The sequence below is a fragment of the Equus przewalskii genome, chromosome 9, assembly GCF_037783145.1.
Source record: "Equus przewalskii isolate Varuska chromosome 9, EquPr2, whole genome shotgun sequence".
Taxonomy (NCBI): domain Eukaryota; kingdom Metazoa; phylum Chordata; class Mammalia; order Perissodactyla; family Equidae; genus Equus; species Equus przewalskii.
The window spans coordinates 49,803,136-49,875,224 of record NC_091839.1 but is presented as its reverse complement, the minus strand read 5'-3'; the positions used below and the strand labels follow the sequence as shown (position 1 = coordinate 49,875,224).

The 72,089-nt window shown below is 40.0% G+C and overlaps 1 long non-coding RNA gene across 1 annotated transcript; it reads left to right on the top strand.

The window, feature by feature from the left end:
• The first annotated feature begins 13,201 nt into the window (after positions 1 to 13,201).
• LOC103550507 (uncharacterized) lies at positions 13,202 to 49,781 on the top strand. Its single transcript, XR_544806.2, has 3 exons — positions 13,202 to 13,506; positions 44,220 to 44,486; positions 47,541 to 49,781. It is a non-coding gene; the product is annotated as an uncharacterized lncRNA (long non-coding RNA).
• Positions 49,782 to 72,089: the final 22,308 nt, after the last annotated feature.

Below are 72,089 nucleotides of genomic sequence, written 5' to 3'. Positions count from 1 at the left end.
CACCAGGGTGGGTGGAACTAAGGAGCCTTGTCTAGTGAGAGAAGTGCCACACTTTCCAAACCATTGATATAGCTCTCTGCCTTATACCCAAACCAAGGAAAATACATCTTGGGGGCAGGAAGGGAAATTTGAAGTGTTTAAGGAAAAAAATATCTAGAAATTTCACTGGATACTCCAAGTGAATATGCACACCCGCTTCTGTTCCCTCTGCCTGGAATGAGCTTCCCTCTCCCTGTTACCCTCCAGCTCTCATCTCGATGTCACTTTCTCAAGGAAGCGTCCCTCATGCAGGCCCAATCTCCTGACTTCAGGGTCCATGGCACCACACACCTCTCCTTACTATCACGAGCCACAGCTGCAATCGTACATTTGTCTGTCTGTTTCTTTGCTTACTACATCCTCCTCCCCGCCTCCCCACCACCTACCCCCCGCCAATAGACTGTAAGCTTCATGAGGCCAGGAATAGAGTGAAACTATCATGGCATCCCCAACCCCTAGCACAGTGCCTGGCACATGGTAGTACTCAGTACATATTTGTTGACAGATTTAATGCAATTGGTTGGGTGTATCTTACCCAAAGAAACCAGACTAGAAACCTTCTACTGGGCCTTTGTTGGGAATGTTACTGATAAGCAAAATGTGCAGACTATATGGTGGGGTCTGGCTCCATGCAAGACCAACAGACCTTGGATTTGGGGATCTCTTTGTGGAGCTGCTCAGTCCACATGTGACTAAATTGCTAATTTGGGTGATTTGATTGGTTATTTGGGTGAATTGACCAAATGACCGTTTGGGCTTCAGATAACCATAGTAAACTTTAACCAGTTCCACATACCAACTAATATACTGTCCAACCGTTAAACTTCTGACGTCCCAGTTTTACAGCAAAGTGGTGGAAGTTCTTGACACATGAGGAAAACTTTGGGTCTCCTGGGATATTTCAACACAATGATTAGGCTGTTTGGAATTACTATCCCACTCTTCACCTCGATTTTGTTTTATAAAGTCAGGCAGGTGGAAATGTTGGGACACTTTTTGATCTGTATTGAAGACAGGTAAGATGACACTTTGAACTTTCTGCTCTCCCCAGCAGTTCATTCTTTCTGCTGTTTCTCCCTTTCACTAAACTTTTCTGCCAAACACGTCATACCTTCCTTTGCAAAGCCCGATTCCTGCTCTGTCCTTGAAAGCATTCTTTGATCTTTCTTCTTTTTGTCAGCATTTCATTCTGGTAGAGTTGCTCAATGAATGACTTCATAAATGCTCTTATCAGACTCTAAAATTACATCCCTGGAGATCTTTGTAGTTTTCTGGTTTCAATGAATATTCAAGTACTTGTCCAAGAAGTCTCTTTCCTACTGCTGAGTAGTTTACATTCTTGCTGTATATAACTCAGTTCCAATTATGCACACACATACACACACAGTGTAATTATTAGTGAGAAGAATGCTATTCAGCGGTTAGCTATTGGCTTCATTCACTTATTGACAGAGTCTTAATCCATATGGTCATAATCCAATATAGTGGATGAGCTACTCAAAAGGTGGTTATAGCATCATAATCATTCAATAAATATTTATTGACCAGTCCTTATGTGTCAGGCTCTCATTATTCACTGAGGGTGTAATGTTGATCACACATGATAAATGCCCATACCAAGCTCATAGTATAATAGGAGAGATAGAATTTAATCCAGTAATTACACTGATAAATATAAAGTTGCACTGATGGTAAGAGCTAGAAAGTCAAGGTCAGTGTGATGCTTTGCAAGCCCATGAGAGAAGGTTTAATCTAGACAAGGATGTAGGAGAAGGCTTCACTGTAAAATTGATGGTAGAGGTATTATCTGAAAGAAAAGTGGTTACTAAACAGGTGGACGAGGTGGGATTACATTGTAAGAGGGGAGAAGAGCATGTGCAAAGGCCCTGGGTTAGGAGGAAGTGTGGCACATTTGAAGCCTGAAAAACTGGATAAAATAAAAGTATTTGAATGTATCAGAGAGCCATCAAGGAAGCCAGGATTTGCAGGACCAAGTTCCAACAGGGAAGGAAAGCATCCTCAGATGAGCCTCACTCTTGCACCTATTCTTATCCTCAGGCATTTACCAATACAAGAAATGGAGAAAATAAACTAGGCGGAAAGTGGTGGACTGAAGCGTTCTGCAGTTTCACTGGACTGAAAGATGAAAAGTGGAGTTTAGAGTGGCCAAGGTAGCCAAGACTGGAGGGGCTAGGAGCGGAGGCCCTGGAGAGACGTGATTCAGAAATTCTCTATACAGTTTCTCATTGAGGCATTTGCTGAATTGTAAGCTGTGAAGATGTAAAGAGAGATGACAAGACACTAGACAAAAAGTGGCATCTAGGAAGATAAAGAGCTGAGGAGAGACGTAAGCAGTACCCTGAGTCTGGGGAAGCAGAGGGTGAGGCTCAGAGCCCACCAAAATGGAGAGACACCGGTAAACAATCCAAGTTTTCAGTTGAGACCCTAGCAAGGCTACACCCTAAGGGTAAATATATCCTAAGAGCAAGCCTAAACCAGAAACATATCAGCACTAACAAACCTTGAAGCTCCACTTTGGATCAAGGTGGTCTGTCTATACTCTGCCTGCCAGAAGAAAATTAAATAATTTCTGGAAAAAAGATATCATCTAGAAGGTCTGTGATTTTAAAAACATATTGCTCAGGATTTTTACTAGGCATGCCAAGAAACTAGACCAAATGCCCAGAAACAAACAAACAAAAAAACATTAGAAAAAGACTTATTGGTGATCCAGATACTAGAATTATCAGATAAGGACTTTAAAAGAGCTGTGGTTAATATATTCAAGGAAGAAGAGATAGATAATTTCACAAGAGAACTGAAATATGTTTTTAAAACTCAAATGGAAATTTACAACTGAAAAATAAAAGAAGTCAAGAACTCAGTAGATGGGTGTATTAGTTTAGGTCCTCTTAGAGGACGACAAGAAGATTAATAGATGTGCAGGAGGTTTGTTGGAAGAAACACTTGTGCAGGAGGAAAGAGGGAGCAGGAGGAGGTAGAAAGGGGCTTCAAATCACAATGCAGGTTGGATTCCTATGGAAGGAGAGAGGAGAATTGAGATAGATAAAGTCACAGAATTCAGAACAGTTCCAAGGTTCATCCAGGCTGATGGGGAGCCCTCAGTCAAAGTTCTCTTTAAAGGAGTCCTGCATTTTGCTGGAATGGGCCTCTTTTAGTGCCCCTCTGCATTCAGTCACTGGGTAAGAGTTCCTTGGGAAAACTTGAAATGGGAATTAGTGGGATAAACTACAGACCTTGTTGCTACAGTTGGTCTGGGGTGTAACTAGTATTTACACTAACCCTTCCACACTATCCATTCTAAATTACCCTCACCCTCAGCTATCACCTCAGTAAGTCCTGGTGGCTAGGTAGCCTCCACCTCTGTCACTTAGTTCACTTCATTTATGCTCACGATGACAGTTTTGGGTTGGCTGATGATGCAGGCTGACTACGGTCATTGTGTCTACTTGGTTGTTCCATGCCTCTTGTGTGGTAGATACTGTCTGGTGGGCATTAATGTGTGATACAACAATTCTCATACTTCATGCCCAGGCCCCTACCTCCACCCACTGCCCTCTGCCCCAGACCTCTCTGTCTCTAAACTTTCAGTCATTCTCCTTCCAGGATCCTACCTGGACATCCAGGCCACCATTCACTGCCCAGATATCTGTGTATATTCTCACCTGGGGCTGCTTCTCCTTTCACACACAGTGAATGACTAGGTACACTGATCATATCTCCCATTTTGAAGACTTTCTCTCTCCACTGTCTTTCCAAATTACTTCTGAATGTAGCTGTAATGCAGTTGCTATGCACATGTAGCTTGTGTCCACACACAGAGGAGACCCACCCACCAACCAAGTTTGGGCCTTCTCCTCTGTCTTCATCTGGTCACACAGGAACTCTCATATGGCTATGTGTGTGAGCTGGGGGATGGGCTCTGGGGCAACTGTGGTGGGTGACATAAGGGTCTGAGCCGTTTGTTCTTGGAGCTCACTCTACTCCTGGGCTTGATCCTGGATGTTCCATTTCCATCTTATGATAGTCTGGTGGTGGGCCCATCCAAAGTTGTGATTTGGTGAGTCTGTCAGAACCCAGCTTATAATTAGCAGTTTAGATACATGGTCATTTGGTGCCTGAATGTTAATCATTCTGTCTCTACAAGACAGGACAAGAGCTACATTCCTAGGTGTGGAGTGTGTTGCCTCCAGAACTCCAAAAGACCCACCGGGTGCTGTGTTTTCTTCTTTGTGGTAGGGAATGCAAGATTCAGCAATTTGTCTTTTATTTTGTAGGGATATTCCAACTTACCCCTGAACCCTTATAAACTTCACCAAAGTGTCAGTTCCCTGAATCTTCATAGAGTTTACTTTCCTACTCTGTGGAGCGCAGGTAACTTACCAAGGCTTCAAGCATACTGGCCATCTCTTTTTCATCCTGTCCCATCAGCATGATGTCATTGATGTAATGGATCAGTGTGGTATTCTATGAGATGTCCAGGCAGTTCAGATCTCCTCAGACAACATGATGCTAGAGAGCAGGAGAATTAACATAGTCCTCAGGCAAAATTGTAAACAAATATTGTCCATCCAATGTTAATGTGAACTGTTTCTGTTCTTCCTTTCTAATTGGCATGCAAAAAGAATACATTTGTCAGATCAGTGGCAGCATTCCATCTCTCTGATACTTTGTTAATCTGCGCTACCAAAAGCACTATGGCACAGCAGATAAAGCCAGGAAAACTATTTGGTTGAGCTAGCAGTAGTCTACAGTCATTCTCCAGGATACACTTGGTTTCTGCATTGGCCATACTGGTGAATTAAATGAGCATATGATGGGACCATCAGCCTTTCATCCTTTAGGTCTTTAATGGTGACTTCCATCTCCTGCCAACACTCCTAAGAAGAGAGATTGTTTTTAGCTTCCCATCTTGGCTGGCATGGCTAGCAGTCTCAGATGTTTCTGTGAGAGCTCTTACTGCACAAGTCAAAGACCCAGCGTGTGAGGTTACTTCAACTACTAAGTATGTCAATTCCAAGTATACACTTAGGCACTGGGAAATAACCACTGAGTGGGTCTTCAGACTCAATGGGCCCACTGGGAACTGGGTTCAGGCAGGACTTCCTTTATTATCTGGTCCCTATTTTCCCCCAAACTAGCAAGAGGACCATGACAACACTTTAGGTCTCTGGATGTCAACATCAATTATGTCTAATAATCCTCAAGATGCCTAGGACAAAACAATAATTTACTACTTAACAGCGATACTTTTAATCTATGGACATAGAAGAGTGTAGAAAAGAATGGAGAGTAACAATAGCAAGATGGTCAAATAAGACCTCTTCCACTTGTATCCTCCATCTCAACAACAATACTTTGGCATCCATCCACAGAAAAAAGCGCCTTTGTGGGAGTTTTTGGTTCCAGGTAGGAAATCGTGAAACTACTGCAGTCCAAGGGTAAGGAGAGCTGTTTCACGAAGGCAGGTTTGCACCCAGGCAACTGATTCACTGACTATAGTCCTGGCTACAAACTCAGAAACAGCTCTGTGCCCCAGAGGACTTGGCTACAGCCTCATTTGGCTCTGGTCCTGCCACCAGCACCATACTCCAAGGGATCTGAGAGGAGTCACGCCCACCTATGTGTTAGGTAATAGGCATTCAGACCTTGGACCTGGCTGTGGATCCTGAAGTGGCCCAGGAACCAGCTCCAGCTCCTCTTGGCTGCAGTCTTGGAGCACCTGGAGGTAAGCATGCTGAACTCATTAAGACTGTGGATTCTGAAAGTGTTCTGTCACTGGGCTTGAGCCTGTCCCAGCCTCAGTCCACGAGCAGACCTGCTGACACAGGGACCTAGCAGGAGACACATCCAACTGCATCGCTGAAGATCCTGAAATGGCCCTATACTTAGCTCCAGCTCCTTCCTGGTCACAGTCTTCCAGCAGTCCTGAGGGTCCAGAGACGCAGCAGGAGGTAGTCCCGTCGGCAACCTCAGAGATTCTGAAAGAGCCCTATGCTGGGCTCCAGACTCTCCAGCCACAGTCAGGGAGCAGTCCAGCGCACCCAAGGACCTTGCAGAAGATACACACATTCATGCCCCCAGAGACAGATCTGCAAACCTCAGTCTTGGCTGTGGAACCTGAAAAAGCTCAGGGGTTTGTTCCAGTCGCCTCAGCCATGATCCAGGTAGGGAGCAGTCTTTATAGACTGCTTTCTGTAGGTAAAGACCTTCTCCTGCTGGTTTTCTGGGCTTACCTCTAGAATTGCAGTTATGCTGAGTTGAAGCTAGTTATGAGGTTGTCCCTGGGTCTACAATTGGTAGGCTTGTCACCAGGGGCTTGGGTGGATGTAGAACCTGTCTGGTCCCTGGGTGGATGGGATTGCCTCTAGTACCGTATTCAGTATGGTGGTGCTGGGACAAGTTTCCACTTCAGGTTCCACAGCTGGGTCCTCAAACAATGGGCCTTTTACCAGGTCCCTGAGAATGTTCCTGCCTGGCCACCAGATGGTCAAAGTAGAAATCAAAAGGAAAATCAGAAAGTATCTTGAGACAAAGGGGAATGAAAACACATCACACTAAAACTAATGGGATGTAGCAAAAGCAGTTCTAAGAGGGAAGTTTATAGCAATGAATGCCTCTGTTAAGAAAAAAGAATCTCAAATAAACAACCTCACTTTACACCCCAAGGAATTAGGAAAAGAGGAACAAAGCCCAAAGTTAGGAGAAAGAAGGAAATAATAAAAATTAGAGAAGAAATAGAGACTAGAAAGACAACAGAAAAAATCAATGAAACGAAGAGTTGTTTTTGTTGTTGTTGTTGTTGTTGAGGAAGATTCACCCTGAGCTAACATCTGTGCCAATCTTCCTCTATTTTTTGTATATGGGTCACTGCCACAGCATAGCTGATGATTGGTGTAGGTCTGGGCCCAGGATCCAAACCAATGAACCTGGGCCATAGAAGCAGAGTGCCCTGAACCTGTAACTACTCAGCCACGGGGTTAGCTCCAGAGTTGGCTTTTGAAAAGATAAAAGTGACAAACCTTTAGCTAGACTAACAAGGAAAAAAAGAAAGGGGACTCAAATAACAATATTATAAATGATAGGGAGACATTATAATTGACTCCATAGAAACAAACGATCAAAAGGGGCTACTATGAGCAATCATACATGAACAAGTTAGATAACCCAGAAGAAATGGATAAATTCCTAGAAACATACCACCTACCAAGACTGAGTCATGAATAAATAGAAAATCTGAACCAATAACGACCAAGGAGATTGAAGCAATAATCAAAAACCTCTGAACAAAGAAAAGCCCAGGACCAGATGCTTTCACTGGTGAATTCTACCAAACATCTAAGGAAGAATTAATGCTAATCCTTCTCAAACTATTTCAAAAAATTGAAGAGTAGGGAACACTCCCAAACTTACTTTATGAGGCCAGTATTACCCTGATACCAAAGCCAAGTAAGAACATTACAAGAAAAGAAAACTACAGACCAATATCTCTGATGAATATAGATGCAAATATTCTCAACAAAATGCTAGGAAACCAAGTTTGACAGCACATTGAAAGGCTCATACGTCATGATCAAGTGAGATTTACCCCTGGGATGCAAGGATGGTTCAATATATGCAAATCAATAAATGGGATACATCACATTAATATAATGAAGGATAAAAATCATATGATCCTCTTAATATATGCAGAAGAAATTTGACAAAATTCAGTATCCTGTCATGATAATAACTCTCAACAAGTTGGGTAGAGAAGGAATATACCTCAACATAATAAAGGCCATAAATGATAAATCCACAGCTAACATCATACTCAATGTTGAAAAGCTGAAAGCTTTTCCTCTAAAATCAGAAACAAGACAAGGATGTCCACTCTCACTACTCATATTCAGTATAATACTGAAAGTCCTAACCAGAGCAATTAGGCAAGAAAAAGAAATAAAAGGCATTTGAATTGAAAACAGAAATAAAAGCACCTCGGTTTGCAGATGCCATGATCTTATATATAGAAAACCCTGAGGACCCCACCAAAAAACTGTTAGACCTAGAAAACAAATTCAGTAAAGTCACAGGATAAGAAAAATCAACATATAAAAATCAGTTGCATTTCCATACGCTACAATGAAATATCGGAAAGAGAAATTTTTTAAAATCTCATTTACAATAGCATCAAAAACAATAAAATGCTTAAGAATAAATTTAACCAAGGAGGTGAAAGATCTGTATACTGAAAACTGTAGGATATTGATGAAAGAAATTGAAAAAGACAAAAATATATGAAAAGATATCCCGTGTTCATTAATCAGAATTAATATTGTGAAAATGTCCATACTACGCAAACCCATGTATAGATTCAATGCAATCCGATAAAAATCCTAATGGCATTTTTTTCACAGAAATAGAAAAAACAATCCTAAAATTCGTATGGAACCACAAAAGATCCCAAATAGCCAAAGTAACCTTGAGAAAGAAAAACAAAGTTGGCGGGATCATACCTCCTGATTTCAAACTATACTATAAAGCTGTAGTGATCAAAATAGAGTTGGCATAAAACAAACATATTGACCTATGGAACAGAATTGAGAGCTCAGAAATAAATCTATGTATATAAGGTCAACTAATAGTTGACAAGGGAGCCAAGAATACTCAATGGGGAAAAGATAGTCTTTTTAATAAATGGTGTAGGGAAAACTAGATTGTCACATGCAAAATAATAAAATTGGACCCCTATCTTACACCAGTCAAACATTATCTCAAAAGGGATTAAAGGCTTAAATGTAAAACCTGAAACCATACAACTCCTAGAAGAAAATGTAGGGAAAAAGCCCCTTGACATTGGTCTTGGCAATGATTTTTTGAGGATGACATCAAAAAACACAAGCAACAAAAGCAAAAATAAACAAAGGGACTACATCAAACTAAAAATTTCTGTACAGCAAAAGAAAAAATCAACAAAAGGAAGAGGCAACCTACAGAATAGGAAGAAATATTTGCAAACTATATATCAGATAAGGGGTTAATATCCAAAATATATAAGGAACTCATAGAACTCAATAGCAAAACCCAAATAATCTGATTAATAAATGGACAGAGGACCTGAATAGACATTTGCCCAAAGAAGACACACAAAAGACAAACAGGTGCATTAAAAGATCCTCAACATCACTCATCATCAAGGAAATGCAAATCAAAACCACAGTGTGATAGTACCCCACACTTGTTAGAATGGCTAATACAAAAAGACAAAAAATAACAAGTGTTGGTGATGATATAAAGGAAAGGGAGCCCTTGTGCACTGTTGGTGGGGAAGTAAATTGATAAAACCACTTTGGAAAACACTATAGAGGTTCTTCAAAAATTAAAAAATAGAACTATCGTGTGATTGAGCAATTCTACTGGGTATATATCCAAAGGAAATGGAATCACTATCTCTAAGACATATCTGCACCCTCATGTTCTCTGCAGCATTATTCATAATAGCCAAGACATGGAAATACTGTGTCCACTGACAGATAAACCATAAAAAAGAAGGAAATCTTGCCATTCGTGACAACATGGATGGACCTTGAGGGCATTATGCTAAATGAATTAAGTCAGACAGAAAAAGACAAATACTGTATGATCTCACTTATATGTGGAACCTAAAAAAGCCAAACTCATAGAAACAAATTAAAATGGTGGTTGACAGGGGATGCCAGGGGAGGGGGTTTGGGGATGGGGAGATATTATATACTTGAAAGTTGCCAAGAGAGTAGATCTTAATGTTCTGATCACACACAAAAAATTGTAATTATGTGAAGTGACGGATGTGTTAATCAACCTTACTGTGGTAATCTTTTCACAATATATACATGTATCAAATCATCATGTTGTACGCCTTAAACTTACACAATGTCATATGTCAATTATGTCTCAATAAAGCTGGAAAAAAATTAAAAAAATGAAAATAAATAAGAAAAAGAAAAAAAATGGAAAGGATACATCATGCAAAGCTAAACCAAAAGAAAGCTGGTAATAGCTTTTCTAGTGTCAAAGATGGAATTTGACCTATCTTATGCTGAATTCGACACTCAGACAAAACTAAGTTTTCTCACACCGAACTGCCAAAATACATAAATATATGTTTCAAAAATGTCTTGAAGATTATTTTTGACGGATTGTCTAAACACAAGGACATGATTTGAGGCATATTAACTACTTGAAATGCTCTTTGAGTAAACATTGATAATGGTCATGATGTTCAACTTTGAATGGAATGTTTTAAGTCTGGAAGACTTGTGAAAGTTTGATGATTTAATGTCCAAGTGTGCAAATAAAGGTAAAATTATAAAGCATGCTACGTAATTGTTTCCCAAAGCACTTTTTAAATTTTAGTGATAATGTTGTATATAGTGAAACCTCGCATTAATTTGGAAAACAGCAAGAAGCTTTGGAAAGCTCTGAATAAACTAGATTTAGACTATTTGTACTTCAGTAAAGAACAATAGTCCATTTAATTGGATAGGAAATAGCAATTGCTTCAAATTACCCTGTGTTTTAACAAACTGTTATCAGGCTAACAAGGTGTAACTTACCTTATGTGGTGATTAAGCAATCAGTGCTAGTATTTCAGAATCAGTTTCAAAAGGGATAGAAGGTTAATGAATATGACAAAGGAGGTCAAGTCAGTGTTAGCTTGTGATGACCCTCAGCCCTAAAGTGTTTTGCCAGGCACAAGGATATTGGCACATTTTACACATTTATTAACCTTGTGCGAAGGTTATTTTCTGTCATAAAATACTCTTCATTTGAGTAAAATGGGCAAGAGGCACAAATGCTTATGTCAGGTCTTCATTTGCAAAGAGAAACAGAAATAAGTCAGAAATGGAGCTTTGTCACTAATGCTTTAGAGTTTGTTAATTAGATGAGACCACATGTACACAGTGGCCGAGAGTATGGGCTCTGGAGTCAGACTGCCTGCCTTCAAATCTCTGTTCTGCTACTTGCTGAGTGGCCTTGGGCAACCTCTGCCTTGGTTTTCCTAATAAAAAGCAGGGATAATAGTACCCAAGAAAGCCTTCCCTGACCAAGCCCTAGGATAGGATTTTAAAGCACAGTGCCTGGCGTTTACTAAGTGTTCAGTAAGTATTAGTTCATTGTTATTAGAAATACCTGGCACATGGCAGACCATTAAATATACATCTATACGCACACACATACACTCATATATATATCAGTATATTAATATATGCATTACATGCATAATATATGCATAAAACATAATATGCAATATATGTATTAATATATTAATATATCAAGTCATATATTATACAATATCTAATATCACATTAGATATATGTTATATTTTACATGTATTAGATTATATATCCAGATGCCTTTAATTCACAGCAAAAATATCAATAGTCCAAGGGTATCCACATCTGACAGCCTCTTAACTTGCCAAACTTTGCGTGCCCAATTCGAGGAAAGATTTATTCAAATAGTTTCTTATACTGGAAATCTCTACTAAGAGAAACGCAATTTTCCTAGGAAACTCAGGAATCTAGATGTGCAAATGTTACCTTTCATGCTAACTATTCATGTTGGTTAAAGCTTCTCTATATTGGGAAAAGAAAACTAAGCAAACTCTGCTCATATCGAAGTGAAGCCACAGGCTATGTTGACCCTCACGGAAATCTCTGCGTAGTTCAAGGGAAAAAAAGAGGTAGTCTCAAGTACACATCACGAAATTACATAGGTAACTCCTTCAATTTTCTACCAAATGTTTACTAATGGCACTTTCTAAAGCCTTCCATTATTCCTTAATAGATGGCCATTTGAATAGTGCTTTTGCTGGAGAGATTCGCCTGCAATGAAGTTTCTAACTGTAATATGACTTCACTCCCCAGTTAATAGGACAATAGCACATTTTATTAAGCTATTCTTTGGGTGTTCCCTTGGAGAATCTTCTCATTCAATTTAATCTCCAACTCTTGATGATGCGGCAGGGCAAAGAAGAAAAAAGATTATCCAATTCTATGGGTAATTAAGAATTTATTTAAAAACTTAAATTAGTAATGCGTCTTTTGTGGTATACACATGTGGAAAAGAGGGTTTTCCCTGGAGGAAAATGAAACTGGCCTGATAGAGACAGTCCCATAGAGCTGTCTTTCTGGAGTTAGTACTTTACAAAATGCTTGCACACAGTAAGTGCTGGATAAATGAATCACAGCCCTGGGATTGGAATTTTCAAAAGCATTCTTCTCATCAAACATTTTAATTCTCTCTTTTCAGGGTCCAGCTTAGTGCCTGGCTAATTTACCTGAGGAATCAATTCAAACAAATATGCTAAGGATTGACGATTCATTTTTTTTTTTCTTTCTTAAATGATATGTGTATTGTTGCAGGCTTTTAGTAACAGTGCAGGAGGTAGGATAACTTGGGGCTGAAAAATCCAAGCTCTGGAGTGAGTTCAGATCCTTACCAGAGATGTAAACTTGAGGAAGTCACTTAGTCTGGGGTTCCTCAACTGTACAATGGGGATAGTACAGCCCTAAATGAGACAACCCACATAAAGCACTTAGTTACATCATCCTGACCAAGGGAAAACATGTGAATTGTGGAGATGCAGAAATTCAGATATTTTAGAGCAATGGGACGTTTTTAGATACCACAAATCATGCCTCTTTAGAAATTACCTGGGAAGCCACAGTTAATACTGGCCTCAAAAATACTGTAATACATCACTTCCCACCTGGTTCCCTATTATGATTACATTGGAGATTAAAAACTTGGACATTCATTCACCAATGTTTATTTAGCACTTACTGCGTGTCAAGCATTTTGTAAGGTACTAACTAGAGATATAAAAATGAATAAGACAAGGAACAGATAATTTGCAGTTCAGTGCAAATAATGCTTTGGGATCCTACTTCCTCTTTTCCTGCTCAACCAGCTTTATTCACTGAGAGTCACCTGGAATAATTTACTTGGTCTAACGTAGACAATTTTTCTGTAGTTCCTTTAGGGCTGACTTTACCTTTAAAAAAAAAAAACTTTTAGATGCATTTCTTTTCATCCTTCCAAAGTGGCAGAAGCTTTTTCTCATCTATTTCCAGGTTGCTGCCAGGGTATGACCTCTCACCGCCTGGCAGAAATCCCTAACGAGGGCTGAATTGGCTATGTCTCATTCTGATGAATAATGGGTCTCGTCACCCCTCAGTGCCCTCCAGATTTACTCACAGGTCCCCGGGGACGTCGCCAGCAAATAAATCCCCTGACCTGCTGCAGGATCCTTTCCCCCCGCCGAGGCCCTTCCCGGGGCTCCCCGCCAATTTCTTAGCTGGGCTGCCTCAGCCTCAACCAATCTGGATGCCAAACCCAAAATACCCTCAGTCCGCCAGATGCGTATCTCCACCAGCCAGATTTCTAGATGCCTTGGTCTATCGTTGGCAGAGCTGCTATCCTGTGAGTCTCCCCTTTAAACATCAGTGTGTCCTTAATCTGTGATATATTTATTTGTTAACCTGCAAAAAACAGGTTCAATTCCCACCTGGACTCTCTTTTTTCTTTAAGCTATGCCCAGTGGAGTCAACTGTGTCTCCATACACACTGTGTGATCAGCTGAGTCCTCTTGGCTCCTCTGAAGGCATAGCTGGTCAGTTTTGACCCTGAGCTGATACTCTGCTTCCAGACATAGCCTTGGGTTGGATGTGAAATGGGAAGAAAACCGAGTAAATAATGGCAGCTGGGCTGATAAATGATTTTTCCCCTTGCTTCTGGTTGTCTCAGTAGCTCCATAAAGATCTGTTGGTACCAAACTCTGCCAGTGCTACTGTCAGGCCCTTTGCAAGTGAGTATTTTATCCTGTTACTTTGGAAGAATACTTTTGCATTCAGAGAAGAGGTCTACTGAATAAACCAGAGGTATTCAAAAGAAATCATATCAGGTTGGTTGTTAGGTTTGTTAGTTGTTCTGTGACATATCATCCCGTGCCCCCTTACAGATGATCCGAGAGTGATTTTTGGCTTTCACTACAGTAAGATCAAAGAAACACCCATCAAAGGTTGCCTCTAATCGCTTTAGACAGTTCAAGCTTCTGTAATGCCCCAGTGTTTCAATTTAACATTTACTGTTGTGTGCTGTGTATAAATAGATGCATTCGAAATTTAAGCCCGTTACAATAGGGGGCTGACAGCGTGGAGAAGGGGGAGAAGGATTTTCACCAAAATTTTAGGTGGCCAAATGCCAGCTCCGTATTTCACACTTCTCCTGGGTAACCTCAGGGCACCCGTTTACATTCATTTCCTTCCGCCCCAAGCCCAGAAGCCCATGTTAGCAGTGACTACAGACTGGATATTATCTAAACTCTCAGGGAATCACAGCTGACAGTGCTGCTATTTCTAAGCCACAGAATCACTCTTTGAACAAAATGCAAGTGCTGTGTCTTTTCAACCTGTTCTTCAACAGCGGAAGCAGCAGGATTCCAGCACTGTATAATAACTGTCAGAAACAATTTCTGCTCTGTAAGTGAGGTGAAGCAAAATGTCAAAATATTTGAATACATTTCATTGAGGATATCTTCTTTTAAATTAGTGAAGGCTAGAGAAGGAGAATCCCATTCTCTCACATAATAAATATGCATGGAACCGAGGAGCCACGTGCATTCTAATAAAGCGGAGTCCTGGCTTGTTAATGCGTTATTGGTTCACAACAATAAAACACAATAATTACTAGTTAAAGAGATGCCAGTGCTGGCCTTTTACCAACATCCCTGAACGTATAATTCATAATAAATTTAGTAAGGCTGAAGCCGGCCTGTTAATTAACCTATTTTCTGCGATGACTGAGATGGAGGAAGCAATCCTGTAATCCTACAAGGCACCCTCCCAAATGCACACATCTCACTGTTGCATGGACTCTGCCGTTTGGACTCATGAGCCTCACCACAGGATCCTTGCTTGTGTTAATACAGGTGAGAAAGTTTCAGGAGAAATGGCAAGGGAATATCCTACTGTGCAACTACCATGTTTAAGAAAAGAAATTGCAGGACAATGTACACATTGACTGATGGGTTTAGGGGATTTTTTTAAGCCAACAGTTTAGGCAAGGAAGGCTGAGGAGAGAGCTTACAGTCAGGATCAGGATGATGGACTAAAGACATGTGCTTTTCCTCTCTTTTGACTCAAAACCCATTAAAATGACAGAAAAGATACAAACTTGTCACAGTGCTGGTAAACAAGAAAGGGTGTCATTTTCTGCCAGAAATTAAGAAATTTCTGGACTATGGAAAATAGAAGGGATAGAACTGACCAGAGCAGAGAGTGCCACAGTCTAACGCAAACCAAGAAGAAAACCCCCCTGAATTTATATTTTTCTGAGTTTGCTATTAACAACCAGTAAACTAATAGAAAGAGGAGAAAGAGGTCTTGGGAAGTTATCAGGACTTTTTTATCTTTTTTAAAAACCTACTTTAGAACATTTAGGCTAGCCCTCCCCCTCCTAGCTCTCTCACACTGAACAACAGGAGGGAAAGGTGCTTGTCACCAAGCTCAGAGTTAGCAACTGCAGTCTAAGGAAAGTGAAGATGCCCCCCAGGGAGTGCTCGAAGTTGGGTGTAGGACCTGAGGGAACACTAATCTCCATGACAGATGTAGGATGGAAGGGAAATACCTTAATGCCCTCAACTAACTAATATACTTCTTGCTTCACCAATGGAGAGGCTGGGTTTGGAGCATGTGGGCATAAAGCAGGCGGGCTGATGGAGACTCCTCTTCCGCTTCCAAGTGGGAGGCAGGGATGATGGAAAAATAGAGGAAACCCATTTCAGTTCTCTACATTGATCAACCTCACTCATTATTCATAAAATGAATGGGCGACCAGGGATCATCAGACATTGGACAAAAATTAACAGCATAATAGAGAAGAACCAAGTGAACTAGCAGAATGGTTGGAAACAGACATAATTTGGAGAACTGAAGAAAGCATTAAATCAGCCCTGATTAGTATCCTCAATGACATTGAAAAGACTATTGATCCATAAAAGAACACACTGCTATGAAAAAGGAGCAATCAGAAAATGAAGAATTCTTGGAAATTAAAATTTTGATCAATGGATTTTAAAAATTAATAGGAGAGCTAAATAATAGAAAGGACATCGATAAAAACATATTAATAATCTGGAAAATAAAGTTGAGGGTCTCTCTTAGAACACAAGGGGCGTTAGAGACAAAAATATTATAAGAACTGAGTTTAGGCCCGTGAAGAATCAATACCTAAGGTCCAACATCCATTTAATTGGTTTCTTTGTAGGAAAGGGTCAGAGAAAAGTGAAGAAGTAATAGAAATCATAGGAAAAAAATGCCCCCAATGTAGGGCACAAACTTCGGATTGAAAGAGTCTATTGAATAGTAAGGGAATTGAATGGAAAAAGACCCATCAATCACATCCAAATGAAATATCTGAGTAAGGATATTTCAACATTAAGACACTTGCTAGTGAAATTCACTGCTTTAATAGTTTGAAAGCTAAAAGCTGTGCTAATAGTCAGAACAATATGTTTGTACACGCTCACCATTACTATTCACATTATATTGGGTGGCTAAGGCAAGAAAAGCAATTGCTAGATATAACTATCAGTAAATAAACTTAAGAAGGGTTCAGCCTTACTGTCAATAGGAAGATGCAAATTAAAACAATTCAGTAAGAATGTGTGTTCTTCCAACCAGCATTTAACACTTTGAGAATGAGGAAATAGGCAAACATTGTTATTGGGAGTATAAAATGGAAAAGCTTTTAGAAAAGGGAACTTGGTGTATTTATCCAAAATTAAAATTCAGAAATTTTTAGAGATAAAGTATCCTTCTAGGTATCAATTGCAGAGAAATACTTGTGGGTGAACATGAATCTTCACTTGGAGAATGTTCATTGCCATATTACTTATCAAAAGAAGAAAAGGATAGCAACCCAGATGTTAAAAATACAGAAATAGGTAAAAGAAATGATGAAGAATATCTACTGAGAAATAGCATATAGTTGTTAAAAAAATTGAAATGCAGTTCTTGGAAATCCTCAGAAGGAAAACAGTGTGATGTTTGGAAGGGAGGTAGAGGGACACTGGGCTGGTGGGTTTTAGAGCTTGTCTTCCTTCTTGGATGTTTGCGTGCAGCTCCTGCGCTGACCTGCAGGGCCCTAGCACCATGCCAAGCCAGAATCATACTCTACTCCCCTGAGCCTGCTTGTTTCTCTAAAGTCGGGGCACAGACGGAGGCCCCACAGCATTCCTAACAGCACCCTTTTCCTGGTGCCATTTTTCTTTTTAATTCGTTCTCCCTCTAACCCAAGACTATGCAGAAAGCAGCATTTCTTTTTCATAATTTCTGTTTCTCAGAGAAACTAAAGCTAAAAGAATTGAGCTTCATTGAAATTTTCTGTAGAAAATCTACATTTTAAGGATTTATATGCTAAATCAATCCAGGGCCTTAGAATTTTCTATGAAGGTCCTGCTGGCAGTGATGAGAGAGTCTAACAGGTATTATTGGGCAGTTGCAAATAAGATTGTATAAGAATAAAATTCTCTATTTTTCTGTTTACAGAACCTAAACTTCTTTTATCTACTTCCTTTTCTACTTGGTTTCAGAAAACTTAATCTTATTATAGCTGGACATTTCTGTATTAAAATTTAGCATCTTTTGGATAGTTAGTCTCGTCCAGAAAATCTTTCCATTCTAGTACAAGTATTATTACAGTATTATTTCACTCTCCATCAAATTCAGAGCTGAATTACTGAGTTTCTTCTTCCTTAGAGATCCAATGGGGCTGGGCCCGTATCCCAAAGTGGTGGGTAGAGAAGGAGCCTGGGTGTGAACAGGTGGTTCACTTTCCCAGCCTTGTCTTGTTCTGTCCAGTTGCTGCTGCCTGCAGTGCGCGATCATGACCAGGACTGTGGCTGATGTTGACTCACTGGGTAGCACATGAGATGTCCTATAGGTACCCTGCCCAGCATCCTAGGGCAAGTAATCCCAGGGAGACATAGCCACTTCTTTCTGCCTCCCTGACCAAGGTCCCCTCATAACCTCTGCTGATAGGGTCTCCACATCCCACTGGATGATTTTGGAGTGGAGCCTGGCAGGTTGTCTGTGCTTCAGGCTAATTTCTGTGATATATTCCAACACAAGATGACCTGTCACGGGGCCAGCCCCATGGCTGAGTCATTACATTCCCACGGTCTGTTTCAGAGGCCCAGGGTTTCGCCTGTTCAGATCCTGGGCATGGACCTGGCACCGCTCATCAAGTCATGCTGAGGTGGCATCCCACCCAGCACAACCAGAAGGTCCTACAAATAGAATAACGACTATGCACTAGGGAGCTTTGGGAGGAGGAGGAGAGGGTGAAAGAGAGGGAGGAGAAAGAGAAAAAAGAAGATTGGCACCAGATGTTAGCTTAGGCGCTAATCTTAAAAAAAAAGAAAACAAAAGATGACCTGTCAGGGAGAATTCAGGAGCCCAGGTCTTTGAAGGTAGGCCACTTCGTGTCCCCTCTGTCTTTTAGTCTTACTCTGGCAACAGGAGATATGTTGTGGGTTTTGCCTGAAAGCAAACACCAAATGAGATGCAGAATCCATTTTCTTTTTTCAGAATCACCCCAAATTCAGAATTTGAGGAGAAATTCTCTTGAGTCCTTCCCCGTTCAGCCATCAGCCCCACCTCCCCAACTATAAAGCTCCCTTGAAGAAGGGGCAACACAAGTTGTTCTTACCTTCCTTCTCAAACTGCGTCCCCAGTATTTTTCTGCCCCCCTGCAGTTCTCTCACGCCAACGTGACAGCCCGGGTGCTGTGAGTGATACTTGAGAGTGTGTTCTTCCTTGAGCTTAGAATTTAAAGAATTCTAAGTTTTCATCTGTTTTTTTTTTCTTCTAACTATGAACTGTCTACGCAGTAATCTATACTCTTTCTGTTTAAAAATCAGATGGGAGAAGGTCCTGTTGGCAGTCTAGAACAACAGAACAGGGCATCTTTAGTTAATTATTTATATCATCTTTGCGAGTAAGCAGTACTAAGAAAAATTCAGAGAATGAGAAATTCAGAAAAAAATTGAGAAATATAATGAGCAGCTTGACTTGTTAATGGGTTGTTCCTAAATAAAAATCAACAAGAATCTGTATTTTGCAAGTTTCCTAGGTGAGTCCCTTGACCAGCCAGGTTTGGGACAACCCTCCTGTTGATATTGTTCTCCTTGCTAGCAGAGCAATAAGAGATGGAACAATGAGATGTACACTAAAGATTTCAGAGCGTTTGTGAACATCTGGCATTTGGGTGGCTGCCTGCTCAGAGCAAGAGAAGCAGAAAGGAAAAGATGCCTAGAGAATGCTCGGATAAGAGATGATGAAGCCAGCTGCTGTGGGAACTGCTTGACAGTTCTTTGGAAGCCTGGCTATGCTTACTGCAACCGGGCTGTGGGAGGGTCTCTGAGATCTTTATGATAAGCCCACTTTCCTCATTTTCCTCTAGTTGAATGCGTATCTGAGCCTTAATCTCCCCTCCCCAAAGGAAGGAAAGTTGGTCCTCAGGAGGGGAGTGAAGAGAATCTTAGATTTTACAGTGGTTTGTGGTCCTCCAAAACTCAACTCTGCTCAACAAAGTCTTATTCTTTAGTATTTAGTTCCTCTCATTAGGGAGAAATTTAATTTAACAAACTTTAATTAATTGAAATGATTTAATTTAAGTTCATTGATTAAGATAAGATTTTCTCTTTAGGGAAATGGTAGAGAAAAGAAAGGTTGAGAAACCTGACTGAGGCATATACACTTTTCCCCAAATGCTTCCAAACAAAACAAAACAAAAACAAAAAACCACAAAACACGAAAAAGAAAAGCAAAGAGATTCTTTCTCTCAAAGATTCTGTCATCATATCCATAAAAGTGAATACTAAATTCTGTGAACCCAGTCCATTCTTAGAGCAGCAGGAAGTAATCCACATTCTTATCATCCTGTCAGAGAAAGAGAACTTAGAACAGTCTTATGTCCAATAATCAATGAGACATCTTGCATAGATGCTACCCAAACATTGATCTCCACTTCTCTGTTTTACACTTAATATATCAGAAGATAAGTAAGCTGATACGACAAGAAATAAAATTTGGCCCTAGAAATAATAAGCCTATCACACAACTGTTTTATAGCTCTTTTTAAAAATTTTTTTAGTTAGGAAAATAATATTCTTACTCTCAACACTGATAAAGCTTTAGAAAAGCAGCCTTATTTCTCCTTGTGTTATCATCATTTTCCATGTCACTCTCCTCTGAAATCTGAAAAAATTATCTGCAGGAGTTTGGAAATTCTGTTAATATGTTGTGTTGCTTTAAGCTAATATAGACTTTTATAAACCCAAACCAAATATAAGCTACCTATAAAAGAAGACAAAAGAAAACTCATACAGTTGGAAAACTCTCTTCTGTATGTGGCAATACTACCGACAAGAATCATTTGAATTGGAAAATAAACCAGGTAATGAAAGCCATTCTTCTGCCTCATTAAAAATCTCCACCACTTGAAGGCATATTGGCCCTACCTACTTCTACATAATCTTAATCATTTGATTGTTGTATCATTAAAACTGTTACCCTCTTATTCATTTCAATAGCTGCAGAAACCTCTTTGATGATATAAATGAGACTCCACTTGGATCCTCACACATATCTGGGTAATTTTAATTCTAAAGTATAGTGTGGCCTCTTAGTTAATTGGTTAAGAGGCTCTTTTCCCTTGCACTCATCTTTTTAAAAATTACCTTGAGATCTGGAAGCAGTATAAGTGATCTTTCAAGCTGCCTTGTTCACTCCTCTTGAAATAAACTATAAATGTTTACCTAAAAGAAACCTGGACCATGGGATATTTTGAAGTTTGCAGGAGAAACAGTAGGAGCACTAGTAGAGGATAGATTTCTCAATTCATTGGCTCATTCCATTTATCCAAAATAAAAATATCTGACTAACTTCTCTTTAAACCTTTCCCTTTGTCATAGCGTAAAGTCTGAGTCCTATGTGTATTCATCTGTATTAGGTAGCATAAACGTCACAGATATTTATTTATAAATCAATAGGAAATGTTTCCAAGAGACCAAAAAAAAAAAAAAAAAAAGGAAAGTGTGACTCGATAATAGAAGAAATAAGAATATTGAATATTTAGGGTCTTTCTCTAATATTATAGATCAGCAGTTGCAATTATTATTGATCACCTATGCCATGGGTAGGCATCGTGTTTGTTCATAATAAGATTCCTTTCTCAACAATAACACAAGATAATGATGGAGATCCTAACCCATACTCATCTGACTGATAAGGGTCTCTTTCAGATGCAAGTAACAGAAAATCCCAAAGTGTGAGGAGGATTTATTGGCTCCTGTAAAGCCCAGGTGTGGAACTGGATTTCAGGTACAGTGTTTATAGAAGAAAGTTTGTCTTTGACTCTCGGCTATGCTCTACTCTCTTCTGTGAGTTGGCCTCTTTTTCAGGCTCTACTCTGTGGCAAGACTAGGGAAAAGATTTTGAACAATGGCTGCCTGAACCTATAGGAGTTGTTCCCTGATCCTCCTTGACCTACCTTGGTCCCAAGCAATGTGACTTAGCACTATGCCTGTTCAGACTGGTGGTACTTTCCAGTCCTGCTTAGCTGGGATCCTAGACTATTTCTTATTGACTAACTTATCTTACTGTTTTCTAGACATCAATGTAATGTGCTGTGAACACCAAACATAGGGTTGTTTCAATCTTTAAGGATCCATGGTTCTTGGTCTTGGCTGCATAATCGAATACCTAGGGAGCATTTAAAAAATACCATTACCCAGGGCACACCCCAGAACAAATAAATTAGAACATCTAGGAATGGGACCCACGCCCCGGTATATTTAAAAGCTCCTTGATAATTCTAATATATAGTCTTAGTTGGTGGTGTGTTGGTAAATGTTTAACAACCAGGTCTCTGGAAGGGAGGGGTGGGAAGGAAGAAGCCTTGATTTGTAGTGTTTCTGATTTCCATAGTGTAAATACCCCCACCATGGCCAATTCAAGCTACAAACATGACACCACAGAACTTGGAGATGTGAAGAGACATGCACAACTGGGTCTGGTGAGCTGGTGTGACCCATCTTTACCACACAATACATAGGTTTGGTAGAATCATAGGTTTGGATTAGTAGCTACTTCTCTGCAGCACTTAACACTGTTGACTGATCCTTCTTCCCCAAAAAGCTGTCTCCCCTTGGTTTCTGTGACTCATTTTCCTAGTTCTCCTCCTGTCTCCTGGATGCTCTTTCTACAATCCCCTTTTCAGAACTACCTTCTTTTAACCAAGCTTTACATGTTGGAGCTCCACAATACTTGGTCTATTCTCCTTATATGAAGTTCTCTTTTATCCTTAAGGTCTGATTCCTGTCCTTGCTCCAACTATTATCTGTATAATTAATGATTCTGAATATTATTCCTTCAACAATGACCTCTCTCCTGGGCAGACTCCAATGTCCAACTGCCTTCGTCTTATCTCCACATGTATGTCTCCCAAAGACCTCAAATTCAACATTATAAAAATGGTACCCGTGGCTTTCCCTTCATTCTCCTAAACCCCTTGCCCTCTGGTGTTCTATAGCTCAGTGAATGGCACCACCATTCACACTATTGGACAAGCCTGAATCCAGGGAGTCACTATTGACACCTGCTCACCCTCAGATCAAACATCCTGTGGATCTTTACTTCCTGAAATTGCTCTTGAAGTCATCCACTTCTGCCCATGATCAGTGCGGAAATAAACTCTAGAGGAGAGAGATGCTCTCTTCCCAGAGAGCTGTGTTTGAACTGAGACTTGAAGGGTGAGGAAGAAATTGCAGAAGAAGGGGAAGAATGTATGCTGGGCAGAGAAAGCAGCATATTTACCTTAATCCTGACAGAGTCATAGATGCCATTTGACATCTCTACCTGCCTGTCTACTGGGCATCTCAAGTTTAATACGGCTAAAACAGAGACTTGATTCTGCTCACCTCTCTGTATTTTGAATTATTCTTCCCTATCTCAGGAAATGACCCAACTATCCATTCACTAGTTGCTAAATGCAAACAGCTAGGAATCATCATTTTTTCCCTCGCACATCCAGCTCCTCAGCAAGTTTTATATGCTCTACCTAAAAATATGGCCTGAATCTGTCTTCTTTTCACTATCTCTTTTCGCTACTACCCTTGTCCAGCAATCTGAGTATCCTGCTTGAATCATAGAAATACCCTCTTAAGCAGCCTTCCTAAAATCTTTTTTCAACACAGCCAAATGATTTTTATAAAAATAATCAGATCAAAGTTCTCCCCTGCTTAAAGTCTTCCAATTGCTTCCCGTGACACTTAGAATACATTCTGATTCCTGGCCCTGGCCTGTAAGTCTCAACAGGACCTGTGCCCTGGCCACGTTTCTCACTGCATTCAGTGTCAAGGTCACTCCAATCTGCACTGTCACTGCCTTTCTTTCTGGTTTACAAACACACGAAGCTCTCTTCCCCCTCAACATTTCCCCCCGTCCCAAGTCTTAGGAACCTTCTTACTTGCTGTTCCTTTTCTGGAATGATCTGACACCAAATCTTCGTGACTTCAAGAAGGCTTCCCAGTTGAAATACACTTAATCAGCCACCAGTCCACCCACCGTCTTACAGGCCATCATATCATCTATTCCATTTCCTTTATAGCACCTCTCATTATCTGAAAACATATTCATTTATCTGTTTACTCCCCACCCCATACTAGAATATATTCCCCCCTCCACCCATGATAAGAGTTGCCATGAGTGCAGGGATCTTGTTTGTCTTATTCATGTCTATTTTCCCAGCATGTAGAATTATGCCTAGAACATAGTAAGTGCTCAGTAAATACTTACTATCGACAAATACTTACTGTTGAAAATGTTTTCAAAGACTAGACAACAATAAAGGAATTATTTACTCTATGTATGTCTTATTCAAATGACTTATGGAACATCAGGTAATCAATCATCTCCCTTCTTTATTTTGTTCTTTACTCCATAAAATACAAAAAAATAATATTTTCTATATATTTGCCAATGTAAAGAGTTTAAAACGTCTGAGAACACAAAGTATTTTTGTAGCACAAATATCTGGTAAATAAATATGCCACAGGGACATCAACTATTAAAGCATGATTGTCTACACCTCCTCTCCACCAGCTTCTCAGGAGCCCAAGTCTTGGCCTGATCATGTAAATCGGAGCAAGGAGCAAGGAGGAAATTGAAGAGAAAGGAAGGTTAATGGGATTCATATTGCAGAGGGAGAGGATTACTCATTGAAGAGAAAAAAAGAAGGCCAGAAAAAGAAGGTGAAAAGCAGAATTTGAGTTAGAAAGATTGTTCTGGGCGAGATGGAGGGCGGATTTTAGAGAGCTGGGCATAAAGAAAGAGCTTTAGGATGAGCTCTGGCACAGGGAGCTGTGCGTGGGCAGGCTGGGGTAGGGCTGTGGAGAGGGAAAGAGGATTTCAAAAAGATTCGCTGTGGTTGATGAGTCCTCTTTTGGCATTTCCAAGAGATGACAGTAAAGACTTAATTTGTTTTTCAATTAATTTTTTGGCTGCCAGTTTGTTTTCTTTACTGCAAACCCATTGCCCCTTTCTGGGGCTGGCCTTGGGGAGAGAGCAAGCAGGCCCGGCTTTGTGAAGGCTACAAAGGGAAATGAAAGTGTCCTCAGCCAGCCCCTGACCATCTTCCACATTATACTTCCCATAGACTTAAATGGGAAATTGTGTCTCAAATGCAGCAACTTGCATGCTGGGAGAATGGGAAGACAGAGACAAAGAAAAGTAAATGAAGTTCTCCAATGTGGAAGGCACAGGGCTAGGAGCTTGGGGAAGTTTATTAACTTGGCTAAGACTATACAGCTGAGCCAGGATTTTACTGGGCTCTATCTGGCTCCAGAAAAGCCTTATGACACAGTGCCTTCCAGCAGCTGATGAAGTGAAAACCTTGGTCTTGGCACTGGCAAGCTGGGTGATAGATCTGGCTGTGGCTCTTACCAGCCATGCAACTTTGGGAACAACATAGAACCACGCCCTCACTTCTAAAATGAAGTGTTGAAACCAGGTCAGTGGCTTCCAGACACCAGTCCGGGAGCCAGCGTCAGTCTGAGAGGACGTTTTTGTTGGTCAGTGGCAAATTAAAAAAAAAAAAAAGATAATGTTACATCAACATAATCATATATTTGTTACTGGAAGATTGCTAAGTGGCTTTTCTTGGAAATGGCTGTTCTATTTTTTCTTGTAAAAATAACTTTTATGATATCATGGTGATATAGATAGTAGTTACTTTTGAGGGAAAAAAATTGTCTTGGCTTATCAATATAAAAAGTTCGCAACTCTTTCTTGGCCCACCAACATCTGTGAATTCATTGAATTAGATTATTTCTAATGTTCCTCTAGCTTTGAAAATTTCTATGAGGGAGGAGATTTGCAAACTCAAATGCTTGAAAGGTCTGGTCAAATAGTTAAATACTGAATCAGGCTGGTGTAGGACAGCAGGTACAAGCCGTTTATAACAATGCAACTGTAATATTTACTGTTGCACTGCCTTTTAAAAAACATTGCCTGATGGCCTAGTGGTTAAAGTTTCTTGTGCTCCACTTTGGTGGCCCAGGTTTGGTTCCCAGGTGTGGAACTATGCCACTTATCTGTGAGTAGCTGTGCTGTGGTGGCGGCTCACATAGAAGAACCAGAAAAACTTACAACTACACACAACTATGTACTGGGGCTTTAGGGGTAAAAAGGAAGAAAAAAGGAGGAAGATTGGCAACAGATGTTAGCTTAGGGCAAATCTTCCCCTGCAAAAAAAACAAAAGAAACAAAAACATTGCTTATCTCAAAGAGCCAAATAAAGGTGTCTGTGGCTGGTATGTGACTGCTGGCCACCACTTTGCAAGCCCTGCTCAGGTAATTTCTAACAGTTTTCTTGCAGTCCTAATAGTCTGAGTTTCTGTTTTGCATCCCCCACCAAAATATTTAAGCACAGAATTATTTTTACAATTTCATTCACTAGCTAGCATGGCAGTGAAACTATAATATGTTGTGGCCTACAAGTGCTTCACATCATTGTGGAGATTGTTTGACAACAAGAGCATGTCTTTTTATGCTATTCTATGCAGGCTTTTCACTTGGGTAAAAATGTGGCGTCAGGGCCTGTTTAGAGTGTTTGAAAAAACATGCTGAACTTATGTATTGACGACGTCACAGCATATGATCGAACAGAACTACTACGGCTCATTCTTTACACTTTTATTTTATTGTTTCTTCATGAATATGTTAACAGCATTCCCACAAAATTAATAAAATAAACAGTTGGGCTATCGTCTGTATTATAAAATCTCAAATGCAAGAATTGAAGCTTCTCCAACAATTTTGTAATTTCAGGAATAGCAATGCAGGCTTTTTAACATTTTCCAAAAGTTCCAGTTTTGTGGATTTTCAACTTTATGAACCATTGGAAAGTATCCTTTTCTATAATGTTACTTTAATCCATCTTCCTTTCTCAGGGGGAAAGGAAAGAATCAGCTACAAAAGAAATTATCTCCTGGAGGTATGTAGAATGAGAAGACACACCATCAATCTCCCTAAATCTTTGTTTTGATACATGACTGAAGATGGGACCACAGTGGAGAGCTTGCAGACGTGATAAGCATCCAGACCCTTTGGTGTTGGTTCCCACAAAAGTCCAATAAGGAAAAAAAATAAAAGCATGATGGGTTTGAGCATGATTTGAAGTAACACTGAGAATTGAGAACAGGAAACTCTGTGAGATAAACGACCCCGAGTCTCTTGTTTAGAGGTGAGGCCCTCCTTGGATAGGGTACCACTGGAGACCCGACAGGGGGCTACAGGCAGAGCAAGTATGAGGGTACATGTCTCCCTAGCATGTTATCACTTTTTCTACTACTCCAGATTAATTACTAAACAGTAGTTGTCTTTATTTTTTGAAAGTCTCATCCTCTAGTCTTTAGTCTCCATTGTGATAAGATTATCCTTAAAATTGTATCTTCAGTTGTACGTCCTTTGATCCATTTTTTAAATTTGAGCTTCTAAGAGAAGCCCTCTGCAGCCATGTCCCTCTCCCCCTCCGTCCCTGTGCATCGATACATTTGCAGTAGGATCCATTGATTTATGGATATTTGGGGATTCTCTGTTCTGAACCAACTTTCCATTTGAAGTCTTGAGACATGGGGATCCTTCCTGATTTTCTCTGACCTTTCAGAAGCCAAGTGTACTGACATCTGAGGTCACATTTTCCGAAGTGAGGACCACATAAAAACAAAGTTCCATGGGATAATTCCACAAGCTTCTGTTATTGCAGGAGGTGAGTAGAAAAACAATTCCAGGCTCAAATACATCTAAGAAACACTGACCCAAATAATTTCAGACACTTTTTCTTGAGTAACTTCTCAGAACGTGAATTTCCAAGAGGTTGATATAGTAGGGCTTCTGGTACCTATTTTACTTTGGGATCCTTTTTTATTCTAGGAATTTCCTGAGGGAAATTCTAGTCTTATGACAACGATAGTCAAATACTACTGCACAGAAAATAACCTGGAGAGCTTAACAAATATTAACGAATACTCTAGGCCTCATCTTCACAGTGAGTGATTCAATCGTTCTAGGAAACTCAGAAAACCGCATTTCAAAAAGCATCCTAGAGCAGTGCTTCTCAAACTTTAACTTGAATTACTTAGGATTTGGTTAAAATGCAGATTCTGATTCCATAGGCAGGCGCAGGGGTTCTAGATTCTGCATTTCCAATATTCCTCAGGGGAAGCTGTTGCTACTGGTCTGAAGCCCACACTTGGAACAGCAAGACCTCAATGATTCTAATCATCCTGTGTTCTCCACTTCTGTTATTATCACAGTTGTCACTGTCTTCCGAGGTTTCTCTCACTTTCCATTCATGAACCCGTGTTGCCTTATTGGTCATAGTTAAGTTCAGAGTCATAATTTCCTTCATTGCTTATTCTACCATCTGAGAGGTAGAATAGTTAGCAAGTATGTCAAGATTTATTAGATGCTATTGTTCTAACCTAACACGATGTCCAGAGACTAGCAGTCTTCATAATTCACTATTCTATCACTGTGCTGTGCCAGGCTTTCCATCTGACTCAGATACCACCATCAGGCCTCCAGTCTTACTGAGCATATCTGCTACTTCCTTTTTTGCTATTCTTGTCATACGTCTGACTTCTACATATGTTATAAAGCCCAGAGACATTATTAATGTTTTTGCTTGCAACAGTAAATTGTTTATTGAAGACATTAATAAAAGAAAAAAATAATATTTTACATGTGCTCACGTGTTTACTATTTATGGTGCTCTTATTTCTATTGTGTAGATTCATATTTCCATGGGGTATCATTTCCTTTCGCCCAGAAGAACTTTCTTCAGCATTTTTTGTAGTGTGGATCTGCTGCTGTAGAATTCTCTTGGCTTTCATTTATCTGAAAATATCTTTATTTCACCTTCATTTCTTCCCTTTTCTTCTTTTTCTTTTGATATAATTATAGATTCACAGGAAGTTCCAAAATATATACACAAAGCATTCCTGTGAACCCTGCCCCAAAATTCATCTTCATTTTTGAATGTTATGTATATGGATGCATCTGGAACTTGAAGTTCACATATGTTAGTCCATTTGATATCCTAGAAGTGACTGGGGCTCTGTTTATTTTTAAATCTTTTTCTTTTTCGGACTCCCTTTGAATAATTTTTATTAACCTTGCTTCAAGATCACGGGTTTTTTCTTCTGCAGTGTCTAATCTGCTGTTAAGCCTACCCAATGATTTTTTTTTTTAGATTTCAGATATTGCATTTTTCATTTTGAGTGTTTTAAAAATAGTTTTATTATTCTTCTGCAATAACTCTTAAATTTCTCCATTATACCCATCTTTTCCTGTAAATTCCTTAGTACATTTATAAAAGTTTTTTTAAAAAGTCTTCTCTAATTCGAATATCTGTTTTTATTGAACGTATTTCCCTTTTAATATAGTTCATGTTTTCCTATTTATCCTCAAGTCTCATGAGTTTGTACTGCACTCTGAACATGGTGCGGAATAAATAGCGGGAACCAAGGAGAAGTTTTTTGTTTGGTTTTGTGATTTCCCAACACATTCAAACCCTTTCCTCCATCTGATGGTTAGGCTGAGGCCAGTTAATTCAGATTTCTCCTGGAGTGGAGGTGAGCTGGAGCCAGGCTGTGGCTGTAATAGATAGATATCACCTGGGATTGGCCCAACCCCCAAACTCCTGTGCCACCATGTGGTTTAGAGCTTGTCAGTATGTAAGCCGGGAGGGAGGTGAGCTGTGGTTTCAGATCTTTTGGTTGACTGTTGGATTTATCTCTGGCAGGGCCCAAGAATCCAAAGGCAAGACCATGGGATCTCTCTCTGATTTCCAGGCCCACCTTCACTGAATTTCTTTGCACGGTTCAGGGTAGGGCTAGGTAGGGATGGGAAGAAAAGACTTGTCAAGCAGTTTGCATTTGCGTCTTTTCCAGATTCTAAGCCATTTTGCCAGCTCAGACTGTCAGAATGTCCCTGCAAAGTCTCTTCATCTATGATGAGTCTGTGACAATTTCCCCCTCTATCCTCCAAGGATGAAGCATCTGCCTCTGGAGATGGAAGCTTCTACCCTTCTCATCTCACTATGAAGCGTTCATTTCTCTCTGACATTCAGTCCATCAGGGCTTCCTTGCATCCTCTATTCTTTGCCAGTCCCATTGACAAGTGTAATTCTTAATTTTTCCAGGTTTTATTGTTGTTGTTGTTGTTGTTACAGTGGGAACAAAGGTCTTTGCTTTCTTCTTCAGCCTAACCATTTTAAATAATCACAAAACAAGCAAATACTTCCCACTTTTTATTTGAAATAGGTAAACCCAGAGCATATTTAATTAAGTAAAGAATTATTACTTGTAACCTTTTTGAATAAACTCCTGTGACTATGCACGGATGATGGGTACCATCTGATTTTTCTTGATTCCCAGCTGACAGCTGAAGTCCTTGAGGCCTATGAAATCCTCTCTGGCTACACTGAGAGTCTGGGGCCATTGTTGATTTTGTGTGTGCTGGATGGTGCTCCAGCTGAGATAATTTTTGTTAATACCCTCTTAACACCTTTCCAAGGAAAGAATTCCCTCAAGTATTTTCCTCCTTTATCATTCTTCCTTTGCTTTTTCTATATAACCAAAGGAAAAAGAGAAATTATACTTGAGATAGGATCTCACCCCAACTCCACCTCCTGTGACTATCAAAAGCCTTTAATTTCTTCTTGACTTTTGGAGAAAAAGGTAAACATCTCTCTCCTCTTAAGTTTCCCAGCTGGAAATGACTACCATTAACATCATTAAAATTCATTTATAATTGCTTTCATGGCAGATCTTTAGCAATAATTCAGGTAGCCTTAAATTCAAAACTTCCGGGGTTGTTTTCTGAAAGAATTTGTAACTCTTTTAAAGTATACATTGAATGAAATTTAAACCTACTTTTTAAAAGTTAATTTAAAATGGGCTTATGACATTGCTCTTTGAATTATATTCATCATTGTTGTCTTACATTTAAATTGACTATTTATGTTAATATCATTCAATTTATACATAATAGGAAAAAGATTTAAAATGGAAATCAAGGGATATATATTAGTGACTGTCGCTGTAAAGAGCAAACTCGGGGCCGGCCTGGTGGTGCAGCAGTTAAGTTTGCAGTTCAGTGGCAACGGGGTTCACCAGTTTGGATCCCAGGTGCGGACATGGCACCGCTTGGCATAGCCATGCTGTGGTAAGTGCCTTACATATAAAGTAGAGGAAGATGGGCACGAATGTTAGCTCAAGGTCAGTCTTCCTCAGCAAAAAGAGGAAGATTGGCAGCAGTTAGCTCAGGGCTAATCTTCCTCAAAAGAAAAAAAAACAGCAAACTCTGCAAGATCACTATGACCGTGAGGAGATTAGGGCCCCTCTTCCTTTCCTTCTAGCTTGAATCCCCTTCTGATTGTTGAACAATACTTGCAATCATCGCCTCATATGTTTTTCTACAGTCTACGTCTCGTTGTGGGCCAAGGAGAAGGCAAAAAAGGAGAAGGACCAAGACAAGGGAACAAAGGTTTTGTGGCTTCTTAGTACTTGGAGTCAGGGAATAATTAGCATGATTCTCACTCTCTCTTTTGTTTTCTCCTCCATACTTTCTCCTTCCAAATCTTTTTTTCTCATGTATCTTTCATACTCATCGCCTTCTAAGAAATAGTCACACATTTACGTAAGAACAATGAGATGGTGAACATCACCTCATTTCTTCTCTCAGCTTATCTCTTTGACATTCACTTCAACCCCTGTCACTCTTACAACTGAACCATCCAGCTTATGACAGTTCTAAAAGGAATTTGAGTTCCTAAAAATGTAGCCGCAGACTCCAGTTTCCAAGCAGACTACCAAATGTATGATAAGCTCTGTGAGTGTTTAGTATATTCCAGGCTAGGACATTAGTTGTATACAAGGTTGTAAGGATTATCACACAAATCAAGAAATTTCTCTCCAAAACAATTAATTATGTATACTTTGATTACATGTACTTTATATGGCTTTCTTCATTGACAAGGTCATTCTTTTTGTCTGCTATGAGTTTGCCATATATTGAGGCAAGATTCTGGTAGGGCAAGGAGTAACTAATAGTTATTCTCTATTAGCACTAGTGGATATGACCCCTGTATGTCAAGCATTGCATGGCGTGATTAGTAATAACTAATTAGTATAACTAATAGTTTTTAGTAAAACTGTTAGAAGAAACCAGAAAAACAGTGACTTAAACAAATTAGAAATTTATTTCTCTCACACCTAAAAGAGGTCTGGAAGCTAGTTAGCTGAGCCCAGGTCTGGAAGGTCCGTGGTGGTTATTAAACAGCTTTCTGTTCTGCTATCCAAGGGCATGACTTCCAAACGCAAGATTTCCTCACAGGCCAAGAGGACTGGTGAGGCCTCAGCCACTATGTATTGAAAATAAGAAAAAGAAAGAATAGAAGAGATATTCATGCCAGCTGAGTCAACTTCCATTAAGCTTCCACAGAACACTTCCAGTTACTCCCTATTGGCCAGAATGGAGGTATATGCCCACAGCTAGCAGCCAAGAAGGTTGGGAAATATAGTTTTCTATCTGGTCATAATGCTGTCTTATGTCACTAAGGGGGGAGAGCATGGAGAGTGGGGTAAAACTAGCAATCTCTGCCAAATCCACCCAAGCCTAAAAATAGAAGATGGTCATTTGGATCATTTGGGACATCAGTTGAAATTATGCAACATTTGAAACATATAAAAATATGCAACATCTATGTAACTCCACCTTCCACTTTAAAATGTCTGGAGACAGAAGAAACTATCAGGGAATGCCCAGAGAAGTGTCAACAGGAAGTGAGGAACGTAGAAAGCATATTTTTTGAGTAATAGTGACTTTTAGCTCCTATCAAGTACATAAAAAGCTCTAGCCCAAAAGGAGAATTAGACTTGTTCTATGAGAATCAGAAGCAGCTTTTATTTGAATTGAGCCTGTCCAACAATGGAAAAGTTTGTCTTGGGATGTACAAAATTTCCCATCACCAGAAAAATTCAAAAAGAAACTGAGCTTCTAGAAATTTTCTTCAAAGAAATAACTGGAGAAGTTTGAAAAGATATGTGATCATAATTCCACTGTTTTAAATATCAGGAATATGGAATAACATATTTACTTAACAATAAAGGGTCAGTTAAATAACTTATGGTAAATCCACACACTACAGGCTTTAAAGTGACTACAAAAATATTTATTGACGGAGAAAGAGGTTCATGGTATATTGTAGACTGAACAATGAGTTATGGAACAAACCTTGTAGTATGATTTTATATGTGTCTATAAATAGATAGCATTGAACCAGAGGTTAATCTAGATAGTGAGATTGTGGGGACACTTTTTTCTTCTTTAAGAACAGATATCTATATCTATACATGGACTGGATAAATATTTGGCAATGAATATGGATAGTAATAGCTAATGTATTTAAGGAGAATAAAAGCTAGTTAATCATTAGTCAGGCACAAGGCAGAAGAGATTGAGTAGAAGGTTAGGCTGGCTGACCTTTATAGTTTCTTCCAACTCTAAGATTAGATGACATCAAAATCCTTGTTTATGACTCAAGTGCATGGGATGGTTGCCAGAATGAGTAATCCACATACCCACAGATAATCAAGGAGAGATCCTGTGGGTGTTGCTGGTGGAGCACAGGAGGGCTCAGTACCTGATTTCTGAGCCCATTACAGCCTATGATCTTGGTTGTATGCCTTTCTGCATTTTCTTTTTTTCACCCTAAATTCTTCAACACAGTGAATTCTTTAACAACTGACAGCTGTTGTTTTCTAAGAAAACAATCTACCTTTATTTGTGCATTGTTCGCTTTCTTCCTTCAAAAGCTACAACCCTGCACCTAAAAACATACTGGCTGGAAACTGACATCTTAAAACAGCTCCTTAGCCATGGCTGAAGGGAGCCTGGCAGGAGAGATGGCTATCTAAAACCCTGTTGCTTTGCAAGGGCCAAAAGAACACTAAACAGCCCAAAAACCTGAAAAACTTCTGGAGGATGGACCAAAAGGGTAATTTTGGAAAACTTAATACTATCTTTAGAAAATTTAGTAGTTTGTGATGATAAACAATGTACTACTTGTTTCCTTCTTAAAATCGTGAATGAGTGAATATGCCCATCCTCATGCACCCTGAAGTCCTTTCCTGAGGAGTGTTGATGTGTTTCTGCAGTCAGTTCATCCATACTTTTCTGACCTAGTTCTGCTTTTGACACGTGAACAAAATTACTCACTGGACTTACACCTATATACATATGTAGTTACGGAAAAGATTCATGCTAATTCCGCCTCAGCATCTCATCCACAATCTTGGCTACTAAATCAGATTCTTGATAGCAAATAAGACTGTGCTGTGAATCAACACACATGCACAAAATAGTTAAAACTGGTAAATATCTAAGAAAATATAGGAAATGGCTAATGAGAATATTTTAGCAAGGATTTTTTTTTTAAATGTAAGCTTACTAGCGTAAGTTACTCGTAAGTCAAAACATACATATCACATGGGACTATTTTGAGATGGGGACAGTTGTTATATTATTGAGGAATTTTAATGAATAGTGAGTCCATTTGTTATTTATTTTCTTCCAAATGTTAATAAACAGCTCCAGTTATAATTGCTGATTTTCTATATTTATGGAAAACTGGCATTTCATAAATATCAAATTGTGATATCATCTACTTGTATGCTGGTTTTCTATGAATACATAACTTAGTAATTACCTCCAGAAGTGTGAGTTAATTTTTTTGTGTGGATAAATCGAGAAGGAGAATGACAAATCTGTTAAAATGGTAGAATCTTATACATCCTTTTCATTGTCCTTTATAAAAATTTATCTAAATGATGTCATGGAACAGCAGAGAAAAATCTAGGATACAAGATTTTCTATTAAAGCCACCAAGATGTTCATCAAAACTAAATCAACATGCAGACATTTGACAAGGACAGTACATAGAGTTTTCTCAAAAGACCAAAAGGTTAGGAAGACTTTCTAGGTCCCAAATAATCAATGTTTAAAGGAAAACAATTGTACAGAGGTTATATGAATTCAAACTTGTATAGGATTTCTTCTTAAAAGGCAGTTTTAGCTTATTTTTATTCCAAGGAAAAGAAATTCTCACTTGATATGTTTACTATTATAATGTATTCTCTTGGATAGTATTGGCAGAAACTCTCCATTAATATTTATCTTTAGAACTTTCCTCCATTTCATGGCTCAGTAGAGAATTAATATTTAGCAAATGTGTGATTAGCCTTTTTTTGTCTTATGGCTCAAATTCACCCAAGTCCTTCGTATGTGGATTTATTTTTATTATGAGTTTTATAATGAGTATGGGTTTTACTTCATATTGAGGTAAGATTCTTTGCTATGGGCTGCAAGCTTTCTTTCGAAGTTAAGTCACATCAGAATGGAATGTTTTAGTAGCTAAGAGGAAAAGAGGAGTCTTTGGCTAGAAGAAAACTGATTTCCTATTTATAGGTTTGATGTCCTAAAATACACAAGACTGGCAAATACTGAAATAATAACTGTAAATCATGATAATACATTTAAAAAGGCTTAAAAGAAACTAGACCCTAATTCAAGCAGTATCAAAATTTTCTATAATAGGTAGACCATTTGTCTCATCAGATCACAATTTTAAAGCGGTCTTTAAATCCAATTGGACATTGACATCTGTGCTACAAATGAGAGGGACCGCCTATGGTAAATAAATTCTGTCTGTTAATTGAGAGACCACTAATCTGACAAAAATCCTGCAGTCACGAATCCAGGAAGCAACTTCAAGGTCAAGGTCTCCCTTAATCAGAGAAATGTGTCCTTCTTGCAAATAGTTCATGAGTAACCTGGATGAAGCCTATTTACAATCCAGGTAATGATGACAATATTACCTCCCATAAGCATCTTAATCATGAGGTGGGAGCGCAAACGTGTTTAATAACTTCCTCAGGTTTGAGCCCCACCCAAACAGCTGCCCAGGCTAATCTAGTCACAATCAGAGAATGTCATGCTTTTTCTTATTAGGGAATTAAAAATAGTTATTTGTGAGTTTAAATAAAATCATATATGACCCCAGTGAAACTTGGAATGCTACAGAAGATAAGGTCTTTGAGTCCAGTTTCCTGTGGCAAGAAACTGATCAAAACATTGACTGTGGCTTTGGGCTTCAGAGATTTTAAAAACAAGTCAATTGAGTGGTTTCCTGAGATATAGATATGAACATAAGGTGAACATTGATCATGCCTCTGAGGACCCCTGCATAATACTTTATCATCTCCGTGTTTTCAGTAACAATCAAGCTCAAGTTCTAGAATGTATATAGAACACAACTGAGGCACACCTTTGATGCTCAAAGTGTGTTTGTGCTCAAGACAGGTATAAAATTTTCCTTAAGTGGGTTCCTGAATCCTAACCCATGTGTTGTCACAACAGAGATTTCTTCTCTTTTCTGGTGGTTTCCATTTGCTTAAAATCTTTTAAGTTGCAACTGGCCTTTTAAATTCCTTTTTTGTTTTAGAACTCCTATCTTTTATTTTCTCCATATTTTGGCTTTGATTTTGTTTATGGTATTTTTTGGAGCTTCAGAATTACATAAAATGGTTATCGACAAACTTGTTCATTATTGGCAGAGGTGGCTTCTCCACCTGGAAACTCCACAAGAAGTCCAAACTCCTAAAAATTCATAGAAACTATTCATCATAATTTTACAGGAATTCTCCTTCTATAGACAAAAATTATAGCAAATGCTTTTCCATAGTATGTAAAATGATCCAATAATTATTTTAATCATCCTACTTCTGTGGGCATCTCCATGATTCCACACAAGTGGGCTTGGTTTGTTAAAAATAATCACGGCCTCTAATAAACATATTCTTTGTTGACCATTGTCTTCACGGCCAATAAATAACTGACGCGGATAACTGCCTCACCTAGCCCTCTGGGCACTCCGTAGGGGCCACTTTTTCAGGCTTCACTTTTACTAAAATATTGATTCCCTAGTTGGCATTCTGATGTGAATCCACAAAACTTCTTGAAGGTAATGATGCTGGTTTTTTAATCCTGAAAATTCATGAGGCTGCACGTAAGTGAGATATCAACTTTTGAACCTATATTCATATATGGATTTTTAGCTCAGCTTGCCCTTAAAACTGAATATCACTAGATAACCCAGAGTATTGACTGCATCTAAATGACAAGTTTTCAGGAAGAGATATAAGGCTCATTTCTCTTCATGGACTGTGAATCGATACGGGGACCAGGAGTATGCAGGACCCCGAATAACAATAACAATAATAATAGCTACTAACACTTATCAAGGACTCATTATAGATTAGCTCTTAATCCTCAAATAACCATTATTATTCTCAATTTAGAGATGAGAAAATATTACTCGTGGAGGTAAAGAATCTTGTCCAGGTCTAAAGAACTAGTCAGGGGCAGACCTAGCATCTAAACCCAGGCCCTTAACTCCTCTGTCTTCTTAACAGCTAACCCTGTCTGTGACATGGGTTCTGTCTGGTCTAGAGGCTCTCAAACAGCAACTCACCCACTTAACTAAAGGAGCTTTTAGTCTGTGTCCTTCATGCCCATACAGGAGTCTAGGCTGAGCTTTGTTACAGGAAGTGGAGTCAGCAGACCCTTCTCTTTGGGTCAGGAGGAGGGTTGAGAGTTATTGAGTTGCACTTTCAAAAACCAAAACAGGACAGTGGGGTTTCCAGCTGCCATCTCAGTTTGGCCAGGATATTAGTAATTGTAGTGTGAGGCTCTATTTTATGAACTAAGATTTCTGAAATTCTATAATTTTCCATGTTTCTTGTTTTTAGCATTTCCTGTTTTCCCATGCTGATTGGTAGTAAAATCCTTAAAATTAAGAGGGCCTGTGTATTGTTATTTGGAGGCACCAGGAAACTAGGGCTCTGGGGAGGCAGGATTCTGTTCCTCAACTTCTCTTCTCTTCCTACAAAGAGAATAATCCCAGAGGATAGTGTGGGTGATGGGCAGCTTACAAGAAAAAAGAGGTTGTATATGAAAAGATTAAAAAACATAGTATTGATTGAAAAAAGCAAGATGCAGAATGATACATACAGAATGATCCCATTTATTCAAATATAAATCTATAAAATAGCACTAGAGAGTATTTATGGATTCATTTATATATGGAAGGAACAAAAGATGGAATGGAAAGATATACAACAGTCTCATGATAGAGAGTGCTTCTGGGAGGTGGAAAGGGGACTTCTGGTTGCAATATTGAATTTTTTGTCACAGAAGAAGATGTGATACATGTTATTTTGGGTGTGGAATATGATGTTATATTTTTTGAACTTTTCCATAATTTAAAAAATTTTCAAAGTAAACTAACTTTTAAAAATAAAAAGAAACAAAAATAGAGGAAAAGAAGAACAAAGTCACTGGAAACTTCGAAAGAAAAGATAGAATATGGAGCACGAATCTGGGTTTGACAATTTGTCCTGCTGTTCTCCGGAGCTGACTCTAACCTAGGCTTAAATAACTATGAAAATTCCTAGGCGTGTGTTATATGATTTTAGAGGTTAAAAATGTAGGACTTTTGTTTGCGTGAGGGGGTAGTTTTTGATGAGGAAGGATATTTTTTGGAGGAGGGGCTGGGTCCCATGCACACACAACATTACTAACATTCCAAGTCTTCACTCTTGAAGTAGAAAAGTCAAAAACGCTAGTCTGATCAATGTTTGACTTTAATATATGAACTTTCTTGTTTCCTTTGATTCTTTACAGCCCTTTTTCCTTCCCTAAATGATAATGAACGTGTACCCCAAGGGCTCACTGTGTGGTGTAGGATAGTAAGTTCCCTGAGAGCAAGTGGATTCAATGAATCTCGTGAATTGCCCCGAGTTTCTTTTGCTTCAGTGGATTTATACAATTCCTACTCTGTTTCTATATTCATGCAAAATGCTTTGCCCTTTCATTTAAATCCCGATGAAAGAGCCAGCGGAATCTGAGGAAAGGTCAGGCTGGAAAAATCAGATATGGCAGCGGAGAACTGTGTGATCAAACAAACTGTACAGAATACTGCATTTTCATACTAGGGCCTAATTTGGTAGCATGTGGCAGAAAGTAAAGGGATTTTCTCTTTTATCTTTTTTTCAGCATCTCCTAAAAATATACAACAAATACTTCCCCCAAACCAAGTAAACAAACAAACAAAAACAAAAAATCCCAACATCTGATGAATGCAATGGGAGAATGTTCCCTAATCCTCAACATGTTATATATACAGAGGCCTGCCCAGGAGGAAGAAGCCATCTTGGGTATAAACTAGGATTTTCATTCTAAATATAATAATCCAAGTGAGATGGCCTTAAAAACTTTCAGAGCACCGCAAGAACCAGCAGGCAACCTTTTCTAGCTTTTTGATGTCAATGGCACCAACAAAGGTAAGGCAGAGAATCCAGTGGTAATTTGACTCTCAAAGGAATATAAAGAGAGCTTTGTACTGGCTTCCTCCTGCTTCCTTCCAAGCTGGTCATTTTCACATCTAGGTTGAGCCAGTGTCCCCCAAGGGGCCAAACTAGGCCAGAGTGTTACAACCGAGAACCAGCAGCACCCCTCGCTAATCTTCTCTCTGGAGTGACTCTCTAGTGAGGGGCCTAAAGCAGGGCTCGGCAAAATATTTCCTGTAGGCCAAATCAACCCACCTTCTGTCTTTGTGTTTGGCCCACCACCAAGTTAAGAATGGGTTTCTACATTTTTAACTGGTTGAAAAAAGAATCGAAATATTTTTGTGACATGTAAACATTATACAAAATTCAAATTTTAGTGACCATAAATAGTCTTATTGAAACTCAGCCAGGTCCGTTCCCATTACATATGATCTCTGACTGCTTTCACCCTACAATGGGGGAGGTGAGTGTAGTTGTGATAGGGACTTGATGTGGCCTGCAAAGCCAAAAATATTTCCTATATGGCCCTTTACAGAAAACAGCTTGCAGATTTATGCCCTAGAACACTATTTGCCAGCCCTGGAAAGGCTTTGAAAAAGTTACAGCCAATTAGACTGCCATCTTGAGAACCATCTAGTTTGCTTTGGTACTGTAGGTACAGCCCTGGTTGGAATGCTCCAGAAACTCTCAAGCAGCATACTGTTCTTACTTAGGGAGATACTCATGCTTATTAAAGCTACTTTCTTAAATATACTCTCCCTTCCCAAAACAGGGCTGCTGTGGAAGGCTGTGAGAGTATGTATGGCACAACTTCAGAGTACAGCATTCATGCAGACCATGATGTGAATGGCGCCCCCTTGAGTTGTGCACTACAATGGCTTTCCTCCTAAAATTTGTGAGAAGAAATACGTATAAATTAGGAGTAGGGCAGTGAGTGAATGTGTTAGTTTGGGTCTTCAGAAAAGCAGATACCAAGACATACTTAGATGTGCACCAGATTTAGTGGGGAAAACACCTGTGCAGCACAAAGTTGGGAGGGAGCAGGAGTTGGCGGGGAGACCTTCAGGTTGAGATGAAGGCCTGACACCTGTAATGGAGAAAGGGAAGGAAAGAGGATTGGAAGGGAAGGGCCTCAGACTGCAGTGCAGCTAAGAAGTCTTGACCAGGCTGATGGGGAGCCCCAGAGCAAAGGTTTCCTGTTAGGGGAGTCCCTAACTTATAAGGCCCCAGACTTATTTGCCCTGCTGTGCTCCATTATCAGCTGAGAGCAGCCCAGGAAGAAAATAACCTTGGCACAAACACCACAGTGGATCCAAATGGATCCAAAGTGTTGCAGCTGGACACTGTCACACTCCTCAGGGGAGGTTCTCTCTTGAAGGGAGATCTTGCAGCACAATCCATGGCTGCCACCATGATTGTGAATGAGAGGAGTGTGTCTACGTGAATTGGAGAGGGGAGAGTTGATTGTAGGATAGAGACGTGAAGACAATGTTTGGAGTTACCCTGGTTCTGTTACTCTGCAAGTAGTTTACGTCATCTGCAGTTACAATATAGTGCCTTCCTACTCTAACACTGAAGAAGATCTACCAGCTATAGTCATTGCTAATCAGGAGATATTGATCAGGTCAGCCATACTTCCCATAAAATCCCTAATTATACTAATATTGTTCCTCATTTTCCAAAGGCAATCCTTGATTTCCAAGGTAGATGTCTTTCCCCACAACTCCTGAGGTCTCTTCAAGGCAATCAAGAGGTACCTCCCTTTGTTGGGTCAAGGATGCCTGACCCTGACACCGTCCACATCACACCATACTTTGGAGAGTGTTACTGCTTTCTTAAAGCACAGGCATTTCTATAATAGGATTTTAGCCTTATACAATCTTGATAGAAAAATGGCAGGCATTATTTTACTCATTCTACGAATGAAAACTCTAAGGCTCAAAGATGAAATAATTTTTCCAGAGTCAGAACTCAGGTATTTGACTCCTGGTCTTTTGCTCTTCTCCTGGGATCAAGCAGCCACCTGTTGAAATAAGCCCCTCATCAGGCGATGAAGGCAATGTGTGAAGGTTTGTGCTGAACTATGGTGTCTAATTAGAAAGAGATCCCAATGGAATGCTCTCTGCCTCTCTGAGGAAATCTCATTATATTGATCTTCAAAGTGACCCCAAACTGTAGCAATATGTGTATCACTTAAGAGTTACAAAGATAGAATTCCAAGAAAAGTATTCAGATCACCGAAGAGCAAATATGGTGCCAAAGTATGCCCCCACTCCTAGAAATTTATCCTTCGAAAGAGAAAATAGAGAAAAATATATAATGAAATGGGATGACTGAATAACCATTTAAGGAAAAAATAAAGCTGACTCCTTAAGCAAAATGTATTTTAAAGGGAGGAGAGATTTACGTGTGAAAAATAAAACCATAAAATACCAGATTAAAATATAGGAGAGTAATTTTACAGCCTGGGTGAAGGGGGTTCTGTCTGTGCGTGACAAGTAGCCCAGAAGCAAATACCGAAGCGTAAGATTCTTCGTCAGACCAGTATTTCTCTGATTCCCTGGTCACCAGATAATCTGATCACGATTCATCTTTCCACAGAGCAATAGTAGTAGATACTCATTCAGCATTTACTTATCAGTGTGACGAACACTTTACATGAATTTCTTCATTTAATTCTCACAGCAGCCTCAAGGAAAACACCCTATTACTGTGCCAACTGCATCTCTTTGGACACTATAGCAGAGAGAGTTTAATTGATGGGGATCACGCAGCCAATGAGCGGCAGATAAGATGCGAAGGCCAGGTCCACCTGAGGCCAGGTCTCCTGCTCTTCTCCACCATTTGGATTTTCCTACGGGAAAATGTGCTGAAGAGTTGGGCTGAATTCCGGATCCACTGTGAAGCTGGGCTCCTCATGGCAAATTAATGGACTGGCATTTCCTTTATCATCTTCTCTAACTCAACGTGAGCTCAACTCTTAAACCCAATCAACACTGGGTGCACAGACCAAGATAAAGTCCTGAGGCACAAGACTCAGGATGGTGAGAACAGTTGAAGGAAATGACTGTGGCCCAGAGTGGCTATCTTGCCTCTCCTGCTGACAACCATATGCCCTCTTTTCTGTAATTTCACTGTAGATTAGTACTTCTAAAAGGGCAAAACACATGATAGATAAAACATAACGTAGATAGCAGAGGATAAGGATGCCAATCTGATGTGTAACAGCTCTTTTCGTGGAGTAAATTTCTGTCTTCAGAGGGGGCAGGGCATAATATCAACTAAATGGTCCCCAAGCTTACTGTAACATGGCATTGCACAGAGCGCATGTATAAAATTGGTTATTTACATAGAATACAATTAACATGAGATTAAGCTTGAAGTTTGGTGAGCTTCCAAAGAATCAAGTGAAAGGCAGACTTGGTGTACCCTAAAATCACCTCTTTTGGGTGATTTCACAGGATTGACTTAAGTCAATTGAGAGCTTTAGGTGACACACTATATTCTGACAATTTACTACACATAGTATCATGGTTGTTTGTCACAGCTCTCTGAAATCAATAAATAGCACTGGCAAATTTTCCTGGCAGGGGAATTGTTTTCAGTAAATTCTAGAAGGGCAGCTGCTGAGTGGCAAGGAGAAAGCCAGAACCACAGTGCTGCCATTGACCTTAGCAAAGGGTCGATTTCCAAGCCCTGATCCTGACCACAAAGAATAATTGCTGCACAGTGAATTGATTAATTTGGTGGGAGAAAGGGTGATTTTGAAATAAATAGCTAGGAAGTTCCTAAGATGTCTTAAACAAAACAAGTGTACCTTTATTTTACTACATATGCAACAATTGGGATTCCTGGTTAGTGAGTCTGTGACAAACACGGTTTGTGCTCCCCTGAAGTTTTTCTAGAACATCTGACTTTCTGAAAGAGAAGTCTTCATGCCCCGTCTTCTTCAATAGCCATTCACTTTCTAATCATTTAAAATCTGGCTTCTGCCCACTGTTCTAGTCAGTATTCTGTTATCTTGCCACTGTCATATTCTGCATCCCTTTTTTCTGCTGTTATCCTTGACCTCTCAGCTGCATTTAATAATACTTAACAGTCCGTTTTTGAGTGTCTTTTGCCTCAGGCTTCATGATGTGATACCATACCATTTCTATCTCTCAGTTACCCCTCAGTCTCCCTCACTAATTTTTTACACTTCAGATCTCCTAAATGTGGCTGTCCACCCAGCAGATCTATACTTGGTCCTCTTCTTTTCTCTCTTACACATTTTGCCTCTTGCACCTCATTGTCTCCTGTGGCTGTAATTCATACCAGTGAATGTCTCTCTGGTCTGGGTCTCTAGCCTCCAAAAGTCCTGCCACCCTCTTTAGCACCAACAACCTGGCAGACACCTTCACCAGGACAGTCCACTCTGCTCTGTTATTGGTTTCCCATCTTAGTTTAACTTCCTACCTCCCATGTTAAATGTCTTATTAGTTTATCAACATAACAGCATTTTTATCATTATTCTTTTCCCCAGTCACCTTCCCTATACTATACTTCCCCATGGTGTTTTACTAGTGGTACTGCTTAAGCCTGTTCTGTCAGTTCGCATGCTGTGGCGACTGTGTGTTGCTGTGATGCTGAAATCTCTTCCACTGGGATTTCAAACACCAGCCAGGTCACCCATGGTGGACAGGTTTCAGTGGAGCTTCCAGACTAAGACAGACTAGGAAGAAGGACCTGGCCACTCACTTCCTAAAAATTGGTCATGAAAACCCCATGATTAGCAGTGGTTCATTGTCTGATATGGCGCTGGAAGGTGAGAGGATGGTGTAAAACACTGGGCAGGGTTCCTCTCTGCTGTACACAGGGTCGCTAGGACTCAGAATGGACTTGACAGCACTAACAGCAAACTGCTTCAGCAACTTGTGGTAAAATCAGAGTAACAAATGCCTTGTTTGCCTTTTCAAGTATCATGTGAGCAGATGAAATAGCCAAATAAATGTGGAAACAGCTATATAAAGCCTGGGGGCTGTCAGTTTGCATCCTCTGATTAAATCAAGGGAGTTTTTCTTTATTTTACTTTAATATTTTATTTTATTTTACTGTGCAGGTACTTGGCCAACCCTAATCTGATCTTTGGGCCTAACACCATCCTCTACAAAGTCTCCCCCGTACCAAGGAAGATCCAGAAGTTATGATTGAGATGTATGTTCCCAGGGCCTGGATATTTTAAGTCATCTTCCTTATTTGAAGACTCCTTCATCGGCTCTTCCCATACATAGCTTTTCTGTCAGTTCTTTTTAGTCCTTACGTCATTTGCTTTATTTCTAGTTATCAAATGCCTCTGGAAAGACTCAATCAAAATACTGAGGAGAAGGTAGGCTTGGAGGGGGATTGGTTATCAATGGTAATGACAAAGTGAGAATTGCTCCTTTTTAGCCTGGAGTGGGGCAAGTTTGGGCCAGAGCAGGGGTCTGCCACTGCCCAGAACCCCAGAGGAGGAGCAAAGAGTCTAGACTCTACAGAGAAGATCCTGTGTGCTGGGGAAAGCAGAGGCTGACCAGCTTCAGACATGGCTGCGAGGGCGCTTTCTGCTTCGCGTCTTTCGTGTATCTCAAAATAGCCCTGGATGTAGTTATCAGAAAGGAAGTTTGGGGAAACATGGGGGTTTAGATTAGGTAAATTACCATGGAAATAGTATATTTCCTTAAAATGAAGAAAGAAGAAATGCTGTTAATTAAACTAAGATATCTCATACACTTTATGACACAAATTTCAGAGATGTTCAATTGTTCAGAAAAGGTAAGTCTAAGAATCGATGAAATATGGTAAAAGCATTCCATCAAGCAAGGAAAAAAAAGACTACACTAAAGAGAAAAAAATTTTTTAAACTCCCTGCCACTTCAGGTGGGCAGCGAAGATGAAACAGTCCTGGAGAAAATCTATAATTCATGAAAGGTTCTTTGGTTGACACTGTGAGATTAGAATCCTTTCTTTGCCTGTGATTTTTTTAGGCAACTTCTAATCTTAAAACATAAGATACATTTTTTTCATAGGGAGCACAAAAATGGAATTATATCAAAATACACCTATGTTTTTTGGTTTTTGAAGGAATTTAGATTTTTTAAAAAATTAAGGGGTTGGCCTGGTATGTAGTGGTTAAGTGTGCACACTGCTTGGGCAGCCAGGGTTTGCAGGTTTGGATCCCTGGTGTGGACCTACACATTGCTCATCAAGCCATGCTGTGGCAGTGTCCCACATACAAAATAAAGAACGATTGGCACAGATGTTAGCTCAGGGCCAATCTTCCTCACCAAAAACAACAACAACAAAATTAAGACAGGAGACCTTTTAAAAAATGCAGGCCATATCCCATTGGCTAGCAGCTTGCTTCTTTCTCCAGCTGTTCCCCAACAGATCCTGCTCCATCAGTGGGAAGTGTGATCTCTCCACGGCTCCTGACAAACCTGGATTCACACCAGATGGTGATTTCCATGGTTTTGACTGATTTCAAGCCTAAATGATAGAAATTTCCCACTGGGCCAGGTGAGAGTGAGTGCTGCCACAGACCAGGGGAACATACAAGCAGTCAATAGGCAAAGTCTGCTTCTAAATTGAAAACTGCCAAACACACAAGAGTTTTCCAAGCTGTTTTCCTGACTGGTGTGTCTGCAACTGATTTTCATGGTCTTTGATTATAGCAGTTCTCAGAAAATTCCTTCCACACGCTGCCAATGCAAAGTTGCAGATTATCTGCCTGACTCTTGGTGTTGGTGGCCCGAGTTGAGAACGAGTGCTAAGAAGATCAGAGGCTCACCTTCATTGGGCCACTCTCAGACCCAGCACAGCCCAGGAGTCTCATTTTGAACCATTCCTGGAGTAATCACTAGATTCTTTTTTTTTTCTTTATTTTATTGAGGTCACATTGGTTTATAATGTGTAAATTTCAGGTGTACGTTATTATATTTTGGCTTCTGTGTAGATTGCCTCATGTTCACCACCAATTGTCTAGTTTTTAATCCATCACCATACATATGTGCCCCTCTACCCTTTTTCCCCTTCCCCCAACCCCCAAACAAACAAACACGTAGTTAAAGAGAGTAGATTGGTGGTTATCATTAGATTCTTTAAAAGAGAAGTTTGGGGAACTTTCTACCCAGAGAGCAGTGAGGAATTTGTTATAACTCATATCTTTTCTTCTAACTGCCAGTAAAATTTGGAGGACCCTCGCTGGGTGCAGGCGCATCTTTCCCCAGCAAATCTCTCACCTCACAAGGGAGAGAAGAGCAGAAAATAGGGCTGTGATTTGTTTTGACAAGATCAAAGTAAGCGAAGAAAAAAGTTTCTTTTTTTCTCTAAGTGGCACACATCATAAAATTATAATCTCGTACCTCTTCTTGTTTTGGTGCTATAAGCCCAAGAGAGATGCTTTTATTGAAAATGTAATTCCTGAATACCTGATATCAGATTGAGATATTTTGTTTGATGGCATTTTGCTGAGCTATGACTTCCGGAATCACTTAAGTATATCTTTTCCCGAAATTCAACTGAATAAAATAGAATGTTACAATGCAACATTCAATTCCATTTTTTCACAAGTGTCCTTAATGTCCCTGATACATACCATCGCCATATTTATGTTTGGGGACTGAAAATATAAATGAAACGGAATTCTTAAGAAGCTGCTTTGATCGAATTTTCATACTAAACCAGTAGTGATAAAGCAATACAGCAATTGCAAGACTGTTTCAACCTTCTCCTGTTTACTAATAAAAGCAGTATTTTTATGCAATCAAGCTTTTGTGTTCTGAGGTGAACATGATATAATGATTGCATTTGCATTTTCAAGTATTGATCATGGGAGCATCTTTTGCAGCACACCTGTGAAATTTATACTTGGGAGAAATTGCTTTGCAACGTGAGGAGACTCCATTCTGGCTGCATTGTCTGGGGGAAGCATTAGAGAGCGATGGTTTAGAACACAGCCAGGCTTTGGGGTCAGGCAGAACTGGGCTGGAATCCTAGCTTTGCCACACAAGCTGTGTGACCCTGGACACAGAAATTAACCTTTCTTAAAATCAGTTTTCCCATCTGTGGCATGGGGTTGATAGTAATATCTATTTATAGGTCTGTTTTGTGATTAAATGTGATAATGCACACAAAGCACTTAGCACAGAAATGTTCTCATAATGCTAACTGCCAATGGTTTGTGATATTGGTGCTGTTGAAGGGATTGTCATAACATGACTAGTAAAAAAGTCAGACTAGTTGTCTCTGAGCTGTGGATGGGAGGTTATGTCACCTAACCCCGTGGAGGGAAACTGTCTACAGTTCGGGAGAGGAGAGAGAGTTGGGAAGGAGGTATTTTGCATATGTATACTTAGATTTCTTTGTTCTGCACCATCAGAATAAAAGTTTGTTTCTTGTAAAGGATGGAAAATGGAAGGAATGAGACTGACGCAGGATGCTGCACTGCAAACAAGACTGAGGGTTACGTGGTTTCCAGTCTCAACACACATCTGAGGACGCTGCGCGTGGAAGTCACCCAGGGACTCGTGAAGTTTGATGAAGTTTAAGTGCTCTTTGCCCAGAAAAATGCAAATATACAACCATAAATACGATTTTGTGTGTAATTATAGGAGCCCCAAGTCCTGCTAAAACCCACACATGGGACTTCAGGTTAAGGGCTCTTGATATGGTTATTTCCTAACCTCAGGAATCAAGAAGGAAATGGTTCTGAGAATCCATGACTTTGAGTCTCTTGGCTTCTGGGAACCATTGTAGCTTTCAAATTAGAGCAGGCATCCTGCTCAAAGGTGATACATCAGAACTGTGGTTTTTGACGAGAATTGAAATGACACTGAAGGGGAGACAGTCAGCAAATAATAGACAATTGTGATTGATCAGAGCCTGGAGGAGGGTGAGATGGGTAAGGGAGAATAATTGGACCACAGACATGGGGTAGGAATAAGAAAAGAGATTATATCTTCCTCAAAGGGTGGATGGCTGATGCCTGAATTCACGAGTGAGTTCCATGTTGGTGTCTCAGTTGAGGAGCTCATTACCCTATAAAGTAGAGGCCCATCCAGGCCTGGGTTGTTTTGCTTAGGTATCCTGGAGCCCTGAGGGTGACTAAGCTGTATGTCTGAGGTTACAGAATGGAAGAAACAAATAAAAACAGCAGAGTATTTATATATATTCCTTTCAATATGTGCCCGCTTAGGAAAGAAGGCAGTTCTAATAATGGCTGGGTTGATTTCTCAAGATTGCTCTCCTTCATTTTTTGAGAAATAAGGGAAACCGTTCAAAGGATAGCTTTGTGAGAAACGTAGAAATAAGTTTCTGGAGTCTGCTGAGTAAGAGGGATTCTTTTTCTCTGAGGACTTGGAGATATTACCTCCTAATTTATATTTTTGAATTTAAAAATTATTTCTTCCTCATCATAAAATATTTCTTAATCATTTCTCTTAGGGCACTTTTATAGTCTCATTTCAGATCTTCAGAGTTGGGGTGAGCAGAATGTGTTATCATTGTGAATACATTATTTTTTTCTGCCTAAAATTGGTCTAGTCTTGACTAAGGAGACAAGCACATGGATTTTGCCAGGAAAGGTGAAGATACATTCTGACTGGGCTACAGTGTCAGGTGGCGTGTTCCTGGTGCACACCCTGCCAAGTTCTTCACTTAGTCAGCCTGGGGGAGGCCTGAGATCACCACACAAGAAATATGTGCCCTCAGGACTGGTCTCAGCCACTTACCACTAGACCCAATGAGCCTCTTTTATTTTTTTTTGCCAGGTCGAGGTTCTAGTCTTCCCAATGGGTACCCAAGTTCAGACACATGCAGATTGTCCATAAACAGATCTTTGTGGAATTTGTATACGCTCCTATATCCACCTACTTCACTAAAATTCTTTTTTTTCCAAACTGTACACCCAAATTCCACCTATGTCCTCCCATAGCCCTTTCAGAGAGAGAAAAGCAGTTGCTTGCAAGGATCCACTGTTTTCATGGTAATACTAAAGCTCACAGAACAATATCTCCTAGAGTTTCCACAGCAAACCTCTGGGTAGCACTTTAGAACGCCCATGGGTTCCATATTTTAATTTTATCACAACGGATTTCTTAAAATTTATTTTATGTTTAGACCAAATAGAGATATTCTGTGTTGTTTCTGGTCCATGCTGATGTAGCATTTTTGAAAGCTCGAGAATCCAAATGCTATGGGAGACCTGGGATTCATTTCTCCTCCTTAGGGAAAAGCTTCATCACAGCTCGCGCCCAGGCTTCGCATGCCCCAACCCTTTATGACTACCAAAGCTGCATCTCTTCATCGTGTGTAGCTTGAAAGGGGGCAGGAGAAAGGGAGGGCAGACTAAAGAAAGGGAGATGGGGAGCCTGCAATGCCAAGAAGATACACCACCTCAGACATGGAAAGATTTGTTTTATGGTGTTGTCCCCAGTAGAAAGCCATGTTATCCATGGGGAGAAAGAAACTATCAAAAGAAAGAAACTCTTTAAAGCAAAATTATTCCCCACACACCACACAGGGTGACTATGCATGGATTTAAGAAACTTTTTTTTTTAAGCATTAATATAAAGTGTAAATAATTCTAGACATGAATTAAATTAAATAACAGCCTATGGGCAGGAGTTCTAGCTATGAAATTGGACAGGCTCCTTGTCTTCTTGGCCTTTTTTATTTTCCCCCGGCAGTGAGTTACACAGTAGCCCATATTTCAAAGTGTAAAGCGCTGTTGGGCTCCTCTTATCCGCCACTTCTCTTCTCTCGGCCTGTCTCATAGTCCAGTCACTCATGCAGTGACCTCCTCCTCTTCCTAGTGGTCTGCACATCAGGTCTGTGCTATAGGCCTCTTGCTTTTCAGGAGGCCTTGGCAGGGGCCCCACAGGAAGCCACTCAGCATACGTGCACGCACAACCCAGAAATGCCCTGTGGGTGAACCATTTACTAGGTCAAATCATAAATGCTACCTTCTTTCCTCTCTGCTCAGCTGCTTCTGAGACACACTGCAGATGGCTCCTTAGACTGTCTCCAGGATCCAGCAACCAGGTGGCCCGAGCAAGAGGCAGCTCGAGAACAGTTGTTCTCTCTCCTGCCTTGGTTTGCTCCCCAGTCCCTCACTCTTACTCCCTGGACCACAATCCCCAATAAATAGGGTGACCCTAAATAAACAGGTTTGCCCATGGGGGTGCCTGTTTAAATTGTTTTCATGACATAATTGTTAATAGCTTGTCCTTTTACTCTCAAAATTGTCCCTATCAGATGATCAACTGTGATCATCTCATTATGATCATGATAATGTAATTATCTGCTCTATATTTGAACTTTATAAAACTTTAGGCAGGTAAAATTAACCCAGGTGAAATGGACCCCGATTGTGACTGATTACAAAAATGGGCAATAGAGAGAAGGTGCTGAGTGCCAACCATGAGCCAGGTGGGCACCGCAGTAAGCACTTAGGATGAAGCAGCGAACAAAACAAAGATCCCTACCAGGTGCTGACATGCGAGTGAGAGGAAACAGGCAATGTTGAATGTAATAAATAATCACGTTATAGAGAAGGTTTAAAAAGTATTATGGAGGGGGAGGAGAACAAAGACATCTAGAATAATGGAGGAGTTGGTTGCGATTTCAAACAAGACGGTCAGAGGAGGTTCCACTGAGAGGGTAAAATGTGAGCAAAGGCTAGAAGGAGGTAAGGGAGTTACCGTTAGAGTGTGTGGGGAGGAGCACTCCACTGAGAGGGAAGAGCTCATACAAAGACCCTGAGGGCATGTTCAGGAAACGAGGAGGTCAGCATGGCTGGACCTGAGTGAGCAAAGGTGCTCTAGCAGACAAGAGGTCCCAGAGGTTACATGGAAGAGTTAATCTCTGAACAAATCATTCCCTGCCGGTAGACTGAGGCTGGTGCTAATTGGCCCAAGCCTGGATTTCTAAGCCAGTTCCTGGAAAGAGAGATGAGAAAAACACCGCAATCCCACCCTTGGTTTATGTGTCTCAGAACCTGCCCTTGGAGTTAAACTCCCAAACCACGGTGCTGCCATACATCTGGGAAAGGTAGGATGGATGCTGGTACTCAACCACAGTTTCCTCCACTTTCTTAAGGAAAGATTCCCTGGGCAGCCTCTAAAGTTTGACTCCTATTCTTGACCAAACAGCTTCTCTGTATTTGGCGATTATACCACTGGCTGTCATCAAATATTTTTCAACCACAGGAACTGGAAGGGGCATAGATGACATGGGTGTTTGAGGAGATAGATAAGGAAGAACTTACTGGTAGTAGAGAGCTGATTCTGAGCAGGATGTTGAAGACGCCCTCTGGCAGTCTACAGAGGAGGTGCTCACCTGCGTGGGTTAGGTGAGACCCTGCGGAGATGCCTCTGACAGTGGCTCGATGAGCTCTCCAACTTCTTCCCAGCTTTTATTTCTTTGTGACCTGGAACCTGGGGATGGGGATTCAGAGGAATTACAGAAGCCAGCTTTATTCTTGCTGGCCCCCTGTCGCCTCTACATTCACAGCTTTCCTTTAGATCTCAGCCTGAACAAACAGACTCATAAAATGTGAGAGTTTAGAGATGATCTAATGCTAATCTAATGCCCTTGGATTTCGAATGTGAAAACTGAGCTCAGGGAAGGGCAGTGACTTGCCCAAATGTACACTCTTGGGGATTCATTTTCCACCCTCTTAATCCAGTTATGTGTCTATAATACCACTAAACTACCAGTTATTCAATTTCTTAAAGTTGTCTATTACTACAGATTTTTTTGAATCCTAGTTATAAGTGTCAAGGATAATCTTAAAGTTATTTCAATGATGACAGATGACTCCTGTAGACAGAAGGGATTATCTAAGACTCAAGGTAGATTATGTGGTTATTACCTACTTAAAAGCCAGACAGAAGACACAAGAAAGTGTGTAGGATATACCCCATTATGAACATTTACTTCCAGGAATAAAAATGAATGAAGGTGAAATTCTACCTTAAGTAACATCGTAATAGTAATATACACTAGATTTAGATTTTGAGACAGAAAACTTGCATTTTAGGTGTCATGTCTGCCATTTCTGTATGACCTTAAGCCAAGGTACTTCATCTCTCGGAACTGCAATGTACTCATCCGTAAATGGGGACAGTGGGGATAAATTCACAGAGTTTTTGTGAAAAATTAAGTTAAAAATAGATATGGGAGCACTATGTAACTTTGCAAGCTCCTCAAAAATGAAAAATACTGTTATTTCCAAGTGTAAACTGACAGCACGTTGCTCTGGTGGAGGTAGAAAGGCAATACAGTCCCCATTAACTTAGGTTGGAGACAAAATAAATTACTGTAAATACTTTATTATTGTAACCTATGAGTCTGATGACATGATAGTTTACCAAGTAATCCATCCACTTTAAATCCATTTAAAGACATTTGGCGTGATGTGCTTCTCTGCAAGGCTTGCAGCTCCCTCTCTGAGAGGTGTTGTGATATGGTCCCAACTGTCTTAACCTCAGGAGCCATTGGTGAGACCTCTATGTCTACTCTGATGCAAAAGCCTCAGGACCTGTGCCCATGAGACAAGACATATGGTGGAAGGTGGGAAATTGGAGGGTGATCGGGCAACAGCAAAAACCCATTTAGTTGGGGAAGAGGAACTGATACCTCACGAGTCAAAGGCTTGCCCACCATTTTTATAGGAGCCTAGAAGCTGGTGCCAGAGAAAACTGTCTTTATTCTTGGAAGGCAGTATGCATAATGGTTAAGAGTGTACGCTTAAATCAGATTGTTTAAACTCTAATCCTGATCCTATTTTTAGTGGTGCAACCTTGTGCAAATTATTACATACCTCTAAGATTTAGTTTTCCCATCTGTAAAATAGGGATAATAATAGTCCTAAGGCTTATTTTGAGGATTAACTGAAATAACTCACAAAAAGTTCAGTACCTGGCATGTAGCAAGTAAACTGTCAATGTCCCTATCAAAACCATTCAAGTAGGTTTCTTTCTCTCCCTGTAGCAAAAGAGAAGAGTACTATATATTTTAAAATCATAAGCATTATTCCTTCTTATATTTGAATATTTAGTGTTAAAAAAAAGATTGACCCTAGGGATAAATTTTTAAATCTCTCCTATAACAGAAGAAGAAGAAATGATAAGAGGAAGACTACTTTTTTAAAAATGAGTTGTTAGCTCAGCATGGCTTTTAGCTAGACTGACACTTGATCATGTAATCATAACTATCTTTTGCTTCTGTTTTTCCTTCTGTTGACCTTAGTTGTGAAGTCCCATTTTGAAGAATGTAGACTCTATTTTCTGAGAATTTTAGCCAGGCCCCACCATCTCTCCCATCAAGACTCCTGAGGGTCTGTGGAGGCCGATCAGAGAGGAATTCAGAGCAAGAGCTTTTCCAGGAGAGGTGCACTGTGTGTCATTCAAGAAAACATCAGCTACAGCCTCGATTAAAGAGGTTTATAGCAAGTGCCAACCCCAGGGCTGGGGGCACTGTGTCTTGAGATTTCAATCCTCCTTCTACCCAGTACTAGGATTTTTGGAGGCGAAGAATCATAATCTCTCCCTTTCACCCCAGCAGGGTTCTCAGCCTGTGAACCACCTGTGTAAATAATCTGCATACCTTCCGCAAACACCACAAGATGCTTTTCCTTCCCCAGAGCTTTCTATGTGAAGACAGTCAGCTAGAAATGTCTTCATCCCTGTTAGCATCTTGGTGACTAGGACACTGGATTTGGGATTATACTAGTCAGGTAAATATTGTCTCCAAAGCCTCATTTTCGAAGAATGGAGAATCCTACCTACATTCTACAGTCAATTAATGTAAATAAAAGGAGAAATAAAAGATAGCTGCTCTCTCTAAATTGGCTAATTGAAATTGTTTTTTTAAACTCCACTGGAAAAGAAAATGGAAAGTGAAAATAAGTTGAAGTTTCTAGGAAAAGAAGAAAGAAGAAAGAGCTGGATCTTCAGGAATCTTGGATGACATGGGTACAAGGGAAAGCATTTGTACCCTGCAAGGAAACCCCCATGAGAATCGAAGGACAGCGCATCATCCCAGCACGTTCCCAGAGGGCCACCCTATCACCTTTCCCTGAACCATAGTAAGCTCTACTCTGGGGAGTAATTCACGTCGTTGCCCCTCCTTATGGAGCTAGTGACTCGGAGATGTTGCTTGCAGTGGAGAATTACGAAGTATGACTTTGCTCAATTCCGGGTAAGCAGAAGCGAGTGAGCCTTAAGTAACACCAACAGCCTCTTCCTGGGCAGAACTGTGACTACGGCCATCTTCATTGCCTCAGCTGTGGGCCCCCGGTGGGAAGCAGAATAAGTCACTCTGCCTACATTCTACCAGACCACTTTGCCAAGTTTCTTTGTAATAGCAATGCTCTTAAGTATTTAAGGATTCCATCATAAAGCCACAACAGTCATCTCCTCTGTAACTCCTTTAAACTAATGTCACAGAGAAGCTTCTAATGAGTTCACAATTAAGGTCTTTTCTTCCTTAAAGATAAAGTTAGATTAATCTGGTACTGCTTCTCTTTGAATTAATCATTTTCAAATGCAGTTGGTCTCCCAACTTCCGTCTTTCTCTGGAATACTTACTGCGCAACTCACAGAAACCTGGAGACGAAGGAAGTTCCTGAGGGGAAGATTCCAGGAGCACAGAACAATAATTGGAGGAATGGGGTTTCCCAGTTTCTTTCTAACCAGTGGCTATTCAAGCCTCCATTTCATCATCCAACCAGAGGATTTTTGCTGCAGCAGATAGAGTTGTATCCAAATCCAACACTGGTCATGCCACAGATCATTGGCCTTGTCCAGAGTTCTTGGCCATTCTTTTAAAATCTGAGTTGCAGAAATCATACCTTTATTATCCCTGCCCAATGGCATGTTCTGGGTTGTGGCTTCTGCTGTGCCCTGTTCTAAGGAGAGCACACACCAGTCACAAGGACAGGAGAGAAGCAGCTCTTTGTTGAGCACCTTCTTGCTAGTATTATTATATCTCATTACATACACAACGAACAGCTAACATTTTGGGGGGGAAGCTTATTTTCCCTCGGCACTGTGCTAAGTGTTTTTATTACATGCTTGAACTTATTTAATCCTTGCTGAGGGTTTTGATGAAACCCTATAAGAAGAGCAAATGTATTTTATTATTCCTACTTTTAAAAACAAGGAAAATAATTTTTAAAGCAGTTAAGAAATTTGTACAAGTTCCCTCAGGTAGTATGTGGTGGATCCAATTCAACCCATACTTTCTGTACCCAAGTCTTGTAATCACTCTATCCATCTTGGTTCATTCAGCAAAGCAGAAAAAGTCAGGTCATCTGAATTAGAGAATTATGGGAAGGACTGGGAGTGCAAGGGTCAGGAAGACCACTCTTGATTTCCAGAAAATCTAGATGGGCCAGAATTGCAGGAAAGCCACTGCTGGTGGTTTCAGCTTCCTGTAGCACAAAATGGTTGACTCTTAGGATGATGCTTGGAAGCTGTCAGCAAAACTCCATGTTCTTCTGCCTGCTTATGCTGGTACACTAGCCACCAAGAGAATAATATATTTTCTTCTCTTTCACTCTCTAAATCTCATGGGAGTGCCTTTGGCCAACAGCACTAGAACCCTGCAGGCAAAGCATTCTGGAAAATATAGCTCCCAGGCTTCTCCTCTGTGTTACAGGAGAGAGTGTAGAAGGAACTGGGGATGGTACCGAGTTAACCACAATCTGTTCCCTTTTTGCTGAGAAATATTCACTTTGAGCTAACATCTGTTACAAATCTTCCTCTCTCTTTTTTTCCCCTCCCCAAAGCCCCAGTGCATAGTTGTATATTGTAGTTGTAAGTCCTGTTTATTCTATGTGAGCCACCACCACAGCATGGCTATTGACAGATAAGTGGTGTGGTTCCACACCCAGGAACCAGGCCAGGGCCGCCGAAGTGGAGTGTGCTGAACTTTAACCACGAGGCCATCAGGGTTGGCTCCACAATCTGTTCTAATCACTGCTTTCAACTGCCTTCCAATAAAAGAAATTTTTCCAAGGAAGTGAACAGGACTGCCACTCACTCCTCTGGTAAAGAGTTGCTGAACATCTGCATAGGATAGACACAGGGATTTGAGGGTTTTAAAATCCAGTATTTCTGACCTCAGTTGCTCATCACACCACCCACTAATCCTACTCAGATGACTGAATGCTTTTCCTACTGTGTCACCCCCCACAGAATTTACTTTATTTAGTGAAATGCAGCAATTCACATCAGATTGGTGAGAATTATAATTATTGCAATCATTGTTTGTCCTTCCCCCCCCCACAAGGTTTATTTATTACTTGTTTACCTTGAATGGTCTTCTCCAATGGTAGAGGAGTAAATACGGGAATTGCTCCTCTTAGGGTTTTTAGTGTTAGTACCTGAGATTGTTTTGCAGTTTACTATTTATGATTAAATCGGTGGCTGTGATATCTACATTAGACCCCTTATCTGTCACAATGCATTATTCCCCAAGGGCCTTCAAAGTCCTGAATTCTGGAAGAAGACGAGAGTCAAGCCATATCTCAGGAGTCACTGGTAGACCTAGGGCATAAGTAACAGAAGAAGGAACATTGGGGAAAAGAAAAGAAAAAAAGAAAGTAGTGAGAAGTAGAAGGGAAAGGAGAAGGGAGAAGACAAAAGAACTGGGTGTCATGGGAAATGGGTTTGGTAATACTGCCAACTGGCTTTAAGTTGACCAGAAAAATCCAGGCAATAGATTCTATCCCCTTACTATGTCTCCACTCTGTCTCTTCCTCCTCCCAGAATACCACCATTCATCATCTCTCCCTTGGATTATTGCAACAAGCCTCCTTATTTCTTTCCATGTCTCTAACTTTCCTCCCACAATGCAATCTCCTTAGCACAATCTTACAAAAAAGGAAATCTAATTATTTTGAACCCCTCCCCCAAGTCTCCTCATAATCTGGTTGTGTTTATAAAAGTTTTTAATGGGGAAGATCTTATAACTTTTAAAATGTGGGTATGTAATTGCTTTTACAGTGAAATCACAATTAGGTAAAAAGAAAAATGCAGAAAAATATTGGAAGACATCTGCCAAAATGTTAATTGTATGCCTTTGTGTGGTAAGATTATCGATGATCTTTTTTCTTTCCAATTTTTCTAAAATGAGCATATATTACTCTCATAATCAGAAAATAGTGAAATTTTTCTTTAAATGAAACAAAAATAAACCAAGGGACCGTGTTATGATAAAACTCAGCCATTGTGTCTTCACTGATACATTGTGAAGACAGGCCATCAGCTTTACTGGCCATTTCCTCTTGGAAAAAAGGAAGAAGACATTAGACAGAATCAATTTACCCTTTTGTGTTATTTGTTATCAACTTTCCACTGAAATTAGAACCCAAGGTAAAAAGTAAAAAAATAGAGAGAGAGATAGATATACATACACACACAGCATATTCATATGTGTACATATGTATATGTTTGAGTGTGTTGTAGACATATCAAAGTCATCATATAAATTCTATCTCTATACAGAGTATTAATTCCTAAAATCAGAGACAATGGAGGCCCAGAGAAGTTCTGTAATGTTTGTGAGGTTTCCCAGTGGGTACTGCCTCATGAACATTATTTAGTACTGCTGACACCAGCCCTTTGTGAGTTCACTGATCTCTGCTACCTGTCAGGTAAAAGAATGGCAGAGTTCTCTAATCTTGGAGTCACATTGATTGGGTTAAAATTTATTGGAGGTACTTATTGTCCTGGTCAGTCTTTAAAATCCAGGGGATAAAAAACAATCTGATCCAATTAAAAGGTTGTTTCCCCTCTACTGTGAGAAATTAGCATCTTTCCTTTGTTCCAATTTTCCAGGAAGTTTTACAACAGATTCCAGCCCTGGGCCAGTTCATGGCTCTCTTGGTACTTAATTGATTTTAACTGGCTGATAGGTCATGCTCAGAAATTCTTCCTCTCTAGGCAAAGAGTTAATAAGAATCCATCCTTTCTGTCTCAATTCCAATGCAATTCATTCCACAAGTGGTAAAATTTTAAAACACAATGTTATTTCTTATCAAATGACAAATTCACAGTGATATATATAATCCCCAAAGATCCATACATGCATATGGATATATACATATATATAGCCCTAAACCCCAAAGATCCCTAAATTTTTCTCATTTTAATCTATTCTTGTGCAGACTTGCTACTTAATTGATATTTCTACTGCAACTTTTTCCCTCTGTATTTGATGACATTTTTTTTCCCTAGTACAAGTAACCAATATAGGAAATAGCTTTTAAGGTGAACTTTAAGCCGAGCTTTTACTCACGTTATTTGCCATGTTATTTTCTGTATGTAGTTGAATGTGAATGAATTATTTTAAATGAAGTTCCAAACTATTCACAATGTAGATTACTGTCAAATGACTTGTTTTCACACAGAACAGTCATAAGTTAATACATCTTTCATCTCAGCACCATTGAGTACTTCTTTCTCCCTTCAGAAGTGGTTGTTAATACATAACAACAGTCACATCTACCTATTCTAACGAAGTTATCAGTCAGTTCATCAGATGATTCAGAAGAAAGGTAAAATTAAGGTTGAATTTGTCTGCCCAGCAGTATAATGGGTTCCAGAAATGAATTTGACTTTAACTTTTTATAGAATCATTGTATCACAAGGACCCTTAGAGTAAGAAGTTTTTGTCAGGTTAGTTTATACTATCAAAACAACTTGTAGTTTGAGGCACTGACAGTTTGTGTTGCTATGTGAAGGACTCCTAAATTATCTACTTTATATCGAGACTAATGAAAGAATAGCCCTGGAACTCTGACTAAACACAGTCCTAAAGGTTGATTTTCTAGTCCAACACTAGAAGAGAAATAAATCCCAAAATTCTGAGGAAATGTTTGAGATTTTTCAATGTGCATGTTAGGATTATTATTTTGGATTAAAAAATATATTTTCCCTCATTTCTCTTTTTTCTTCTTCAGTTTTTACTTTCTCATTTCCGTTATATATTTGTCAAAATGCCATTGGGTTAGGAAAGAAATAAAGGCATGAAGGGAATGGTAGACAATGGAAGGATCGTAAAGTCAATGAATTGGGTCCCAACTGATATAATGAAATCAGGATACTAAAAGGAATAAGCAGGAAAAATAGAACAGGAAACCTGTAATTGAGAAGATGGAGGTGTTGCAGATATCAGTAATGACAAGTTCTAGAATATGACCATGAGAATGAATGACTGAGATGGGGTTGAGAACAAGGTCATTGGAAAGAGAGACCACAATGTCAGAAGTACTATCCCCATGGATATAAAAATCACCAAGATTGAAGTAGTGTGAAGAGGTGACAGTGAGCCTGGTACTAACATCTTTGAGGAATGAATGGGCCGGCTAGGCATTGGTAGATGACTGCAATTTTGGTTGGTATGTCTGACGGCAAGAACCTCAAAGGAGCTGAGGGCTTAAAGGCAGGAGAGTAGGTAGAGTGTAAGAAGGTTGAGGCTGCAAGGGATGCAGTGTCTTCAGGGTATGGCCAGGTTTCAGTTAGAACAAGAAAGCAGAAGGAATGCTGGGAGAAGATGTTAAGGATAATGGGAATTTGGATGTGTTCCAGAGAATGCAGTCGAAGGATTTAGGGATCCAGAGGGGGTGAGGGATGGAGTCCGATTAGAGGATGTACAGAGGTCAAGGGGATGAGGATGGTGTGCCCTCCTGTACAGTGACACAGTGACGGGATCATCCATCTTAGCAGAATAGCAGTGCTAGGCCGATACTCAGCTAAGAGCTGAGGGCCCGTGGAGTTGACTTCTCATCTTCTGTGCACTCAGCAGTCTTTGTGTAGCTCTGCTGGTTGCCCTGACCCAGGATATTTGGGTCAGTCTGGAGCTGGGGGAGCTGAAGGGGGCCAGGACACAAAAGGGAGCTGGCCCATCACTCATGTCCCAGCAGTTTAGCTATTGCTCCCTCACTTGTTTATTCAATCAGTAAACAGTCTTGCGCCCCCATCATCCTCCATGTATTACGCAGTGTTAGAGTTACGGCAGATCCTTGCCCTCGGGGTACTCATACAGAGACATGCAAATTCACGATTACGATCTAACGTGATAGGTGAAAGAGAAAGCGATTCGTTTATTTAATAATTTAGTTTAGTTTAGATTTTTTTGCATGTATTTTGTGTACTAATGAAACATACAGGTAGAATTTTTTACAAGGCAATTGGCATATGGATCTGGAGCTCGGTGCGGAGAAAAGGATAGAAATATAGGTTTTCAGGTTTGGAGGGGGTCCATCAACCATAAATAATGATGTCCCTCTCCTTCACCTGAGTTCTGAATCAATCAAGAAATAAAACAAAAGAGAACAGGAGAAACAAGACCAAACTGATAAAACTCACAGAGAATATGGCTCATATCTGCAGACAAGTAGACTCTGTATCACTGAGTGCTGGAATTGCACAGAATTACCACCCAGTGATGGTGAACCACCAGGGACCATATCTACTAAGTCGGGGCCTTCACCATGAAGCTTATCATGTGCTTGTGAGCTACCATGACACATAGTGCTGAGACAATGAGAGAAGTGTTGGGCCAAGCATACCCGGTTCATTCTTTCCAAATTTACTAATTTAGTAACCGACTTGACCCACCAAAGGGTCAAGTAAGTGAGAAGAGGGAAAGGGACCAGGAGGGATTCACTTGCAGGGACATTTCCACACAAAAGGAAACATCAGGAGTGGGGAAGAAACATCTTCCCTAGCACTTACCCCTTAATGAAATCAGGCAGATTGAGGGCACAGAGTGCAAGGGGAAGATGAGAAGCTGGAGCGGGAACTCTGGGGCACTAGAAACGGGGAGAGAGGGAGCTGGCGGGGGACTGGGCGGAAGAAAGAGAAGAAAGATCTCAAGAAGAATAAGATTCTCCTATTTATGTGAATAAACCTGCCTGCCTGTCACTCCAACAGCTCCTTTAATATGATGATTTTATATTAATAAAATGTTGACTGCGTGACTCTCAGTGCTTTCTAAGAGCTTCCTATACGTTTTTGGATTAGTATTCACATCCACCACTTAGAAAACTATAAGATAGAGAGTACTTTACTGCTATTGTATAGAGGAGGCCGCTGGAATCCAGAGAACCTGAGCCACTTAACGAAGATCACTCAGCTAGTCAGGAGAAAGCTTAGGCCCAAATGTGACGCAGGCCCACAGACAGCACCCCTTGGGGCGCATAGTTGGAAAAGTATATGTGGACTATCTCTTCTGATTCCGTGAATGTTTAAAAGAAAGATGACTGCAAGGATCATCTGTTATTAATTATGGCTCTTCAGATACTAATAGGACAATTAAAAAGAAAATGCGAGATCTTCTATTCCTCATAAGAGTGAAATCATTGTAGTAAGTTATCTGTATTTTGACATTAGATTAGTTTCACTCTAACTCTGTGACATAATTGGGTTCTTTTGGGCTCTTTAGTACAAGAGAAAACTCAAAGCTGAGGCAAAAGTCATAAAACATCCGAGAAAACATGTATTTAGCATCAGTGCTAAACAGTGATTTGTATGGCAATTTCACCTCACAATTCAAAAATACCATTTAATATAAAGAAGCTGAACCTCAGATTTTTTTTTCTCAGAAGCGTACTTGTCCCCTCTCTGCACTCCCTCCAACATTCCTTGGGCCTTAATTAAATAAGAGCGGAAGAGAGTGTCGGGCTTGAGTTCAGGATAAATATCCCCGGCTTGAACAGGAGATGTTGCTTTAATGACTTGGAATATGTCCAGAAAGCTCAGACTGGCTAGCAGGCAAATCTGACAGCTACTGGATCTTGCAGCAATAACATTCTAACCAATTAAAAGCTGAGCTAGAAAATAATGGTTTGTCACCGAGTGGTGTTTCAGAAACCAATTGGTCCAGATTACCCAGAGGATTAACTTTTCCAACTGAATTTAAAGGTCATGGGAAGCTGACTTTAATGAAAGATACAGAAATGCATTCAATTAAAAGGGGAAAACTTACATATAGAACTTAGGTTAATAGATCTTTCTATATTATTTATAAACAACTAACCAAATTGCTGTCTTATTTTATGGGAGGAGTTCATAGTCAAGGATATATATGTTCAGTATACAAACGTTAAATGAGCAATCAGGTACTTCTGAGGGATTCCTCTAATGGAAAGGACATAGCTGGGCTTCCAACATCCACAAGTGTGTTCATTTTTTGGGGGGTAAGGGTGGGGGGAAGATTTGCCCTAAGCTAACATCTGTTGCCAATCTTCCTCCTTTTTTTTTCTTTCTTTTCCCCCCAGCAAAGCTCCAGTACATAGTTGTGTATAGTTGTAAATTCTTCTGGTTCTCCTATGTCTGGAGATGCTACCACAGCTTGGCTACTGAGAGACAAGTAGTGTGGTTCTGTGCCCAGGGACTGAACTCAGGTTGCCAAAGAGGAGCACACGGAACTTTAACCACTCTGCCACTGAGCCGTCCCCGAGTGTGTTCATTTTTAAAAAGGATTGTTAGTAGATAAATCCCACCTACTTTTCACCAATATTTAATTCCGGTGAGATCAAAGTCAAGTTAATGATTTGATCTTCTGACTTGAGGGGTCACCTGAGATCCGCTCTTCAGTTGGTACTTGTATGGCTAAGATCACACCAGTGGCCCATTCTTATTAGGGCCACTGAAACATGTGTGTGAAGAGAAGACTTCAGTGTTACTTGCAAAGCTTTTCACCCACTGTATGAGGGATGACTTTTCCTCATTGAAAAGACTGTTTCTCTACGGTACATTCTTCCTACAGTTAGCTACCCCCACGGCATCCATCCTCTGTGAGAAACTGTCACCATCAACTCCTCCCACACAAAGTATAAGGGGTCTGCTGTGGGTGGGAGAATCTTGGGGGAGACTTTAATTGAATTACTGGTGTGCAGTTAAGTGTTAAAATGATCCCCTGTTTAAAGTTGTTTCCTATACCTAGCACAGAGTAGGTTTTAATAAACGTTTATGGAGAGAAGATTGGGTGGAGTAGAGTTAAAGGGACAGAGAGAGGGAAGAAAGTTGGTTTAAGGGAAGCGAGACGTTGCCATCGACTGTGAGGGGTTAGAAGGGCCGGATAACGGAGTCAGTTCCAGGTCTGTCATAGGCATGTAGAACCGGAGCTAAGTTCTAGAAGAAGAGCTGGATTTTGATGTGAAGAGTAAACATTGTGTCAGAGGTGTGTGAAGGACCTCACAGAAGTATGACACCCCAATTGTTTTAAGAGAGCCTTTCAATCCCTTTCTGTGATATGTGTCAGTAGTCCCCAACAGGAACCACTTGATCCAACCTAAGCCAGCCAGGGATTAACACGTTAGGCAGGATCTGAGTTCTTACACTGGATCTATGAACAGACGTACAGGGTCCAGTCAATTTTCTGGACACTCCCCCTGGTCGTTGGTCCAATGTTCAGTCCGGGTGAGGTGTTCTTCTGGACGGGACGGAGCGCTCATCAGAAGCTCCTCCTGGGTAGAAACCAATTTTATGCCTGTATTCAGGGATAATTTCCAGTTAGTGTGCACTGGTTTGGCTCTACCAATTGTTAAGAGATCAAAATACTTTTGTACTAGTGGTAAACAGCTGCTACCACAAGCACCCGCTAGCCTCGAACTCAAAGTTCTCCACCCTTGCTGCCCTGGCCTCTCCCTCACTATCCCGTCACTAAAGGCCTGGCCCAGGAGGGGCCCTGCAGGACTCTGAACCCCTGCTGCAACCAGTGCTCACTCTTAGGGGTCAGTGTTGAATAGTTTGAGTACTGCTTCTGCCTATGTCTACGCTTTGTGCTTAGCTATCACTCCACAGATGTTTCTTAGGTGTGTCCCCTTTGTTTCAGTTTAGACAGGTCACCACACTGACTCCTATTCATTCGGAAACACACAAGTAAATTACCCATAGTTATCAATGAAGCAGCTGGTTAACTTCTTTGGCCTCTTAACACCAAGACTGGGCCCATACATCCCAAAGTGAAGCTGAGAGGCTGCCGTTATCTGGCTTATTTAGATGAGAAGGCAGTCAAAGTGTGTTATTGCTTCACATAAAATACACTTCGCTGTCTGAATTATTCAAATTGGCTAGTTAAGGGTACTAAATTAGCCAGATAGTTAACAATCTCACTTTGTTCTAGGTACGCTCTTACTGTTAGCATTTTATAGCAAGAAATACAAGCATTTCAAACATTGTTAGCATTAGCAAAATTCCTTTGCCAATAATTCATTTTTCTAAGGCATCAATTTAAGTTTTCTTCTCTTTTAAATCACTGTTATGCAAATTGTAAGAAATCACTGTGACCAAAATAATTGACAAATGTCCATATCTTAAACCCATAATAAACAGCCCTGTCCTTCTGCTAACATTTCATCCCAAACTGAGGGTAACCATCCTATCTGAGGGCAGCATGAGGCTGAGTGAAGCAGGGTTTGTTCCACTTCTGAGACTCTGTTGAGCTACAGTTGATAGATTTTGTGAAAAGTGCATTCAGCGAATGCTGATGGCGTTCCTAGTATGAGCCATGTACTCATATGAGTTTTAGAGATTCAGCCATGAGCAAAACGCAGTCCCTTCCCTCCTGGGTCTTGATCCTAAGCCACTGTGCTGTTTGCAGGAAAAGAATCAGAAATTCCCTAAACGTTCTGAGAATCTTAAAAAAGATTCTGCTAAACGATTTTTTATCTTATTTTTCATTCATTCTAGTGGTCATAACTTTCTACTGTATATTATATCCTGGCTGGAGATGAGCAAATCTGAAAAGAAGAAAAACATCTCAGAAAGATACTTCTGGTTATAGTTACCACTTACTAATGCTTCAAATCATTAAAAATTCAAATTGTTCAAAACCTAATAAATGCTTCTCTGTACCTTTTTCACAAAAGGAGCACAGTTTTTGCTGGCACAGTGCATAAGAGGATGTCTCTGTCCTGGAATCCTCACTGTGCTGGACTGGGTGAGCCCTCGTGAGGGCGCCTCTGTATGAAGAGCCCTTCCCTGCACATCTCCACCCGTGCAGGGTCAATCTTCCTGGTCATTTGTAGACTCACTCCTTGAGTGTATACTTTTCCCTCCATATATGGTATATCCTTCAAAATTGAGGCTGTCACAGCCATGTGAAGACCACCCTTTCTTCAAAGCCTTGCTCAAACATGGCCTACTCCAAGAATCCAACTGAGAGCCCCTGTGATGGAGTTCATCTCTCTTTCCCCTCTCCCATGGCTCATTATTCATACTTCCTACAGTCTGTCTTGAATTTGGGCTCTTTGTGGATGTGCCTGCCTCTTCCTCTAAAGCATGAGCTTCAAGAAGACTCAGGCTGTATTTTAATCATTTTGTATTTCCCAGAGTAGCTTGCACAGTGAGTTACACAGGGTCGTCACTTAATAAATGCTCATTGAATTGAATAGAATAAAATAATTTAGTGTCAGTGCAATCCTTCATCACTGACTTGAAAAGATGGAAAGGGAAAAAATTGGGTCAAGCTGAACCATACTCATTTTTACAATATACTATTCCAGACATAAAGATTGTTCAATATATTTGTTTCAAGTTTTTTATAGAATATTCCTTCAATTCATAGATACACTCTATATTGGAGTGCTGGAGTGAATTACACATGAGGCACCCTGTGTAAAGTATATGGAGTTTACAGAATTGCCTAAGCATTGTGGGACCTCAAAATGAGAGAAATAAAGCCCATCAAACTTTTTTTGAAAGCCACTGGAGACGAATAAAATACAAAAAGGTAATCATGCAGTAGCAGCAGCAACCAGACTCCCTAAGTTGTGTCAAACTGCCTGACTAGTTAGAGCTGTATACAGGGCATCTCTTGCCTTTTCCTCTAGCTTTCTCCATTCCCTCTGCTGCCGTGGGAAGCTTGCTCTCATTAAAAGAGATGGCGAACTAGCCACATCATTACATTCACTTAAGGCAGAGTTTAGCTGGTCAGTTCTCACCACTGTCAGCAACAGCTGCCACTTTGGGATTTTGAGCCCTTATTGGCATCATGGTTTGGGTTGGGATTTTCATTTGTCTTACTTTGAAATTTACATGTCTTTAGAACAACTAAAATTCACAAGAACAAACTAATTAATGGATTCCATTTTTGACAGCTACAAGAAGACGGATGAGAAAGTAACATGCTTCTGGCAGCGTGTTATCAATTGGGAGGCAACAGTGCATTCGCTCTATGTGGAACAGTGAGCTGGAACCGACACTGACAGATGACACGGCCCTTTGACAGTGACGCCTGTATGAGCTGACAGCTCCACTTGCAGTCAGTCAAGTCCACGCTTTGCTGTGGAATTTTAACGGGCTTGATTTGCAGAATATGCTTTGCCTACTTCTCAGCTTGTAGTAGAAGTGAATAAAAATTTCAAAGCATTCACATTAAACAGTGGATTCTAGGATCTGTTACTCAACCTTCTTTTCCCTTCAAAGCTAAGGGTGATAGTAGTAAATAAAGCATAATCTTAAAAAAATTAAAAACCTATAGGACATCTAGGAAAGGAACAATTCTCCCCGTAAAATTAGATATTCTATAAATCCACATAATTAACATATTAGTCAAACTCTCCTAGGAAAGATGAGATGCCAAATTTCCCAAAGTAATTATAATTTAATCATAAAGAGTGTGTGTGTGTGTGTGTGTGTGTGTGTGTAATGTGTATCTAAATCACAGTAAGAAGACTGACTGATTCAATGATGCTTTTAAAATTTATTGAATGTACCAAAAAACTGCTTCCAAACATTAGAAAATATTTTTCTTTAAGAAAATGTCTTGCTTCTTCACTTCACTTTAATTTTATCTGTTTGCAGTCTGTTCTTTTTGGACAAAACCTTTGCATGAAGCTGATTTTCCTGTGTGACTTTTGTAAAGTTACCATTCCGTGTTTCAATTCCTTCATCAAAATGTAGCTAATCACCCTATCACTAGCAACATACCTCACAGGCTCTGAGCAAGAAATAAGGGGTAAGGGCTTGCAAACTAGTGACTGGAAGGCCAAATTGGACTGGCAGGGGTGTTGTGAATTTTGGCACTTGAATGCCCCTAGGCTGGGCAGGTACCCTCCAGTTTACATAGCCTCTGCTCCCTGTCTAACACTGTGCCTCTTTGCACATTTGTGTAACTTGCCTGGGCTCTGAAAGCAATTGAGTTATAACCGTGGCATCATCAACCAATGTATTCTCACTCCTCATCAAAGAAATACATAATAATTCTAACATTGTTGGTTTCAAAAGACTCACCATAAATGGAAGAAATAGACAGAATTTAATGGCGAGGGCAAGCAAATACAAATGAAATAAGCATGCAATTACAAAGAACAACCTAAGTAAAAGGGCAATATTGGTGTATAATGCAAACTCTGTTCCAAGTGTGATAACTAGCATTGAGCCACACAACCTGGAACTCTCCTAACTAGTCTTTCCCTTCCAACCCCTCCACCCTTCTCCCCATAAACAAACACAGTAGAGAGCGGAGACTAGCAATCTTTTCTCAGGCAAAGATAAGTGACTCATTTGTTACTTGGGTTATCTAGACAATTAAGATAACTGACCCCACCTTCACATATGTATAATTATAAACGATTAAGGGACACGATAGGGAAGGCATATGTAGGAAAGATGAGTTTCTGAAAGGTCTTGAAGGAGAAAATCTTCATGGATTGGTAGAGGAAAGGAAGAAGTCATTTTAAGCAAAGAGAATGGTTTATGCAAAGGTCCAGAGATGAGAAAGCCTAATCGATCACTGCTAGAATGGAGCCCTGCTTGTAAGGAGGAAAAGATAAGGCTGGGTTCCCCGGATCAAGTACAAAGTATTACAGCGTGCCAATTTGTAAGGAAACACATTTCACAGACGGCATACAAAAGCGGAGTAAAATATAATGACTTTCCATTTGTTTTATGGTAATTGGACATTTATTTCATAAAGTAAGTACTGCTATTATACCATGACCCATGATGAAAAGGAAAAGTTTTCAGTTTACATTTCACCCATCATAACCTTGAAGATTAAAATAAACTTACATGCTCCATTAACTAGAAAATAATTCCCTTCCTCGCTTTGAATTTGCCTAGGGTGTGGTTCTCAGCAAGCATGAGTTCAATTGATATACTTGAAGAATTCTAATTAAGAAACAAGGTAATTTCAAAGGTATGACATTTAACGCATTACTAGCATATTTTTAACTCATTCTCTTATTCCATTCTGCAATTTCTCGAGACTCCATATATATTTTTTTGAGGTTTAACTTTGTGATTTGTACGTCAATTAAACCTTATTGGCCAACCTCTTATCTCATAGATGAAAATTATCACGGACTGACAAAGGATATTTGATTTGTGCCTGGTGTGCTTAGAATCATGTATCAATGAGCATTAGTTGGATATCTATGTGCTAAGTGCCTTGGCAGTATTCAAAAGAATTATTAGACATAATGTTTTCCCTCTAATGATGATATAAAATAGATAACTATAGAAAATAGATTTGCTCATTAAATTAATGTTTCCTGCCAAGTTTCTCTTCTCGAATCTCTAAACAATCAGTTTTTATTTGCAAAGCCTTTGACCAATTATATGATAAAAAAGCACACTATAGTTATATTATTAAATAAATTACATAAGAGTTTTAAATAAGATGGATAGATTGCAAGAAAGTTATATATAATTATACAAAATTAATGATGAGAAAATTTCCCGTTATAGATGGAAAAATGAGGGTACAAAAATTCAAATAAATAACTCTAGTGAGGGAGCAGGGGAGTATCCAAGTCAGACAGGACCCCCCAAATATTTGGGGCATCCAGGACTCCTGTCAGATCTCTCACTCCCACTTTTATGGCGCTTAGACCACTACATTCACATGGTAAACTGAAAGTCTGTTTGTGGGAGAGCCACAACTTAACACCATGTTGTGTTGGAGTGAGAGAGTTAAACTAGTCAGGAAATACATAGCAATTTGGGTCATCTTCATAATTGTGACTTGATTTTCCCCCTCTTTTTTAACCAGAATAACGAATGGTTTTGTTGAGACATCACCTTGAGCAAGTAAGTGTTCAAGACAGAATTATAGATGACAGAGACCAAAAGTAATAGTTCCTGACTTAAATGAGCTCCATGTTCAAAACATAAATCTCAAAATTAATTAAAAACTCTTTTGATGGTTTCTGTACACCTAAATCAAGTTATTTGTTTTGAGAATTTTCTAGGAAAGTGTTGCATGGAATTATTTTGGTTGGCATGTTCTTCATAAGTCAAAATAAAACTAAAAAATGGGACATGAACTTCTGTCTGATGTTAAGTGACAATTCTATTTAATAACTACTTTATAACATACATAATTAGTAATAGTGTATTAACTACAAATAATCTTTGAGTTTTAAAACCTATTAACCTCATCAGTAATCATTTACTCTTCTTTTCTTTCCTTTCCCAAACATAATTTGGGGCTCAGTTGCTTCAGTGTTCACCTTCCCACATCTTCTGAGACTCCAATGAATGGGTCTTATAGGAGCCAGGAAAACCAAGACAACATTGACTCAGTGTACCCACATCTATCCTCTAACATGGTTCCTTTCTGTTTGCTCAGGCTGGAGATTTCTTCCCTTCCCCTCTTCTTTTCTTCATTCATTCAATAATTATTTACAGACTATGTGTTGGACTGTGCTAAATGCTGAAGAAACAATAATGAGCAACATAGGCTTGTTTACTGCCCTCTGGAGCCTACAGTCTCAGCAAAGGCAGCTACATGAGCGATTACAGTACAATATAGGGGATGCCGTAATGGAGAAACATAGGAGGGAAACCCAACCCAAAGACCTGAGGAGACTTCCTGGAGGAAATGACACTTAAGCAGGCAACTAAAGGAGGAAAGGGAATTGGACGGTGAAGAGGTGAACTTGTTCCTGGCAGATGGTACAGCATATGCCAATGCCTATGTGCAAAAAATGTGAGGGAAATTCATCACGGCTGGAATATAGGACACTTGTGATGGAGTGGTGGAGATAAGACTGGAGCTAGACAGGTGGGCAGGGGCTAGGTCATGTGGGGCCTTATAAACCATGCTAAGTTAAGACTTCCTTCTTAGAGCAATTGGGAGCCATTCCAGGATCTTCTATCTGAACCTTGTATATATTATCTACACTCCCCTTGTTATCATGGGCAAGGAAGGGGAAGAGGGACATAATTCCTTCCTTTGACAAATACTGTATTGTCTTCTTCCTCTCTTTATGCTTCTGCTTGTGCGTGTGTGTGTGTACGCATGCACTGGCAGAAAAAAATTTCCCATCTGGAAAATGGGTGTTCTCTCTCCCCCAAAATGGTCTTCCAAAGATATCTCTGTCACCTTAAGTCCTCCAACTCTCTTTTCTAAAGCGTGTCTTCACTGATTAAAAAATATATATATTTTTAGGCACTTCCTATTGCCAATCGTTATGCTAAGTACAGGAGATATGATGGTGGGCAGAAACAGACACACTGCCTGCTCCCCTGGAACTTACATGTTTGTTATATTTCCTAAAGAAAACACTAAATAAGTAAATTATGGATATTTTCCCAGTGATAAAGGAATAAAAGTTTGGAAGCACAGATCAACCTTTTTCCCCGAGAAGAACATTTCAGAGAATACAGATCTGGATTGAAATGAATTATTGGCTCATGTTTAAGCCTTGTTGACATGATGATAAATAAATATTTAGGCAAGTTATAAACTGATGTGTGAAGGCCACAGCAGTATCTTAACTTCCCCATCTCCTTTCCCTGCTTCACTCAGAAATGTTTTGTGAAAATGTTTCAAACTGCTGTAGTATACTGTCACACCAAAGGCAAGTTTCCAGGAAAAAAAAAAAAAGTGGCAGCAGCTTCTCTGCCACCACAGAGATTAATGTTTTGCGGTTATTTATATCCCATAGCATGTGACTCCATGGCATGCCTGAAGGTGTTAGAGAGCAGGGTAGAGGAGGGAATTAAAACACATGGCTAGAGAAAGAGGAGACATGAAGGTGGGAGAGAATAAAACGTACGCGGTTTTTCATAAGATTCAATGAGGAGGCATATTAATTAAATCAACCACACTGGCCAAATTCACATCCCATAGGTGATACGTATTAAGGGCTGATATGAGGGGAGGCTGACTCCTTCTAAGCTTACAATAATTAGTCACTGAGTATTTATTGACTGCCTTTGTACTAGATGGAACAGGGAGCCATGAAAGAACAGAAATCCAACGAGGATGTGAAAGAGCTGTATCTTCTTTTAACTCCACGCCCCTTGTTCTAACGTTCTGGTTGGGAAGAGCTACTGATCTCTGGGTTGCAGGTGCTAATGCCTTGGTACCCTTCCCTAGGGTTTCTCTGGTGCTATTCTGGGACTGCCTCGCATTGGCCAAACCTTTAGAGACTTGAAAAGGTCGTTTCTGGAATGAGGCTGCAGGTGCTGTGATATGGACATTCTTTAACCAGGGAACGAGTGGGCTCCAGTTTCCATCTACTGGGGGCTCATCTGGCCAGTAGAAGTACCGGGGAAATTTTTTACTGAACTGAAAGTGTGTTTGGGACATTGTCCCCAAACCTGGCTGTCTATCAGAATCCCTATGGGGCTTTTAAAAATATGCATTCACGGCCTAATCCCAGAACTACTGACTGACCAGAATTGTCAGACTATCAGAATCCGAAATGTTCAAAAGCTTTCAGGGTGAGTCTTAGGTAACCAGTCTTTGAATGTGTGGGGGAAAGACTAAATAGCCATTCACACTAAGACTATGCTGTTTGACCCTCAACAGTTTCCCTTCTGAATTTGGATTCAATTCAACAATGATAATTTAAACATCTACTAAGTATTCTTTGGGAACCACTAATAAACATGGTTAGAAGTTATTTTTCTTCATGTAGATTAACAGTTATAGTCATTAACCTGTTGAGCACTTCACAATGATTATCTTATTTAATGAT